This window comes from Quercus suber, unplaced genomic scaffold (genome assembly GCF_002906115.3).
Source record: "Quercus suber isolate HL8 unplaced genomic scaffold, Cork oak 2.0 scaffold_171, whole genome shotgun sequence".
NCBI lineage: Eukaryota > Viridiplantae > Streptophyta > Magnoliopsida > Fagales > Fagaceae > Quercus > Quercus suber.
The window spans coordinates 214,509-285,958 of NW_027069631.1; the positions used below are offsets into that span (position 1 = coordinate 214,509).

Below are 71,450 nucleotides of genomic sequence, written 5' to 3' on the forward strand. Positions count from 1 at the left end.
AAAAGTATGAGTATCTCCACCCATCATTATACTGATATATCAAGTCACACAACCTTTTTTATTATTATTATTGTTGTAGTTGTTGTTTAGGCCTTGGTGCCATTTCAAATACTCTTAAATTTTAACAAATAATATAAACTTTGACTAATATATATATATATATATATAGAGAGAGAGAGAGAGAGAGAGAGAGAGAGAGAGAAAGAGAGAGAGAGCACTAGTATTAACCAATAGCAAAATATTCTATTCTCCTGAGCAAATTGAAATAACCTTGGTACTCTACTAACTCTCTTGCTTTGTATATGTTAAATATATTAGCAACTGATGTGTTATACCATGTTGGATATACTAGAGTGGATGCAAAAGGGGAAGCATAGAATAAGAATACCGAGAACACGAGAGTTATATGGTTCAGCCTTGTCGGCCTACATCCACGGAGAAATTCCTTAAGGGTTACATCTTTATTGTGTAAGAGTGTAGTACAATAACTTGTATTACAATGAACCTTAACATGAGTATATATAAACGACTAAACCCTAAACTACTAGTAAAAGTAGGAGTGGGCTTAAGCCTATTACATTGGGCTAATATGTCTAATATATCTCTAATATCCTGCCTCAAACTCAAGGCAGAAACTCGATGAAGGCTTGAGGTTAGATAAACATGAGAAAATCCCTTGGAGATGCCTTGAAGAATGCCTTTGAAGAAACCACAATGAAGAATGTGCCAATTGACTAATTTTAGAGTTTCAAATGAAGAAACAGAGTCCAAAACTGGAATCTACGTGAAAAACTGAGCAAGATAAGCCCTTTTGAGAATTTTGACTTTTAGTCAAAGGTCAACGCAAAAGTCAAAGTCAATCAAATAGTAAAGTCAACGCTCAATGCTCACTAGTCAAATCCGAGTGGTTCGAGTCGGGTTGATCTGGGTCAACGGTCAGCTAGGTGACGTGGTGCTGACAAGGCGACACTGCTAACGTGGCGAGCTACGTGGCTGTTGACATAGCCAAGGTTGACGTGGCACTTGATGACGTCATTGATGACATCAGCACGTTTCATCGGCGCGTGTGGGAGCATGCATTATCCACTAAAGCATGGAGGTGAGGCCAAAATTTTGGGAGGCACATGAGGGCGTGTGTACTGTTGTATGAGGGTTAGATTCTTGAGCTACGCAGATCAACAGACGACAAGGCCTTCATGGCAGCATGTGTGTCCAGAAGATGATCTAGGAGTGAAGAATTTGTGGTGGCGCATGGAGTGAGTGCTGGAATCTTGGTCGGCACGTGCAGACACATGCAGATTCCTGTGGAGACCAGCTTCTTGGGTTTTGGTCGCAAAAGGCCGTGGAGCACATTTGTATGGTTGGTTTCATTAGGTGAAGCCTTGATTTGCACAGATCTGATAGGGAGAGGCATGGATTGCTTAGGCTTGAGAATCTTGACACAGCAATAAGCCATGGCAGTTGCATGATGCCATGGAGTCTAGATCTGAAATTAAGCAGGGGCACTGTGAATTTGTGCTATGCATGTATGAATCTTCTTTGCTATGTAGAGATGTTTGTTTAATGCCAAGAACGAAGTTTGGCTTTGATATCATGTTAAATATATTAGCAGCCGATATATTATACTATATTGTATATACTAGAATGGATGCAGAATGGGAAGTATAGAATAGGAACACTGAGAACACGAAAGTTACGTGATTCAGCCTTGTCAGCCTACATCCACGAAGGAATCCCTTAAGGGCTACATCTTTATTATATAAGAGTGTAATACAATAACCTATGTTACAATGAACCTTAATATGAGTATATATAGGCGACGAAACCCTAAACTACTAGTACAAGCAGGAGTGGACTTTGACCTATTACATTGGGCTAATATGTCTAATAGTAAACACAACTTAATTGACAGCCTTATTGAAGTGATCAAATATTTTTTATTTGCTTATCATGCAAACTATTTTTAATAATTATTGTGGAATAATGATGATTTTTGGGGAAAAATGTCATGACACCCCCTGAACTTTAAGGTAGTGGCCAAAAGACCCCCTGAATTTTTATTTCAGCTAATTTACTCCATAAACTATGCATATCAGCCAAATCAAGACCTCTGTTAAGTAGTTGTTAACAAACTAACGGTCAAACCCATGTGAGAGTCACGTGAACTTTAAAAAACAAAAAATCTAATTCCATGAATCTATGTCTGACTGAGAAAGGGAGAAGATAGGAAGAGGAAGACGGTGTAACTAGACCCACCGTGACATCTTCTCTCCGACAGCCAACCACCATTGTGGTTTTTCTTTTTCTTTTTCTTTTTTTCTTCTTTCTTTTTCCTACTCTATGTTTTTCAAATCATTGTGCCAATCTCATTCTTTGATTTGGTATATGTGGATCCCTGAGTGATTTTTTATGAAACAAATTAAACAAGCTCACAAACCCATTTAAATATTATATGAAAGACCTTAACCGACCTATTTGTGAAGGCTTTATATTCCTTGGACCCTCACAATCATAGACTCCCCAAACTTACAAAATCTCAAAGTGGACACCGTGTGAAGTACAAGCAATGATTTTCGTAGGCAAATTTTGCTCTCTCAAGAAGAAGAAGACAAAGGTTGGCTAAGGCTTCACAATCATCGTGTTCTTTTGTACAATTTCTATTCTTAATTAATCGTATTGGTCTGTGGTTAATATTTCATTCAAAGCTGAAGAAGATCAAAGAACTGTGGTGGGTCTACTTCCACCATCTCTCTATTCTCTCGCAGTCAAACTTAGATTTCTCTTCAATTTCAATCGGTTTTCAAATCCATAGGAAAAGATTTGTTTTTTAAAGTTCACGTGACTCTCACATGGGTTTGACCATTAGTTTGTTAACAGCTAATTAACTAAAGTCTTGATTTGCCTAATATGCAAAGTTTATGGAGAAAATTGGCTGAAATAAAAGTTTAAGGGGTCTTTTGGCCACTACTTTGAAGTCCAAGGGGTGTCAGAGCGCTTTTCCCTTATTTTTATTATCAACTTTTGTTCATGTCTAAAAATTATTTTGAATTGAATTTTTTTTTTCCATTTTATTACTAGCGCGTCTCTCATGTAAATTACTTGTGCGGTTGTATTTGGATGATTAGTTAATGCAGTATTGTAGTTAATGTAAGCGGTTAAAGTTTGTTAGGTTAGTTTTCAAGCGGTTGATACTGTTACAATGACTAGATTAGTTACAATAACTGTATTGTGTTGCGGGAACCTACCTATTTGTGAGAAAGACTAAAATAATTTTATAAAAAATTTATAAAACTACACCATTGCATGATTTGCTCTTAGATGATTTCAATTTATGTTACAATTTGATGAAGAAGCCATTGCTTAAATATACAATGACTTAGAAAAAAATTTGTCAGACAGTTTCAAATACTGCAAAAAAATAACTCAAAAATTCATACATTAAAACTTTTGAAAGACTTATTGAAACAAAACAAAATATATATAACTAAACAATAGAGAAATATAAGAGAAAGATGGGTTACATTCGAAAGAATGATTTCAATTATTGCAAACTTTTTTATCTTGTAAAAAACGGCTAAAGAGAGTTTGGTGGTTCATGTACAAAAATTACTATTTAAAAAATACATGAAAAACCATAAAATATTTTTTTTTAATGAAGTAGAAGAGAAGAAAATAATATAAGAAGAGCTCATACCTCTACTCCGCTTTAAAAAAACCCTTAACGCTCAAAGTGTTTCGCCATGATGCAATACTCAATCGGACCCCACTCTTCTGCTTCAAAGCAATTGCCAAGTGCAGCTTTATATAACTACCAACAAATCACAAACTCAAATATAACCACCAATAAATAAATAAAACCATATCAGATCAAAGATCAGTGCAATATCAATTTAAAACAACCATAACTCACATACGAAAACAACAAAGTACAAATCTCAAATCATACTATTATTTTCACAAATCTTTAAGAGTTTAGTTCCAACCAGGTAAGATGCATAGAATTGTCTGCTCTAGAAAAAAAAATTATTCCATTTGATGGAGATATATTCCATTATTTTAGGTGATAATTTAGGTCTCCTTAAGTATAGTGGTTGTATAGAACCAAACAACTAAATCAAATTTAAAAATATAAATTATCAACGTTTGAGTTTGAGTTTAAGTTGGACTTGTTAGAGAGATAGAGTTTCACTCTTTGTTAAGTTTGGATTAAACAAAAATAATTTTGTTTAAAAAAAATGATAATAATGAGTTTGAGTTTAAGTTGAACTTGTTAGAGAAATAAATTTCACTCCTTGTTAAGTTTAGACCAAACAAAAATAATTTTATTTAAATAATGATTTGACATGAAAAATTGTGAGAGCTTCAAAAGCTTCAGTTATATATATATATATATATAGATTAATGCAGTTCGAGTCCCCTTGATTCATACTAGTAAGTGCATTATCTCCTTTTATGTTAGCTAAATGCATAAGGTTGCCTCTAGGGAAGTCAATTTAGTACTGTACCGTCTAGTATTTACTGTACCAATACCTACGTCGGTACAAAAACACACATATTTCCTACCAACTTAAATACCTGTCATACCAGGTCCATTTCGGCCTTACCGAGGTAAATACATGAATCTGGCCAGTTAATAGATACCAGACTAGTACTAATTTCACAAAAATGCCTCTCTCTCTCTCTCTCTCTCTCTCTCTCTCTCTCTCTCTCTCTCCCCTTAGGTTGGAATGAACTTACATCTGTCTCTGCCTCTTTCTCCTCCTTACATTGCGACTAGGAGCTATCGATTGGTTGTGAATAGTGGCGCTGGTGAATCATTATTTATGGCTAGAGTTTTAGAAGTTGAAAATTGGTGTTGAAGTTGAGAGAGAGAGAGAGAGAGAGAGAGCGAAATCGGTATAGAAAAAGTGGAAGAGAACCTAGAAGAAAAAGAAATTTGAAAGTGGACGAGATAATGTGTGTGAAGTGATAAGGTTATCTCCATCAGCTTGGCCAAATTTATACACTATTTGGAAAGTAAACAGATTTACCTAGCAACATTTTCAAATACATTTTCCAACAAATTCTCTATCATTTCTTTATCACATTAGATATTATTTTTTTGGATTCAGATCCTCTAAATTTCCTAGGGTACTCAACTAAATAGATTTCCTTAAATCTTAACTATTCGTTAATGATTTAATGGTCTAGATGCTAACATAGCAAAATCTAGACCATTAAATTATTAAAGAATGATTAGAATTTAAGGAAATCTATTGGTAGAGTACCCTAGGAAATCTAGAGAATCTGGATCTTATTTTTTTCATTATTTCTTTAATCTTTTTTATTCTTTACTCTTTTATCTATTTGTACACAGCAAAAAAAGAAATGTGGTTGCATAGAGAAAAAGAGAAAGGGGTTGAATATTTTAATCAATAAAGAGAGAGGGGCTAAATATTTTAGTCATAAAAATTCATTTGGAGAGCAACAGTAAGACTCCAGGTGTGGACAGCACTATAGCTAATCTATTCTATTTTTTGCATTTTGAAGAGATTGTTGGAGATGATTTTTGTGGGTTTGCTCTCCAAAGATGGCTTTGGAGAGACTATTAGAGATGCTGAGTCTTAGAAATTGGAATTACGTTAGTAGGCAACTACCTAGGCATTAGTTGTGTAGTAGAAAAAAAACAAAAGGGTTAAAAGAAATAAGTATGGGGGGAGAGGTTTCAAGCGTATGGTCACGAGTGTGTTTTTTATTTTTTATTTTTTTGAGAAAAAAATAAAAATAAAGTTAAAACTAGGGGAAAAAATGTTTGGAAGAAGATAAATAGAATGGGTCAAGAGCCTTGTAGCTGAATTGACACCTCCTCATGCACAAAGGGTGTGTTTATTTAGAGGTAAAACAAAGTGGATGGAAAACTTTGGAGAGAAAATGGAAATGAAAACTTTTTTGGAGTGTGTTTGGTTGGATAGGAAGGAAGGATAATAAATGGTGGGGTCCAAATGTTTTCTCCCCGAGCCCACCAAAATAGAGAGAAAACTAAGTTGGGATGAATTTTTTCTTGATTGAGAAAAATGCCCATATGCATGTGCACATGGGCTTCTTCAAGATGTCTTTATTTTTTTTCTTCTCTTCTATGCAGTAAATAACGTTGCCTTTTTTTTTTTAAGGCAATGTTGCCTCTTCTTTTTATTTTATTTTTCTATTCTTTTTTCTTTTATTCTGATTTTCTAGGCCTAGGCATGCATTTAACGTTGCCTCTTCTTCTTCTTTTTCTCTATTCTTTTTTTTTTTTTCTTTTGATTTTCTAAGGCCTAGGCATGATTTTTTTTTTTTTTTAAACTAGACGTGATTTTTTTTTGGACATGTTTTTTTTTTTAATAAATTTGGGTGATTGTTCTTTTTTGAGGTTATTTGTCACTTTTTTGTTTTAATTGGGTATTATTCTTTAACAATGGTATATGAGTAAATTTATTCAAACTTATTTTTTCCATCCTTCAACTTTTCCACTCCCAACCAAATAAAAATGAAAAAAAATAAAATATTTTCTATCCTCCCACCATTTTTTATCCTCCCTCTTTTCCACTCTTCCAACCATTCTTTTATCTGTTTGTATACAGCGAAAAAGAGAGAGTGGTTGCACAGAGAAAAAGATAAAGTGGTTGAATATTTTAATCAATAGAGAGAGAGTGGCTAAATAATTTAGTCATAAAAATTCATTTAGAAAGCAACAGTAAAACTGCAGGTGTGGAGAGCACTATAGCTAATCTATTCTATTTTTTGCATTTTAAAGAGGTTGTTGGAGCTGATTTTGTGGGTTTGCTCTCCAAAGATGGCTTTAGAGAGACTATTAGAGATGCTGAGTCTTAGAAATTGGAATTACGTTAGTAGGCAACTACCTAGGCATTAGGTGTGCAGTAGAAAAAACAAAAGGTTTAAAGAAATAAGTGTGGGGGGAGAGGTTTCAACTTTCAAGCCATTGGTCACGGTTTTTTTTTTTTTTTGAGAAAAGAAATAAAAATAAAGTTAAAACTAAGGGGAAAATACGTTTGGAAGAAGATAAATAGAATGGGTTAAGGGCCTTATAACTGAATTAACACCTCTCCATGCACAAAGTGCTTGGGGGTCTAGGGGGAAAGGGTTCGAACTACGAGATTAATAGTATATAATAATTATCTCTCAAAGAAAAAGATAAATAAAATGGGAAAAGGGTTGGGCTTTATTTTTATTTTTATTTTTGATAAAAGGATGTGGGCCAATATTATGCATGTTATGCATAAAAATAAATACAAAATTATATTAATGGTTCAATTGTTATTAAAAAATATATTAAATTTGTAAATTGTTTTTAAGATGTGTAGTGTTTATTAATAAAATTATTTTTTATATATTAATGAAAATAACTAACATTATATTTGATTATATATATTTACATAAATAACAATAATTTTGAAACGGTACACCGATATCAGCCTGTGCCGAAATATATCATTCCCTTGACCAAATTGAAATGATTTACAAAATTGACTCTCTTGGATACCGCCCTCCCCTCCCACACCTTTTCTTTTACCAAAAAAAATCATTAAATGCATGAGTATTTCATTCACTTCTATAACTAACTTTACTTGTTAGCATTTAGAGCATTCACAGCAGTGAAGACAAAATTTTAGCTATTTAGCTACACCAAAAATCACTTTATCTATTGTACCTACATACGTGCTGCAGCAGTGGATCTATTTTAGCTTTTAACACAATAAAATAATATAAACATTACAATAAAATAATATAACCACTATAATAAAATAATATATCACACTCCCAAAAAAAATCAACAGCACCACCCACAACCCACTCTACCATTAGCCACAACCACAGCCACAGTCACAACCACCACCACTACCACCCCCACCACCACCACCACCACCAGCAGTCCACAGCAGGAAAAAAAAAAAAAAAAAAAAACCCCACCATGAGCAAGCACTCCGATCACCAGCATAGCACAGCACAATCATGCACCACCACCACCACCACCAGTCCACAACAGAAGGAAAAAAAAAAAACCACCACTACCAGCAACAGTCCACAGCAGGAGAAAAAAAAAGAAACCCACCACGAGCAAGCACTCCGATCACCAACACAGCACAACACAATCATCCACCACCACCACCAGTCCACAGCAGCAAAAAAAAAAAAAAAAAAAAAAAAAAAAAAAAAAACCCACCATGAGCAAGCATTCCGATCACCAGCATAGCACAGCACAATCATCCACCATTCACCCCCACCACCCACGCCGATTCCAACGCGTTCTTGTTCTCATCGTGCCGCCCACCCACCCATCAAAACCAGGTTGCCTTCACAGCTTGCCAACAGAGAAAACAACGGTAACCCATCCGGGTACTTGGGAACCACGTTGACTCGGCGATGGGGCATGGGGTGGGTCGGCAGAACAAATCGGTAATGAGGGAGCTGGCCGGCGAGCTGAGGGATGAGGGAGATGAGTGGACGGCGAGCTAGAGAGAAAAAGAAAAAATTGAGGAAGAGAAAAGATAGAACAGAAGCCGGAGAGAGAGAGAAAGAAAATAGGAAAGGATTATTTAATGAGAGAGGAGAGAGAAGTCTAATAAAAAATTACATTTTTTTTTTTAGATGTGAGCTACAGTGCACATCTAAAGATAGATGTGCATTGTAGCTGTGGAGCTAAAAATTTTAGTTTTAGCTCCACTGCTGCGGCAAGAATTTTGTGATTGTGGAGCTAAATTTTAGAAATATAGCAATATACCTCCATTGCTGTGAATGTTCTTAGAGTCTATTTGAGATCTGCTTATTTAGCTGAAACTAAAAACTTTTTACTGAAAGTGTTGTAGATAAATGTAAAAATTAACTGAAATAATAGAGTGAGATTCATGAATAGTACCAAAAAATGCTATGGGTCCCACTGCATTTTTTAGTACTATTCATGAGTTTTGCTGTACTGTTTCAGCTAACTTTTACCTTTATCTACAGTACCTTCAATAAAAAAATTTCAGTTTCAGTAAAATAAGCGAATTCCAAACGAACCCTTAGAATGATTTTTAGCACAAAGAGATAAGAGCACCTTTTATAACTATGGTCTAGTTTTTATCTCCACAATAAGATTATTAGTGTAGAGAAAGACCTCTTTCATTATTCAATCATATACATTATAACCTATTGTAGTTCCCAATTTCCCATATCTGGCCATTTTGTGGATAACAGCTTTTGGCAGTCACACTTGCAACTAGGACGACTCACAAATCTCAAATCTGGTAGGATTTTTTGTGAAATGGGTCTATCACTCTCTAATCATTTGTTTGCATTCCATCTAAAAAATAAGATTGACAATGATGGGTCAATTTTCAAAGTAAACACATATAAGTCATTGGACATTTAGCTTTTTAAGTATGGTTTTAAAAATCGAAACAGTCAAAGAACAGAAAATAAGTCAGTTCTTGGTTTTTATTAGTTGAACCAATGGTTCTCACGTTTCAACCATCAATTTTTCTCCGATTTTGTCAAACTAGTTTTGGCTTTGGTTCTTGATTCAACTAGTCGGTCCAATTCAATTTTTAAAATAGTGCTTTTAGGTCTCTATTCATGACCAATTTTACTAGACATTTTAGTCTTACCAATTTTATTAAGAATTTGTCGGCTTGTAAGACTAATACAACAAAATGGCGTGTTTAGACTTTGGCTACTTATTCGGTTTATCTTGAGTAAAATGTGTTAGTAGGAATGAAATTTACATGCTAAATCTGTATTAGGAAAGAAAAACTTGTGAGTTATGTTAACAACAAACTTAGATTATCTTCATCTATTATGTGATAAGTTTAAAATGCTAAGAAGCTCAAGGCTCCAACATTATAAGCTTATGTTCATTTTTCTAATAACAAGTTTAAAGTGGATAATGGTTATTGCATGTAAAGAAAAAAAATAATTAAAAAATCAATAAAAAATGATATTGTAATAAAATAAAGTGTAGAATAGATAATCTGACATGTGTATTTTTGAAAAAACAATTATGTAAAATAGAAAATTCCAAATTTCAAAACTCACTCTCTAAGTTTCCCTGTTTTTCATTTCAATCTTCTAAGTTTGTCTTATTTCATTTTAGTCCTTTATTTTATTTTATTATTATTATTTTTTTTTTTTTGCTCTAAGGTAAAATTTTACTCTAGCCTAATTTAAATGTGTATGTGTGAAGCTCCCTTCTAGAAACTTAAACCCTGACTCTTACCCTTCACACCCCACACCTTACAAGTACTTATATTTGTAGAGTAATCATCGTGCTAAAGGTGCACAATATTATGTTGCTATTAAATTTTAAAACACTCAAATTCAAACTTCCATTATGTTGCAATTAAGGAGCCGTTTGGTAACGTTTGCTCTAAGGTAAAATTATACTCTAGCATAATCTAAGTGTGTATGTATGAAACTATATTTTAGAAACTTAAATGCTGACTCTTACCCCCCACACCCCACACCTTACAAGTACTTATATTTGTAGAGCGATTATCGTACTAAGAGTGCACGATGTTATGTTGCTATTAAATTTTAAAACACTCAAATTCAAACTTCCGTTATGTTGCAGTTAAGGAGTTGTTTGGTAACGTTTGCTCTAAGGTAAAATTCTACTCTAGCCTAATCTAAGTGTGTATGTGTGAAGCTCCCTTTTAGAAACTTGAATCCCGATTCTTTCCCTCACACCCCACACCTCATACTTTACAAGTTCTTATATTTGTAGAGTAATCATCGTGCTAAGGGTGCACGATGTTATGTTGCTATTAAATTTTAAAACACTCAAATTCAAACTTCTGGTATGTTGCAGTTAAGGAGCCGTTTGGTAATGTTGTTTGTATTTTTTGAAAATACGTGTGGGTGAAAAAGTATATAGAAATATGTGTAATGTTGTTTAAAAATTAAAAATATGTGTTTAAATACATGTATCAAACATGCCTGAAATTACCAAAATTACTGATGTTTTGCTTTAATTTAAATTTAAAATTAATTTTATTACTTTATTTTCTAAAAAAAACGATAATTAAAAAAAATCCAAAAATTAAAAAAAAAAAAAAAAAATTCCCCTTGTACGGTAACAAACACCCTCCCCGTAAAATAAATAAATAAATAAAAAGAAGAAGAGAAACCCACCCTTTACCCGACTGAGAGGGAGGAGGAGTTTGCTACGAGTAGGTAGTAGAACACGTTCCAAGCCGTTTCCCACGTGGCCAATGCCCATTGGTCTCAACATCCAACTGGACTGAAGCCCACTAAAACTGTGTATACACTCTAGCCTTCCCCCAAAACCCCTCTTCTCAATCACTGTGAAAACACACACATACAAAATACAATACAAACAACAACGAAGCCCAAACCCTATCAGTATTCAGTATCACCACCGAGTTGGCGAGTTCACTCCGATTCTCCTCTCACTCGGTAAATTTTTCTCTTTCGCTCCTTTGTTTTCCTCACAACATTTCATTTTCCCTAAATACTTTCCTTCTTCTTTTGGAATTTTCTGTCCAAACTAACGGAGCCTAAGCCCTTAGGGTTTTAAATTCGTAATTTATGTGTTTTTTTTTTTCCATTAGATCGTCATCACAAGAGCAGGCACAGATCTCAATCACCTCAACCAGCTGCTGATTCCAGAGATCGTGACGAGGTGTCTGTGATATCCACCCCTTCAAATGTCTTTCCTCATTTAGTTGTTTTCTTATGATATTTTCCACTTCAGGAAAACCAATGCAAGAATTTTTTTTGCTTTTCATTGTAAGATGGCAAAAGTTATTTTGCAGATGACCCTTGATTCCTGAACATTCGTTTTCATGGGTCATCACAAAACTCATTATATTACTATTTATATGTTGACTTTTTTAGGGATACTACCTGTATAATTTAGATCTGAGTTGAACTCATGCTCTTGTGGACTTCAATTCATAGTAAGGAGCAATTACTGTGTTACTAGTAGACTATATAGGACCTTCTAGTCAGTTGGATGATGTCACCTGATTTTATGAATGGATAGTTTTTGTTCCCCAATCTAACTACCCACAAGAAGGTAGGCAATTGGGAGAGATTGTAAAGAAAATAGGATTAAAGTAGAAGCATGCCTGTTATACTGAAAGGTTTAATGGTGCCTTAATTTTTTTTGTTGTGAAACTAGGAAATAATATTTTATCATAAATGTAATTCATATTAGAACAAGTTTAATGAGTTCAAATTGGAAACATTAAATTAGAGTTTCCAGATTAATTTCAGCTTGACCTCTGAGCTGTAAATTTATTTATTCTTTTAATTTTGACATGCATTTCTCCGATGCTCATAGTCATAGGTCAAAACTAAATTTAACAATCAAAGTATTTCGGAAATTATGATTCTTGATTTTTGAGCGTATGATTAGTTATGCATATTTGTGGATAGTGTTTTTCTTTGCATTTTTATAAAGTGACTGACTGGGATATCATTGGTTAAACCTTTTCAGGTGACAGACTTAAGAGGATCTGAAGAGCGGTAAGCTGCTGATGAATTGCAAACTCTTCACTTAGCTTCAATAAGGAACTTGTTATCTCTAGTTTAGAGTTTACTTTTGTGGAAACATTAATGATATAAGGTGAGGAATTTAAAAAATAATAATAAAAATAAAAGTAGAAAACAAAGAAGTCACTTATGATGTCCAAAGTAATCTTGTAACTTGGTATTTTAGCCATATTATATACTTTAGGTGTATGTTGATTGGTACAGTCCATTGGAATCATTATGTTGTTACCAAGGTGTAGGGCCAGCTTTTTCAAAAATGACAAAGTTTAACTACAAAATTTGTTGTAGTCTTAGGTAACAATCTTATTCAATATCTTTTTATTAGAGGTGAATTTTGACAAATCCACCATTGGATGACATATTCTTTTTATATTCTCCATACTTGCAAAATTTCTAGAAAATTAAAGATCAATAGTTATGTCATCAATAAATTATTTAAATTGCAAGTTTTTGTAATTTAAAATTATGCATAAAATATTAACTTATAGATCATATAGTAAATAATATCCAATTGACACAAAATTTTATATGCATACAAAGAGCGTAAAAAAACATGAAATTCAACGGTTAGATTTTTAAAATATGTACTAATATTTATTTTATTGAGTAAGATTGTAGCCTAATGCTACAATCAATTTTGTAGTTAAACTTTATCCTTTCATAAATGCTTTTGCTTCCAAAAAGCAGAGGCTACCCTGCAACCTTTGGTATTTAGTTACTTTCATAGTGGGTTTAGGAAGATTTTAAAGAAGCAGCACACTGCCGAGATTCTCTCATTCCTAAATCTTGAAAAGCTGCAGCCTGACCAACCTGCCCCATTTTATTGACTAAGCTTTCATCAGTTTATGATGTGATGGAAATGTTGAATTTTGCATTGGAGTAATGCCATCTTTTCCTTGTATTTGTGATGTATTTATTCTTTTTAAATTGATGTAGAAAGAAAAGGAATTTATGCATAGTGTTCCCTGTTATGTGAAATTTTCAGTTTCATCATCATAGTTATGTCTTAAACCCTTGGTTCTGGATTTCAGCTCTCTCTTTCCCTGCCAACAAGGGACAAGCGTCATGTATAGTTGATAAACAATAAAATTAATAAAAATCACAGCAGCTGCAAATAACAGAAAGAATAAATTTATGAAATGAGATTTTACAAGAATTTTGAAGGATTTGGCTTCAAAAGAAAAAGAACTTTCTGAAGCAAATCTTAAGAATCACTTAACTGATGTCCTTAAAAAAAAAATGTAAAGTAAGAGATGTAATTTGCTGCTCTGTAGTTCAAGGATCTGAGTTTGCTTCAATTGCACCAAAAATGCCTTTTGAATTTCACCTTTTAGCATAAGTAAATTAAATCTGAGTTAATAGACTTAACTTTGTCTTTGTTTACTTTTCTTTTTCTTTTTTATTCTTTCATCTTTCTCAAGATTAAGAGTGCACTACTATTATTGAAATCAGTCTTTGATGCTGAGAGTGCAAGGAAATATTTATTTATATATTCTTATATAATTTTCATGTCAATTGTATTTTTATTGATCAATTATATTTAAGTTATTAGTAGTTAATTTGGTTATTCGTATTGTATTAAATTCTTAGAGTCCTCTTTCTTGCTTAGTGCTGACTGCTGGCACCAAGCAGGCTTTGGTGTTGACAGTTGTCTATCTTTTATTCATTGTCTTGGTTTTGGTTTTGGTCTTGCCCTGCGTCAGCCTTGACATAGCTTTTGACTGGTGGTTGCTTGCTGCTTGTGCAGGAATAATGAGAATGATTCAGTAGCTAAGATGAAGGCTGCCCAGGAGGCCTTGGAAGCAAAGGAAAAGGTATCATTTAGCTTGGTTATTGCTTTTTGTCATAATGCCAAGATTATGGTTTATCTTTTGGTTATCTATGCTAACTTACCCTGTTGACCTGAACACAAGTTGTGGCCAAAGCAGGTCTTTGTTATCCTTAAATTCTGAGCAGTCTTATCACGGTGCAAAGTTTGTTGTTTTAAATGGGTAAAGGCCAATGGCCTATAGGGCAACCAGCATGTCCACCCCTTGGGTGGGGCACATCTGGGGGTTGAATCCTCCCAACCCCTTACCTAGCNCCCCGTAAAATAAATAAATAAATAAAAAGAAGAAGAGAAACCCACCCTTTACCCGACTGAGAGGGAGGAGGAGTTTGCTACGAGTAGGTAGTAGAACACGTTCCAAGCCGTTTCCCACGTGGCCAATGCCCATTGGTCTCAACATCCAACTGGACTGAAGCCCACTAAAACTGTGTATACACTCTAGCCTTCCCCCAAAACCCCTCTTCTCAATCACTGTGAAAACACACACATACAAAATACAATACAAACAACAACGAAGCCCAAACCCTATCAGTATTCAGTATCACCACCGAGTTGGCGAGTTCACTCCGATTCTCCTCTCACTCGGTAAATTTTTCTCTTTCGCTCCTTTGTTTTCCTCACAACATTTCATTTTCCCTAAATACTTTCCTTCTTCTTTTGGAATTTTCTGTCCAAACTAACGGAGCCTAAGCCCTTAGGGTTTTAAATTCGTAATTTATGTGTTTTTTTTTTTCCGACATTGGGGATGAGAGAATGAATGTAGGGTAATATTCAAAATGAATTTTGAGGTTATTTGTTTTATAATTTCATTTTACAGTGATTTTAGAAATGTAGTGATGGATTAGTTAGGTCTTAGTTCAACTTTATGGCTTAGGTGATGTAAGCCCACATAATTATGATTTTGTTTTCGAAAGCAAAATGATTGATAACTTTAGCTAACAACCAATGTGCAATGGAAAATAGTGTGTTCAAAATTTTGGAAATATATACTTTTGGGGTTCTTTTTTTTTGAGTTGAAACTTAATAGTGTACCCAATGCACAAAGCTTCAATTGTGTGTTGGAAACTTATGTTATGTATGTGTCATGTTGTTTTGATGGGTAATGGTTGAATTTATGTGACTTTATGTTGAACTTATTTTCAGTAGGTAGTACATTGTGGATCAAGTATGGGGCGTGATGTATCCAATCATTCAGAATCTCAGTTAGGGGCGGACGTCTCCTCATAGGAGGAGTCCATCTCGAAGAGAAAGATCACCCACCCGACATAGGAGTTCCCACAGAAATGGTTGGAGGCAAGAGAGAAACATTCTGGTCGTGCCAAGTCCAAAAAAAAGGGTAAAGGATATGCATCGCTTAATCATTGTTATGTTTATTGCAGCAAAAACCTTCATTCGAGTTATCAGGAAAGCTTGCTGCAGAAACCAATAGAGTCAAAGGTGATTTTTTATTTCCTAGAATTTGATACACTATTCACATTGTGTTGTTTGCTTGGTAGCGAAGGACTTTCTGATTCAATTGTTCAATTGGATGTAAAAATGGTTTTTACCTTAAATTTTTTATCCTTTTCTAAGTGGGTGTTACTTTGTCAGGTGTGACACTTCTGTTCAATGAACCCCCAGAGGCTCGAAAACCTGATGTAAGATGGCGACTTTATGTTTTCAAGGGTGGCGAAGTGCTGAATGGTAAGTCTTATATAGCTTATATATGCAAGTTTCCAAGTGCTCTCTCCTTGTTCTTGCTTCCCTTCTTGCACCATAAGATACTTATTTTGTTCCGAACAGAAATGTGTCATTTTCTTGGTTGGGCAGGTTTTCAGTTTTAGTCACTTAAAGTCGAGTAATTCTTAGGTACTCTCGGAGCACAAAGAATAGTGCTCCCTCCTCTCACATTTACGGTAGGGTCCACTCATTAAATTCATGATGGGGTCCACCATAAATGTGAGAGGAGAGAGCACCATTTCTCCGTGCTCCAGGATTCTCTAAGAATTTTCCCTTAAAGTTATCAAGGTTTGAAAATTCTCTCGAAATATTTTAAAATGTCCTTCCTGCCCCCACTCGGGGGGTGCTTCAGCGGTAAGAGAGAGTTCTTGGACTAACTGTAAACCCAGAAGTCTCTAATTCAACTCCTAGCTGAGGCATTTTGCAATCTACCCAATGCCTGCTCAATGGGGGTGTGTAGGCATCTGGGGTTTGCCCCTCAGGGGTGGGGTGGTCCCACTGGCCCATACCTTGAGGGGGTTCCTTGTCATAAAAAATAAATAAAAAAAATAAAAAAAGTCCTTCCTGTGGATGAGACATAATAGCAATCACTAAAATTTTTTATAATTATATTCTCATAATTAAGGGAACATCTATATTGAAAATTATCTTTTTTTATTATTTTTTTATAAACGGAAAGCACATGTATGTATCTTATACTACTAACATCTGTGAAATGGGGTTAAACTTCATTATTTAAAATTGTAACTAAAAAAAAAATCTTTTCCCTAAGAAGATAGTTATATGACTGGTCAATTTTAGTTTCTCCTAGCCTTAAAGGATTAATCCTTTATTCCATTTTCTTTTCAATGACAACTTTGTGTTTGATGATGTTCCATATGATGCAAGCACATTTTTTCATTAAGATATTTTCTTGTTTTGCATGTAATAAGTCCTTTCATTCTTCTTGCATTATTAATTTATGTTTGTGATAAATATTCTTATTGATCAAAAAAAGTTTTTATAGTTCCTTGTAATATTTATGCGCTCTAAGAAGTTCACATCTTCAACAGAACCCCTTTATATACATCGTCAAAGTTGTTATCTTTTTGGGAGGGAACGGAGGGTGGCAGACATTCCAACAGACCACCCATCCTGCAGCAAGCAACATGCTGTTATTCAATTCAGGTATATTCATATTCAGCAGTTTCATATTTTTAATCGGCATTTTTGAACACTGTTTTAACTTTTGCCCCCTAAATTGTCAGACAAGTGGAAAAGGAGCAACCTGATGGTACAGTATCAAGGCAAGTAAGGTAAGACTAAAACTGAAAACTGATTTGTGATTACTTTAACTCATTGGATAGAGATTTTTTTTTGGTAATCGGAATATCTTCAATCTAATATCTAAGGGCCTTTTTTTTTTTACCATGGCAGGCCTTACTTAATGGACCTTGGAAGCACAAATAAAACTTATATTAATGTAAGTTGCTCATATTGTTTTCTTGTTTCCATTTCTTTATATATATATATATATATATTGTTTCTTGTTTTTTTGGTGTAAATAGTGTTAACTAATTGAAATTCACTCGTCTTTTATAGCAATTTTGTGTAACATGTTCTCTTGTGTTTGCAGGATAATGCTGTTGAACCTCAACGCTATTATGAACTTATAGAAAAAGACACTGTTAGATTTGGTAATAGTAGGTAGGCCACTAATTAACATTTAATATATGCTTTTGATCACATTTAGTATTATTTTATTCAATTTGATGATGAAATTTGCAATTGAATGTGAATGTATGTTTTAATGTGTTAGGTTTGTGACTTGATTTTTTTCAACATGATTTGATATTTTCATAAAAACACGTTATACTTTTTTGCCCCCATTTCTAAGATGGTCCAAATAAAGAGTTCATCCATTTTCATGTAAGATTTGTAATCTCTACAACTTTCTTTTTTTTTTTTTTTTTTCTTTTTTTTTTTTTTTTCTTTTTTTTTTTTTTTTTTTTTCTAATTGAAGGAAAACATTGGTTCCCCCCCCCCCCCCCCCCGGGTTTTTCTTCCGTATTTAGTAATAGGAACATAGTCTGCTGAATAGATTAAGGTGGAAAAGGTAACTCCTGTGTCTAGATGTGGTGATGTTCTTTGAAATATTCAGGTAATTCTTGGTCTAAATATGGGTTGTTGTGACTTGTGACTCTCATACTGTCAGCTCTTTTGAGTCTCTTCAACAATATCAAGTCATCTATTCGTATTTGTACCCGGGGAAGTATGAAATTTCAGCTGTAGGTTTGTGGTTTTACTATGGACTATCCAATAACTGTAAGCTAACAAATCTTGTTTTGGTTTGCATTTGGATTTTTATCACAGAAGCTGGGTGGGTGTTGATGGAAAATTCAAACCGTAAAAAAGAGGGGGGATATTGAAATTGAGATGTCTGTGATCACAGCTAATTAATTGAGTGGAATCTAAAAACATGTAAAGTTCAAGTGATGAATTATGATGCTCCCTTTAAATGTAATGCAGCCCATCTTTCTCACATTCACACAACAAAGTTGGGGTTTGTTCTTGAAAGTAAAGAAAAGGGAAGTAAAACTTAGTTCATCGCATGTCAAATCCTATATAATATTGTGCAGCATGAGGGTACCTGAGTTGAGTGTTATTTTATCATTGGAGTTCATCCAAGCAGAAAAAAATTATTTGCAATGGTTCTAATAACAAATAGTACTGTTTGTTTGCAAACGGTTGTTTTCTTATGGGATTGATGAGTTTCATTTTTCATTTAGTAGTTATATTGGTAGTTTTGGACTTGTAAAGGAACTCCTGATTTCCTTCACCTTAAATTTTAGGGGTTTGATTTTCTTAGAAGATGAATTTGGTCATATTGTTATGTAAAACCAGAGGAATAAGGATATTTGGAAAATGTTGAATACATTTCGTTTTTGTTGCTTAAGCAAAGTTGAATCTTTCTTGGCCATAGGATAACATAAAGATTTATGGTGTTAATTATAAGCAATAATTTGTTTCCTAGAAAAAAGGTTCCTATCGCCTTTATAAGAGATAAAGATAGCAATTCTTGTGGCTTTTCAGCCAAAGGAATTCTTTCCGTGATGACCCCAAAAGCATGTTTTTCTTGTAAACAGTGAGCACTTGTTTCCAGAAACCTTTGTAGGTTCAATCTACCCCTCCCTTCTCTTCCTTTTCTTCCAGAACTGGTTTTTCCTGTGACCTTATTTGTGTGTGCGGTTATGAGTTATGACAGTTTTAATCGTTTTCTTGTTCAGAAATTTTATTTTTTTTATAGAAAGAAGTAACTAGAATGAGCAGCTTCGGAATATGTAAAGACTGGATAAAAGAGTGTTGAGCTCTTTATATTGGATTCTGATGTGTGAATAAGTTTGAGCATTTCTGCCTGATAGGCCTGCTTGTGAATAATCTTACTGTGTACTAAAAAAAAAAAAAAAAAAAACCAATCAAAGTAGAACTATTTTGTGAAGCAAATTTTCAAAATTAGTACATATTTATTGGGAGACCTTTGGTGGTGGTTGGAAAATTGATGTATTCATTGGCTGTCAAGTGAGTATTGTATTGAACTGTGAGAATTTTTTTAGAATCACTACACTTAAGAATTTCTTGTGTTCTGCTGCTGTTATGATTTCTTGACCTTACTGTATTAATCTGAATAGTTAATGTCGCATCATTTTAATTTGTTTATATATATATTGGTTTTTGTAGCCGAGAGTATGTACTACTGCACGAGGAATCAGCCCAGTGATGGGCAAATTTTGGCTACTCCAATGTGCCTCCTTTCAACATGAGGAACATATTGATTCGTTGAAGTGTGGGAACTATTTAAAGTGTATTTGTGCTGCGTTATCTACGGGTGCAATTCAGTTTGATTATCTTTTTGCCAATGGTGCTGGAAGGAACGGTTTAAATGGCTTATGACATGTATCTTCATTTACAAATTATGGAAGACAGTATTTTTGTGGCAGTCTCACTTGAGTCAATCTTTCTTCATTTTACATTTCTTTTTGTCAGATCCTATTACTCTGTTGATTAGGACTTACGCTGCTAGGCGTATAGCTCAAATGATCACATGCTCCAGGATTTTTGGAAGTAGGATGACAACTGAGTGAGGTTGGATCAGAGTTTTCCTCAGATTTCCTGATCCAATGTGCTATACTGATGTTGAATTTCTCTTTCAGCCTTAACCCCCCTAATTTTCCCTTTTAATTATTGATAAGTTGCATATGCACTTAACTGAATTTTGAAATTATGATTAGGACCTCATCCTTCTCATTCTTTTAGGGAGAAAATAAGTGTCACTTGGGAGAAGTGCTATTTGAGTCTCAATCCATGTTCAGCGGTTTACCACAAAAGAAAAGCCATTCGATGAATTTGATACTACAGACTAGTAAGGACCTCCGTTCAAAGATTTATTTGACAAATTTGAGGCAATTAGCGATCACAATAGAGGATCTCCTAGGTACCCACAGACAGCCTCAAATTTTTCACTGCAATGGCTCGAGCTGAGAAAGCAAAAATTGCAATTCCAGAAATTTTGTATTTGCTGAGTAGATTTAAATTGGAAAACGTGTATGGACTATGCACAACTTTTAAAATTTTAGCATTCATGTGATTAGTGGTTATAACAAAATATTGAATCTCAATCCATTTATTATAATTACTTGTTTGATGAATATGGTAGACAAAAAGACTGTAATTGTTATTTATGTTTTAAAAAATAATTATAATTACTTGTCAAGGTCATGGTTGATGGTTCAATAATTAAGCTCTTAATTTGTGGTATATCCCCGTTTACAATATATATGAAATGGCCAGGAGTCTTGTATTTACAAGAGAGTTCAAATTATTGGTAAAAAAAACTCTTTTTTTTTTTTGAGAATCAAATTAGTGGTAAAACTATTTGTTTCATCTTAAGGGGTTTGTTCGTGGTAAGACAAAACGGTGGGTTTGGCAACTTGGCACATGTGACATGTGGTGTACAATACGTAAATTGTGGAATGTGCGTCGGTAGTTGCGTTGGTACATGCAAAATGCATACATCACTTGCATGTTTTGATTTTGACATTTGGCGTATAGTCACTAGTATTTGGACCAAAGTGAGATCAGCTCAGAATTTTTTGTTTTTTGTTTTTGTTTTTGTTTTTTTTTGGAGAATCAGATCAGCTCTGATTTGAATCCAAAAAAGAACGTTTCATTCATTTACGGTTTACCTAAAAGATGTAAGTAAATTCTATCAAAAAAAAAAAAAAAAAGTTAAGTAAAAGAACCCCAAAACTTAAATGAATAAAACAGCTTCTTCCTAGAACACCACCAGCACCGACACCCCAACTTTTATATTTATTTATTTATTTATTTATGGGAACCAACACTACACCAATTAAGCTTTAACTATTTAAAAAATCAAATTAGCGTATACACACATTTATTATTCTTTTGTAACTAATACCTTAAAAAAATTAATAAAATTAGTACTTGTCGAGGTCATGAGTCATGACCCTATAATTAAGTTCTTGATTTGTGGTATATTTCCGTCCAAAAACCACTAAATCGATATGGTACTTAAATATGTGTTTAAATAGGATATAAGAAAAATTCTAGGATCACAACCAATTCCACACCAATTTTCCCAACTATTCAATATGACTAATTGTGAGTGGTGAAAAAAATGTCGTAGATCTTAGTCTCATTATGCCACATAAGATTGTTGTGAAAAATAGGTGTGGAATTAGTTGTGGTCTTAGAATAATTCATAATGTAATCCATATGGTGGATTGTTTACAATCAGGGCCAGCCCTATCACTATGCCAATTAGTCCGTCGCCTAATGCTTCCAAGTGGAACAAGACCCCCAAATTTTAACCAATTGAAATTTTCTATATCTATAAAAGTAATTATTATGCCCAATAGATTAAAAACAAGAGAGTATGTTATGACACAACAAAATATCACAATAGTTTCGCAACATTTCTAAAATAAAGTGCCAACTCACACATTGGGCCCACCACAATCTCTGATTTAAATCTTTTGCTATGTTAATTTAGGGATTTTGTATAATTATTGTGACTTTTTTTGGTGTCCCTAGCATTACTTAAAAGAAATTGTTTATCAAAGGTGCACATAAAAAAATAAAAATAAAAAGGAAAAGGAAAAAAATTAGGAAAGTGTAAGTGGACCACCGTCCACTCATTTCTTTTTAATAAAAATTTATATTTGTAGATTTATATCTATATACTATTTAACAAAAAAATTAATTTAGTTTTCTGAAAAATTAATCACATATCAAAAGGGTTCTCTAGATAATTTGTTACTAGCAATGAACACGATATACAATAAAAAAAAAAAGTAGGTGAAAGTTCAAAAAAAGTTAAAAAAAAAAAATTGATAACTCAAAATGAACAAGAAATTAAATATATAAAAAAAAAAAATAAAAACAAAAATTTCATCTAAACAATTTAGAAGAATAGATTTTAAGTAAAAAAATATTTAATAAAATTTAAATATATAAAAGCCTCAATTTAAATGTCTCATTAGGCCACAAAATCCCTTGAATCGGCCTTGCTTACAATTTTTTTATTGAAGTGCTTATACAAATGAATTCAAATAGGGCCTTCATGATAAAGAATTTTATGGTTTTTACAAAAAAAAAAATTATATAAAAAGACCTAAGAATTACATCATATTTGGCATTAAGCTTTAGATGTTTAATATTGCCAATAAATGAATAAAAGCTTCAAAACTATATTCAATTTGAAGCCCAAATGAGTTATAAGACTAGGGCTGTCCACGGGTCGGGGGGGTCGGGTTTGTGCTCAACCCGCCGGCCGACCCGACCTGATCGAGTGGAGTCTGCATCAACCCGCCGCTGCCGACCGAGAAACTGATTGGGTCGGGTGGATAAGACATCCAATTGGTTTCGGGCGGGTCGGTCGGAGTCAAGATCTGAGATTCCGGCGAGAAAACGGCGAAAAGTCAGTGAGATTTCGCCAGATTTGGAAGAAATCTCACTTGATTCGATGAGTTTTACTAGATTTGGACAAAATATCGCTAGATCTACTTGATAAGTCGCTGAAATATGAAAATTTGTTGCCAGAATCTGAAAATTTGAAGTCGGAATCTGGAAATTTGAGGCCGGAATCTAGAAATATCGCCGGAATCTGGGAAAAACTCGCCAGAATTTGGAAATATCTACCGGAGACTGGAAATTTTGGCTGGAAATTCTTAAACATCGGTCGGATCGGATTTTTCAGGTTTTGGGGGAGGAAAACCGAGACCGACCCGCCGGAGTCGGTTTTTGGAACAAATGACTCGCCTCCGATCGGTGACTTGATCGGGTCGGCCGGTTTCGAATCGGTCGCCGGTCGGGTCCTCTGGGTGGGTCGGTTCTCGGATGGTTCTGGACAAGCCTATATAAGACCCTTGAGTCTTTGCTAATTTTTGATATTTTTATAAGCATAAAAATAGAGAGAAATTATAGGCCCATTTGGTAGCAAAACTTAAAGACTATTTTGTGTAAATTAAATGTTTAAACTGCAGGCCCCACTTTTAAGTTTTGTGTTTGGTAAGGAAACTCTTGTTTGGATATTTAGATAACACTCCTCACTTTAAGTGATTTAAAGAATGTATTTAGAGAACTCTTCAAAGCAATTTTTAGAACTCGAGTAGCAGTATTCGGTGGCATTGTGGTAAATATTGTGAAAAACGTGGGTCCCACCAAAATTGACTTGACATGACAAGTTGATTGCTCCTCTATCTTAGAGATGGCAATTTTTTTCTATCCCGCTTAACCCGCCCTTTCCCGCTTCGCCTTGTATGTAAATTAAATGTTTAAACTGCAGGCCCCACTTTTAAGTTTTGTGTTTGGTAAGGAAACTCTTGTTTGGATATTTAGATAACACTCCTCACTTTAAGTGATTTAAAGAATGTATTTAGAGAACTCTTCAAAGCAATTTTTAGAACTCGAGTAGCAGTATTCGGTGGCATTGTGGTAAATATTGTGAAAAACGTGGGTCCCACCAAAATTGACTTGACATGACAAGTTGATTGCTCCTCTATCTTAGAGATGGCAATTTTTTTCTATCCCGCTTAACCCGCCCTTTCCCGCTTCGCCTTGTGCGGATTTCCCCCGCCTTGCAAAGGTAGTGGGGCGGGGATGGGGCAAGAATTTAGCCCCCCACCACGGGGCAGGTAGACCCATCCCTGCCCCGCCCCTCCCCATCCTCGCCTCGCTATGCATTACTAAGGGTTATAATTGTAAATTTTTTATACCCTAAAACCCTACTATTTAAACAAATATATCAATATTAGCTTATTTTGTTCTACTTAATGTGGTTTTCTACCTTTATTTTGTTATGTGTTATACTGTGAGATTTTTTTAATTTTTTTTTTTTTAATGATTGTCTTGTTAAACACTTGAATATATTATTCAATTTTTTTTAAATATTGATTTGATTTGATGGGATAAATTTAGTTGTAATTTCAAGTATATTTTTATCAATGAAATAGGTTTCATTAAAAAAATGGTACTAGTTGTAGGGCAAATTAAAAAAAAGTAGAGTTTTACAAGGTGAGGTGGGGTTTCGCGGGGCCCCAAGGGGCGGGGATGGGGTGAGAAAGTTTTCCCCGTCATGCGGGGCAGGGCGGGGATTGCTAAACAAAACCATGCGGGGAGGGGACGAAGACCTCATCCTTCGACCTCGCCCTGCCCCGCCACGCCCCATTGCCATCCCTACTCTTTCTCTCTTTATGCTCTCCTTTCACCGACAATGCTCCTCTCTCTCCTTCTTTATACTCTCTTCAATAAAATAAATTATTTTACATGACATGACAAGTTTCTCTCTCTTTAACAAAATAAATTATTTTACACTATTCATGTGAGAGTAATACATGCTTTCCCTAAAAAAATAAATATTCATACCAAATACCCAATTTTGTGGTTTCAGTTTGAAAATAATGTTACAAAAATATGTTACCAAACACATTTTTTTGCATTATAAATATTCAAAAAAATATTTTAGTACACTTTTTAAATCACATGTTTCATATTGTTTTGAAAACCAAAACTACAATTCTCTTCCCAAACATGCCCTATATGTTTTACACCTTTTTTTATTTTTTTTTTAGTTTTAAAGGAAGGTTTTATTTATTTAAGTAAACTATTTATACATATAGAGTACCTTCGTGGGATGCCCAGATACATTAAGTTTCATGCATAATAGTAGTGCACAAAATAGAGACAACTATCATATTCTTCTAAATTGGTCTCTTGTTTGCAAGCCCCTTTCGTCGGTCCATCTAGACAGCTAGTTACTATTGGTTTCGCACAAAAACGTGCTCTAGGAGGATTGTATAGTCACGTCCTACAATTAGAAATCAAAATAGCAATATTTGATGCAAGTACACCATTAGGGATTAACTAATCAAAGTAGTACTACCACCGAGAGGGGTGGCCTGGTGGTTTGGGTATGTGATTGTTGCTATGAGGTCCCTAGTTCCAGCCAGGGTAGGTACCTAGGAAGGAGTGTGAGAATCCTCTTATAGCTAGCCCCTGGCTACCAGCTCTCTCATGGTACTAGGGTGAGGTCTGTGGTCACCTCAGATTACAGTAGTTATGGTTTAATCCAACATTCTCTAGCGGAGGGTGCCCCTATGGTCACGCCCAGGGGGGTGAGTTACAATGGTTACCCTCCCCCCCCCCCCCCACCCCCCCCCCCCCCCCCCCCTTTTTTTTTTTTAAAAAAAAAACTAATCAAAGTAGTACTATTTTGTGAATCAAATTTTCAAAATTAGTACATATTTATTGGGAGACCTTTGGTGGTGGTTAGGCAATAGGTAAAATGTATACATATCAATTTGTGATGAAAACTATGTGCAAGTTGTTACACAATTTGCATGTCCTGATATGGACACATAATGGTCCTACGCAATTCCTTTATTATACCCAATAGATTGAAAAAAATTACTTTATTATACCCAATAGATTAAAAAAAAAAAGAGTAATGTTATAAACACAACAAAATATCACAATAATTTCATAACATTTCTAAATTAACATGTCAACTCACACATTGGGTCCACCACAATATCTAATTTAAATTTTTTGCTATGCTAATTTAGGAATTTTGTATAATTATTGTGTAAAATTAAAAGAAATTGGGTCCATGCATTACTTAAAGAAATTGTTTATCAAAGTCACACATAAAAAAATAAAAATAAAAATAAAAATAGTAAAGTGTAAGTGGACCACCATCCACTAATTTCTTTTTAATAAAAATTTATTTGTAGATTTATTTATATACTAGTTAACGAAAAAAATTAATTAAATTTTCTGAAAAAATAATCATATCTCAACAGTGTTCTCTAGATAATTTGTTACTATATATAATAAAAAAATTAGGTGAAAGTCTCCGCATTTTTTCAAAAAATAAAAAAATAAAAAATTAGATAACTCACAAATGAACAAGAAATTCATTATTAAAAAAAAAAAATTGCTTCTTAACAAATTAGAAGAATGGATTTTAAGTAAAAAATTATTTCATAAAATTTAAATATATAAAAGCCTCAATTTAAATGTCGCCTTAGGCCCCAAAATCCCTTGAACCAGCTTCGTTTATAATTATTGACTTAAGTGCTTATACAAATGAATTCAAATAGGGCCGTAATGATAAAGAGATTTGTGGTTTTTTAACTTTTTTTTATAAAGAATTGAAATATATATATATATATATAAACACCTAAGAATTATATCATTTTTGGCATTAAGCTTAGGTGTTTAATATTGCCAATAAATGAATAAAAATTCAAAACTATATTCAATTTAAGGCCAAAATGAGCTATAAGATCCTGAGTCTTTGTTAAATTTGATATTCTATACACATAAAAATAGAGGAATATTTACGCATTTTACATTTTTTTAGTCGAAAAGGGAAGTTTTATTTATTTAAGTAAACTATTTATACGCAGTGAGCACTCTCGTGGGAGTACACACAATAGAGACAACTATCATATTCTTGGTCTCTTGTTTGCAAGTCATTTTCGTCGGTCCATCTAGGCAGCTAGATACTATTGGTTTCACACAAAAACGAGTCGCGTCCTACAATTAGATATCAAAATAGCAATATTGGATGCAAGTACACCAATGAATGTTAGCCAATCAAAGTAGTACTATTTTGTGAATCAAAATTTCAAAATTAGTACTTATTACCTTCGGTGGTGGTTAGACTTAGACAGTTGGCAAAAGAGTAAAACGCATACACATCAATTCGTGATGAAAACTACGTGCACGTGTACTTTGCAAGTCCTGATATGGACACATATAATGGTTATGGTCCAACACAATTCCCACTGCTTATTCATAACATAACACATGGAGACCAAAGGTGAATGATATCATTGATACGTTATCATCAGAAAAAATCCAAAAACGTTACATTTTTTTTGTTCAAAAAGTGGTCATTATTACCTAACCAAAAAACAGACTCAAAAAAAAAAAAAAAAAACAAAAAACCTTGCCATCAAAAACCCAAATAAGCAAAAAAGGAAGAAGTAAACAACTCTCGTTCATTACTATAATGGCATCAGCTGCTGCCGCCACCACCGCCACCACAACACCAGCCCATTCTTCTTCTATTAGAACTCACCGTTTCAAGCCCTCTATACATTTGCCCTTTAGGTTCCGCAGATTTACGCCCACCTACCCCTCTGCTTCTTCACGCGCTATCTCTTGCACTATCTCCACCCGTGACCCACCGGAGCTCCGAATGGACGACAACGGGTCTTCCACCCCACTCCAGCGACCCGATTCGTTCGGCCGTTTCGGCAAGTTTGGCGGGAAGTACGTCCCCGAAACCCTAATGTACGCCCTCTCCGAGCTCGAGTCTGCTTTCCATGCTCTCGCCGGTGACCACGAATTTCAGGTTCTCTCTTCCATTTCAATTGTGTTTGGTTCACACGCGCTATCTCTTGCACTATCTCCACCCGTGACCCACCGGAGCTCCGAATGGACGACAACGGGTCTTCCACCCCACTCCAGCGACCCGATTCGTTCGGCCGTTTCGGCAAGTTTGGCGGGAAGTACGTCCCCGAAACCCTAATGTACGCCCTCTCCGAGCTCGAGTCTGCTTTCCATGCTCTCGCCGGTGACCACGAATTTCAGGTTCTCTCTTCCATTTCAATTGTGTTTGGTTCGGTGGAAAGTTTGGGAAAAAGAATAAGAGTGAATTTTTCTTGGGGGTGAAAATGAAATGCTTGAAGTTTTGTTTGGATTTTTAGTGCGGGGATTGATAAGACTGTGAAATTGAACCTTAATTGCTTAATGTGATATCTACTTTGAGGATTGGATAATTTGTTTGAAAAAAAGGAACTAATTTTGTGGGACTTGTTGTTGGGGTTCTTCATTTGAATATTTGTTTTCAATTTTGGTTTTTTTTTTTTGGCTGTGTTTGGTTTTGTTGGAAATTTGGGAAAATAAATTAGTTTTGAGAAGCAAATTGGTATGGTATTGAATGCAGAAATGATTTTGGTGTTGCTAGAGTAGAAGCTCTATTTTACAATTTGAAAAGCTTTTTTTCATTTTGTTTGGATTTGTAAAAATGTGGGCTAATGAGCTATATAGGCATATAGCTCAAATGGTACTTCCTTGTCTCATAATAATGGTGAGGTCGTGGGTTTTAGACCCACTCCAGTGTGTGCAGCTTACCAATAATTTTTGTTTTTTTTTTTTTTTTTAAAATTCTGTAGAAATGTGGGGTTATTTTGGTTTCCTTAATTTTCTCAATTACCTAATGGAAGGTATGAGGATGTAGGATTAAGGAAATGGTTATCTTGGCATAGGCTTTTATTGCCTTGATTTTCATGTTATTTTGATGTGTTATGGTAGTATTAGCTTAGTGTGGGATTGATGAGACTCTGATATGGGACTTTACTGCTTACTATGAATTTTGAGGAATCCATTATAGATTACAAAAAAGAAGTTTGTATCTTACGTCTTGGCATTGCAATGAACCTTCTTTTTTTTTTTAAGAGAAAATTTTGCTTATTTTAGTTTGCCAAAGCTGAATTAGACCATAAAGTTCAATCTTTATTGAAAATGTAATTGACTACTCAAGTATCTTGGGGGGGGGGGGGGTGCGGGCAACTTGTGTTTTTCTGTGTGAATATATGTCAAAGCTATTGAATTATAGAAGAAATATTTGATTTTGCAGAAAGAACTGAACGGGATCTTGAAAGACTATGTAGGGAGGGAGAGTCCTCTTTATTTTGCAGAGCGGCTGACGGAGCATTATAAGCGTCCCAATGTGAAGGTCCACTCATTTACCTCAAGAGAGAAGATCTGAATCATACTGGGGCTCACAAGATCAACAATGCCATTGCCCAAGCTTTGCTTGCCAAGCGGTTGGGCAAAAAGCGGATTATTGCTGAAACTGGAGCTGGTCAGCATGGAGTTGCAACAGCGACTGTTTGTGCCCGGTTTGGTTTGCAATGTATCATTTATATGGGCGCACAAGATATGGAGAGGCAGGCACTTAATGTCTTCAGAATGCGGCTTCTTGGAGCTGAGGTTGGTTGTCATAGTTTTCATCCTTCAGTTCTTTGAGCTATGTAGCCTAATTTATACATAGACCATTTCACAATCCCATGGTTCATTTAACTGGTCTGATTAGACATTGCATATTTTCCAGCACTGCTGTTTCATTCTCTCTTCATAACAAAGTTAAAGTTATCCTAGAAGTTGAGGAATCCTTTGTGATGTTAGTAGCCTTATTTGCATTATGTTTTTTTAACTGGTTTTCATTTGTGTAGGCATGATGGTTTTTATTTTATTTTAAAATATCTGAATATATATATATATATAAATTAAAATATCTGAAGCAAACTTCGTACTATGTACAAAGCAGGGCCAAACAGAAACATACTTCTGGCTGTTCTTATAGGCAGACAGTGGTAAGTGAGATTGTTGCCTAGGTGTCCCAGTCTGAGCTGGTTTTACATTCTTTCTTTGCTGGTTTTACATATTTTACTTATATTATGGAATCCCTTCTGCTGATAATTAGCAATCTCTTGGTTTTGCAACTGTTTGTAAGGAGTCTTAGGGATTGGGAACACAATTTGTATACGTCATTGATTCCTCTTTTGAATATTTTTCTTTCTTTCAATTATTTTTTTCATTAAATGCAACCATCAAATTCTCTTAAAAATCATTTTTAGGTTCTTGGGATGACAAGATTCATTTTGTTCCTGATATATTACTAATTGTAGAATTGTAGTATTTAAAGGGCTCAGATGGATTTTTATGTTGCAGTTATCCTCTAATTTTTATATGATATTGCTCTTGCCAAAGTTGCATCGTTAAGTTATGAATTTCTCTTTTCCTATTACAGGTTAGACCAGTCCATTCTGGGACAGCCACCCTGAAAGATGCAACATCAGAAGCTATTAGGGACTGGGTAACAAATGTAGAGACACTCATTATATTTTGGGCTCGGTTGCTGGGCCACATCCATACCCCATGATGGTTCGAGAGTTCCACGCGGTAATTGGTAAAGAAACCAGAAAACAAGCTTTGGAAAAATGGGGAGGGGGACCAGACGTTCTGGTAGCATGTGTTGGTGGAGGTTCAATGCCATGGGACTCTTCCATGAGTTTGTAGATGACAAAGATGTAAGGTTAATTGGTGTGGAAGCTGCAGGGTTTGGATTGGACAGTGGTAAGCATGCTGCTACTTTGTCAAAAGGGGAAGTTGGGGTTTTGCATGGAGCTATGAGCTATTTATTACAGGATGATGATGGGCAAATCATTGAACCACATTCCATAAGTGCAGGGTAAGAAGATTGATTTTTTCCATTATCACATTTGGTGTGTTTTATGTTGTATTCTTTCTAAATGTACATATTTTTTTTATGGCTTATAGCTTGGATTATCCTGGAGTTGGGCCAGAGCACAGTTACTTGAAAGATATAGGACGTGCTGAATATTATAGTGTCACAGATGATGAAGCATTAGAAGGTATGGTGTCTACAAACTTCTTTACGTTTCTGTTGTATTCTTGGGTTTTGCTGCTGTGCCCGGGGTAGTCTAGTTTTTTTTTTTTTCTTTGGGGGGTCATTTCTACTTGATGAGTTGCTATATTGTATTCTTGGGGTTTTGCCCTGCGCGTGCCGCCGGCCGGGGGGGTAGAGAGTGCGGGTAAGGTTTTTTTTTTTTTTTTGGAAGGGGGGTCAATTATGTCATACATGATGATGATGTTGCTAATAACATGTTTATATCTGCGACATTTGGATTATTATGGGGATGCATGTTGTCTCTTTGCCAATATGAGTTTTTTCCTTTGTCTAATAGGATAAATTTTGAACTTAACATACAAGGCCTAAATGACACTGTTATCAAAGTAGAGTCCTCTAATGTACTATGATAGTATGATGTATTTGTTATTCACCATCAATTTCTTGTCTCCTTGTAGAAGTCATTTTCTTTCAGTTACTTTTCTTGCCAAAAAAAAAAAGAAGGTAAAAAGGCCTCTAGTAGCACATGGTTGATCATCTTCTTCCTTTTTCTTTTGGGGGGAGAGAGAGAGAGAGAGAGAGAGAGAGAACAGCTTCTTAGTATTTGAAGTTTAGACAAACTAGAAAAGAATTGAAAAGAATCACATTTTCTGGAAAAAAAAAAAAATTCCATGTTATACAACACAGATGGTTGCTGATCAAAGATGGTTATGATGGAAACTTTTTCTGCTGTTGAAAAACGTCGACCTTGATTCCATGTGTACAAACGTATTTTGTCTCACATTCACCTTGTTTTTGGATTTGCAATCTTGTCATGAATGACTTGATATGACGAACTAACCGATACAGTTTACTAGAACATTATTTTACCTCTAGCTCTACATGAATGGTTTATTTCATAAGGCGACATGTTAATGATGGTTTAGGTGTTGGATTACAGTATATTGATAGAACATAATCTTAATAGTCTTGTTGGAATTATATAAACTTGGGAAACCACTATGTATTGGCTTGGAGGAAAACTTTGTCCCCCCCAGAAAAATGCCTGCTTGCTGTTTCCAACCGATAATGAGGCCCGAATACTTTTTTGAGGTTATGTATGAGCGATCTACCATCACTGACAAATTCTGTTATTTCACTGTTGCCCTAGGTTGAAGTTGCTTTTAAAATTGTCTTTTTATCACCTTAAATCAGTTCCTTTATTGGTTATTTTTGTATATGTAGCTTTCAAGAGATTATCTCGACTAGAGGGCATAATCCCAGCTTTGGAGACATCTCATGCACTGGCTTATTTGGAGCAGCTCTGCCCTACTCTCCCCAATGGAACTAGGGTTGTGCTTAATTGCAGTGCAGAGGGGATAAGGATGTTGAAACAGCTATCAAGCGTTTGCAGCTTTGATGGTGTGTTTCATGTATGCGGTATGCCATTACAAATAAACTAAAGAACACCCTCTTTGTTCTTTTTTTTTTTTTTTTCTTTTTTGGTTGAGATGTTTCAATTTTGTTCGTCACTTGTAAGACTATTTTCAACCCTTTGACACTCATGTTTAAAACAAATTTGGAATGTATCAATGCAGTTATCACTGCAGATCATCTTATATTGTAGTTTTCAGTGAATGGCTGCATGTTGCTTGAGAATTTCATCTGGGCATCTAGGAGCACTCTGATGCTTCTTTTTGAAAGAGATGCTTTATCGAAGTTCATATTTGAAAGATAAGAAAACATGTTCGCATAATGTGGTGGTAGAAAGTTCTCAAACACTATTTTAATAGCTTGACTAGTTAAAATTCTGGTTTACAGATAATGGTGTTTGATAACATTTTATCAGTGTGCAACATAACCATTAGTGTTTAGTTCCTAGATTTTCAACACAGTGGACCACCTCTTGAAAAGATACCACTTGATCAACCTTGAACCGAAATCCACTCCACACCAACACTGCAAAATGCCAAAATCACAACTCCAAAGCACATGAGAAACAGTTTCAGCCTCCAAGCAGTGGACAGAAGCAAACGTAGAAGATATCCCTTTGTGAATTAAATTTGTTGTTGTAGGAAGTATACCTACCCTCACTTGGCACACGCCACATAAATGATTTGATTCATTCATGAGGAACCGAGACAGCCCAAAGGCCATTCCAAAAATGATGCACATCCTTTTGATTGGATGAAGAGAACCTCTGATTTTATGTTCGACCTTAGGAGTCGCATCCTTCACTAGTAATTCAAGATTTTTTCACAACAAATTTTCCATTTGAGGCACCCATCCACAATGACTAATCTGGCTGCCATCTAATCGTCTATGAGACAAAGGTATACTTGATTTGGGAAGCTTCAAAGGCGAGAAAAATAGAATCAATCAACTGAGAATTCCACAGTGGTTGCATATTCTGGAAGAACTGTATATAGAGAAACTATCTTTTGTCCCTGTTGTGATGATAGCCACTTATTAGTTATTACCTCTTTCTTGTTTGATAAACTTCTTTTTTTGGGACTGAAGCCATTTATTACCTCAAACCCGGGCTGTGTCATCAATCTCGAGTCTCAACCCTTTGGCAATTACATCCCTTGCCTGAGCTAGATTGCATGCATAAGAAGAGTGAGTAGGAACATTAACTGACTAGTCTGGAAAATATTTGATTTGATGACAATAAGAGTGATTATTGACGGCTCCACCCTTATTTTTAGCTACAAGAGCTCAATTAAAAGCTTCTAGTCTCAAAATCCAATTCTTGGATCTACATAATTTAGCCCAACTTTTAGTCAATCATTTTTCCCTTCCTCACCATTTTGATCCCATCAAAATCTACTCATTAAAGAATTTAATTCAAAACAAAGCTGTCTAGTATTCTAAAGCAAATCATGGCATAGATTGAGATAGCCTGGGCTACTGTCATGATCAAGATCTCCCTATCAGTTTGAGATAAAATCTTCTTCAATTTTTTAGTGGACAGAACTCTTTATCTCTTCAAAAGCCATTCTCTTGCCTCTGCCAATTAAAGGAGGTAACCCAAGGTATGTCTCAAAAGGAAATAGAGAAGTTGCAATCATAACTCTCCGAGTATCTTTCTCCACAACAGCAAAAGTGTTTGAACTACAGAACAAAGACGTCTTATTACAACTCAAGGGTTTCTGCTTTGATACCATTACTACCCAGGATAGAAGCATATAATTTTATATGAAAACAAGGATACTAACCTAACAAGGATGAAAGTCCATCTTTAGCATTGTTGCTTGTAAATTCTCTCATTCCACCCTATCATACGCCTTACCTTACTCAAATTCAACTTAAGAATCATGTGTGGACTCCTACCCTGTACCTGTTGTTTCTAGGAACTTTGATTTCCAGAGATGGTGTAGAGCAGCAACTTTTTCATCCTGCTAGGAAGAGCCTTCAACACAATTTCACACATCGATCACATCACCTGAGCTAATAGGACGAAATTATATTCTCTGTTCCCATTAGCCTGGCACTTCTGTCTCAAGAAAACCGAAGTTTTAGTCTACCTCTCCACGGCCATACGTCTTTCACGGATGTATAGACTATGGACTACGAACTATTAAGTGCTTGCAAATTCGCGTAGGTGTCCCATATCGAACAGGTACGATAAAGTTGTGTAAGATAGCTGCTATAGAAAGGCAGCTCATTTAAATTTCTAAGCATGCAGCCACGCGGTGAGCAGAGAGCGAACTATTCTTTCGCCTTTTACTAAAGAATACCGTGTGCACGCCGCAAATAGTGGCATACGCCTATTTTTGGAGGAGTTTATCTTAAATGAAAGCTCCCAAAATGCCAGTTTAACATTAACCAAAATAGATAAAACAGTATAAATATGAAAATAACTAAAATGAGATAAATACTGAAATATATATGTTTTACTGGAAGAAGTTTAGCTATTTTGGTAATAATTATTCTTTGTAAATTAAATATTATTATATATTATGAAAGTTTAACATGTTATATTTAGTATATGATTCAAGATAATTTATATTTTATGTATAATTTTAAATTACAAAAATTTACAATTTAAATAATTTATAGACGACATAATTATTGATTATTAATTTTTTAAAAAGTTTGCATAAAAAGATTGATTATTAATTTTTTAGAAAGTTTGCATAAAAAGATAATGAGTAAGGTTGTAATTTTATGCTACGATTAATTATGTAATTAAACTTTATCCTTATTTTATATCATAACTCTTACAAGACAAATAAAAAAGATCAAATCCTAAGCAAACCATGGTCTAAAATAATGTAATATAAATAAAAAATGTTAGTATAATAATAAAATGTTGTTGTATTATTGTTATTTATGTGCAAATTATTATTCATTTTTAAAGAGTAATGTTATTTGTATGCAAACTATTGTTGCAGTGTACAATCTTTATCAGCTAAAGTCCAAATGTTTAAAGTCAAACCCAATACAAATTGAATTTTCTTTTTCTTGTTTTAGTTTTTAGTCAGTTCTCCCTCTATTATCTCCCTCTCACCCGCCAAAATCATGTCAAGATCTAATCAAATGTCAGACCACAATTATTAATTCCTTTTCTATTTCCCAAATGCTCCAATTTTCGTATGTTTAGAGAACTAACATCAGGTGTGTCAAATGCCAAATATTTGATATTTGACACCAAATACCAAAAAACCACTAACATCAGATGTTTTAAATATTAAAAGATTTAGCATAGGTGAACAATACCATCCCAAATTTGGAATAGTACGAACACAAATGCTAAACCAAAAAAATAATTTTTTATTCAAAATTTTCTCTCCTTTCAATTATCTATTCGATTTATTCTCTCTACTCTCATAGATCTGTTTCTCCGTCTGTCTCTCAGCCCTTCTCTCCTCTCTCCCTATCTCAACCTCTCTCTCACTCTATTCCTCTTTATCACAAGCCGCTGATCTCTGCCACAGATCTGTGGCAGTTGTCTCGCCACAGTCTTTGCTTCCACTCATTGCCAAGGTGGCTTTGTTTTCATGGATTCTCTCCGTTCTCATTTCTCTCTGACAACAGTGATAGGTGGGTCAGCATTGGTTATTGGGCTATGTATATTGGCTTTATTGGCGGTGGCGATGGGTTATGCGGATCGTTAATTTGGTGGGTTGTGGTTTGTTGGGTTTTGTGGGTCTTTAGATTTTCTGGTGGGTTGGCGTTTGTTTTGGTGGTTTTGTGATTATTTTGGTTGGTTGATTTTTGATTCATCTCTTTATTATTATTATTATTTTTTGTGTGGAGTTTTGTGTTGATTTTGAGATTTTTTTTAAGTAATATTGGGTGGTGGTGGGTTGCACTTGTGGGTGGTGGTGGCGGGTTGTACTTGTGGGTGGAGGCAAAGGATTGTGCTTATTTACAGTGGTGTAGGCTTTATAATTTTTTTTTTTAAAAATTCTGTAGAAGTGTTATTTATAATATTTTAATGTGTTGTGATATTAAAATAGAACATCTGATGAATGGAAAATTGTAAAAAAATGTGTTAAAATAGATAAAGTAACTTTTTGGTGTATGAAAATAACATTTGTTTAGCACAGTTGATGCTTTTACTCCTCTTTATAGTCCGCCTTCCTCCTATATTTTTTTTTGCTTTATTTTTCTTCCTCCCTATTACTCTCTTCCTTCATCAGTCTTATCATTTTCCTTATCCCCATTAAATCCACTTATTTTTAAATTCTCCCTCATCTCCACCTCATATCAGTTATTGGTTTTCTTTCTTGCTTTCTCTCTCGCCTCTCTCCATTTTCAATTTTTTTTTTCTTTTTCCTCTTAGGTGTTATAATTTTGGGCCAATGCACTCATTTTGCTTGGCATACTGAAATTTCGACCAGAATTCTGGTACAGGCCGAAACTTGTTACTGGTGTAAGTACTTTTTTTTAAGCTCTGATATGAATCGCAAGAACCATCCACGGTTTTCAAACCTGGGTAGTTCAACCTTGGTTTGCATGATTCATTGCTTTTTTGGTATAGAACAGTTTTTGAGATATTTAAGACTTTTAGATATTTAACATTTCATATGATGACTGGCTTGTTGGATGGACAGGATATGCATGTCCAAAATCTCTATTTAGGTGTGTTCGCCAAAATCTCTATTTAGGGGTGTTCGCACTTCTTACTAGAACCACTACAAAATTGAGGCCACACAGAACCAATACAAAACTAAGATCACCAAAAAAAAAAAAAAAAAAAAAAAGAAGGGAGAGAATAAAAATAAAAAGATTAATTTTGTGGGTTTTATTTAATTTATGAATATTATATTTGAGTTATTATCTATTATTGTTCTTAAATTTAGTATATGTATATATAATGTGAAAAAATATACATAGTAATATATTAAAAATATAAATAAAAATAATTTTAATAATTTTTTAATCGCCGAGTCCCGCCGCACCCGCACCCACCTTTTTCAAAAATTGCCGAGTCCCGCACCCGTACCTGCACCCGCACCCGAGTCTCAAAACGCACCCGTGCTTCTTAGCTAATAATATGTTTATATCTGCGACATTTGGAATTATTATGGGGATGCATGTTGTCTCTTTGCCAATATGAGTTTTTTCCTTTGTCTAATAGGATAAATTTTGAAACTTAACATACAAGGCCTAAATAACACTGTTATCAAAGTAGAGTCCTCTAATGTACTATGATAGTATGATGTATTTGTTATTCAGCCATCAATTTCTTGTCTCCTTGTAGAAGTCATTTTCTTTCAGTTACTTTTCTTGCCAAAAAAAAAAAAAGGTAAAAAGGCCTCTAGTAGCACATGGTTGATCATCTTCTTCCTTTTTCTTTTGGGGAGAGAGAGAGAGAGAGAGAGAGAGAGAGAGAACAGCTTCTATGTATTTGAAGTTTAGACAAACTAGAAAAGAATTGAAAAGAATCACATTTTCTGGGAAAAAAAAAAAATTCCATGTTATACAACACAGATGGTTGCTGATCAAAGATGGTTATGATGGAAACTTTTTCTGCTGTTGAAAACGTCGACCTTGATTCCATGTGTACAAACGTATTTTGTCTCACATTCACCTTGTTTTGGATTTGCAATCTTGTCATGAATGACTTGATATGACGAACTAACCGATACAGTTTACTAGAACATTATTTTACCTCTAGCTCTACATGAATGGTTTATTTTCATAAGGCGACATGTTAATGATGGTTTAGGTGTTGGATTACAGTATATTGATAGAACATAATCTTAATAGTCTTGTTGGAATTATATAAACTTGGGAAACCACTATGTATTGGCTTGGAGGAAAACTTTGTCCCCCCAGAAAAATGCCTGCTTGCTGTTTCCAACCGATAATGAGGCCCTGAATACTTTTTTTGAGGTTATGTATGAGCGATCTACCATCACTGACAAAATCTGCTATTTCACTGTTGCCCTAGGTTGAAGTTGCTTTTAAAATTGTCTTTTTATCCACTTAAATCAGTTCCTTTATTGGTTATTTTTGTATATGTAGCTTTCAAGAGATTATCTCGACTAGAGGGCATAATCCCAGCTTTGGAGACATCTCATGCACTGGCTTATTTGGAGCAGCTCTGCCCTACTCTCCCCAATGGAACTAGGGTTGTGCTTAATTGCAGTGGCAGAGGGGATAAGGATGTTGAAACAGCTATCAAGCGTTTGCAGCTTTGATGGTGGTGTTCATGTATGCGGTATGCCATTACAAATAAACTAAAGAACACCCTCTTTGTTTCTTTTTTTCTTTTTTCTTTTTTGGGTTGAGATGTTTCAATTTTGTTCGTCACTTGTAAGACTATTTTCAACCCTTTGACACTCATGTTTAAAACAAATTTGGAATGTATCAATGCAGTTATCACTGCAGATCATCTTTATATTGTAGTTTTCAGTGAATGGCTGCATGTTGCTTGAGAATTTCATCTGGGCATCTAGGAGCACTCTGATGCTTCTTTTTGAAAGAGATGCTTTATCGAAGTTCATATTTGAAAGATAAGAAAACATGTTCGCATAATGTGGTGGTAGAAAGTTCTCAAACACTATTTTAATAGCTTGACTAGTTAAAATTCTGGTTTACAGATAATGGTGTTTGATAACATTTTATCAGTGTGCAACATAACCATTAGTGTTTAGTTCCTAGATTTTCAACACAGTGGACCACCTCTTGAAAAGATACCACTTGATCAACCTTGAACCGAAATCCACTCCACACCAACACTGCAAAATGCCAAAATCACAACTCCAAAGCACATGAGAAACAGTTTCAGCTTCCAAGCAGTGGACAGAAGCAAACGTAGAAGATATCCCTTTGTGAATTAAATTTTGTTGTTGTAGGAAGTATACCTACCCTCACTTGGCACACGCCACATAAATGATTTGATTCATTCATGAGGAACCGAGACAGCCCAAAGGCCATTCCAAAAATAATGCACATCCTTTTGATTGGATGAAGAGAACCTCTGATTTTATTTTCGACCTTAGGAGTCGCATCCTTCACTAGTAATTCATGATTTTTTCACAACAAATTTTCCATTTGAGGCACCCATCCACAATGACGAATCTGGCTGCCATCTAATCGTCTATGAGACAAAGGCATACTTGATTTGGGAAGCTTCAAAGGCGAGAAAAATAGAATCAATCAACTGAGAATTCCACAGTGGTTGCATATTCTGGAAGAACTGTATATAGAGAAACTATCTTTTGTCCCTGTTGTGATGATAGCCACTTATTAGTTATTACCTCATTCTTGTTTGATAAACTTCTTTTTTTGGGACTGAAGCCATTTATTACCTCAAACCCGGGCTGTGTCATCAATCTCGAGTCTCAACCCTTCAGCAATTACATCCCTTGCCTGAGCTAGACTGCATGCATAAGAAGAGTGAGTAGGAACATTAACTGACTAGTCTGGAAAATATTTGATTTGAAGACAATAAGAGTGATTATTGACGGCTCCACCCTTATTTTTAGCTACAAGAGCTCAATTAAAAGCTTCTAGTCTCAAAATCCAATTCTTGGATCTACATAATTTAGCCCAACTTTTAGTCAATCATTTTTCCCTTCCTCACCATTTTGATCCCATCAAAATCTACTCATTAAAGAATTTAATTCAAAACAAAGCTGTCTAGTATTCTAAAGCAAATCATGGCATAGATTGAGATAGCCTGGGCTACTGTCATGATCAAGATCTCCCTATCAGTTTGAGATAAAATCTTCTTCAATTTTTTAGTGGACAGAACTCTAAAGGGGGTGTTTGGTAAAATAGTTTGAAAATTGTTGTTTATTGTTTTTTGAAATACGTGTGGGTGAAAAAGTGTGTTGAAATGCGTGAAATGCTGTTTAAAAACTAAAAAAATATTGTTTGAAATGGCAAACCAAACGGGTTATCTCTTCAAAAGCCATTCTCTTGCGTCTGCCAATTAAAGGAGGTAACCCAAGGTATGTCTCAAAAGGAAATAGAGAAGTTGCAATCATAACTCTCCGAATATCTTTCTCCACAACAGCAAAAGTGTTTGAACTACAGAACAAAGATGTCTTATTACAACTCAAGGGTTTCTGCTTTGATACCATTACTACCCAGGATAGAAGCATATAATTTTATATGAAAACAAGGATACTAACCTAACAAGGATGAAAGTCCATCTTTAGCATTGTTGCTTGTAAATTCCCTCGTTCCACCCTATCATATGCCTTACCTTACTCAAATTCAACTTAAGAATCATGTGTGGACTCCTACCCTGTACCTGTTGTTTCTAGGAACTTTGATTTCCAGAGATGGTGTAGAGCAGCAACTTTTTCATCCTGCTAGAAGAGCCTTCAACACAATTTCACACATCGATCACATCACCTGAGCTAATAGGACGAAATTATATTCTCTGTTCCCATTAGCCTGGCACTTCTGTCTCAAGAAAACCGAAGTTTTAGTCTACCTCTCCACCGCCATACGTCTTTCGCGGATGTATAGACTATGGACTACGAACTATTAAGTGCTTGCAAATTCGCGTAGGTGTCCCATATCGAACAGGTACGATAAAGTTGTGTAAGATAGCTGCTATAGAACGGCAGCTCATTTAAATTTCCAAACACGCAGCCACGCGGTGAGCACAAAGCGAACTATTCTTTCGCCTTTTACTAAAGAATACCGTGTGCACGCCGCAAATAGTGGCATACGCCTATTTTTGGAGGAGTTTATCTTAAATGAAAGCTCCCAAAATGCTAGTTTTAACATTAACCAAAATGGATAAAGCGGTATAAATATGAAAGTAACTAAAATGAGATGAATACTGAAATATATATGTTTTAGTGGAAGAAGTTTAGCTATTTTGGTAATAATTATTCTTTATAAATTAAATACTATTATATATTATGAAAGTTTAACATGTTATATTTAGTATATGATTTAAGATAATTTATATTTTATGTATAATTTTAAATTACAAAAACTTGCAATTTAAATAATTTATAGACGACATAATTATTGATTATTAATTTTTTAGAAAGTTTGCATAAAAAGATAATGAGTAAGGTTGTAATTTTATGCTACGATTAATTTTGTAATTAAACTTTATCCTTATTTTATATCATAACTCTTACAAGACAAATAAAAAAGATCAAATCCTAAGCAAACCATGGTCTAAAATAATGCAATATAAATATAAAATGTTAGTATAATAATAAAATGTTGTTGTATTATTGTTATTTATGTGCAAATTATTGTTCATTTTTAAAGTGTAATGTTATTTGTATGCAAACTATTGTTGTAGTGTACAATCTTTATCAGCTAAAGTCCAAATGTTTAAAGTCAAACCCAATACAAATTGGATTTTCTTTTTCTCGTTTTAGTTTTTAGTCAGTTCTCCCTCTATTATCTCCCTCTCACCCGCCAAAATCATGTCAAGATCTAATCAAATGTCAGACCACAATTATTAATTCCTTTTCTATTTCCCAAATGCTCCAATTTTCGTATGTTTAGAGAACTAACATCGTCAAATGCCAAATATTTGATATTTGACATCAAATACCAAAAAACCACTAACATCAGATGTTTTAAATATTAAAAGATTTAGCATAGGTGAACAATACCATCCCAAATTTGGAATAGTACGAACACAAATGCTAAACCAAAAAAATAAATTTTTATTCAAAATTTTCTCTCCTTTCAATTATCTATTTGATTTATTCTCTCTACTCTCATAGATCTGTTTCTCCGTCTGTCTCTCAGCCCTTCTCTCCTCTCTCCCTATCTCAACCTCTCTCTCACTCTATTCCTCTTTATCACAAGCAGCTGATCTCTGCCACAGATTTGTGGCAGTTGTCTCGCCACAGTCTTTGCTTCCACTCATTGCCAAGGTGGCTCTGTTTTCATGGATTCTCTCCGTTCTCATTTCTCTCTGACAACGGTGATAGGTGGGTCAGCATTGGTTTTTGGGCTATGTATATTGGCTATATTGGCGGTGGCGATGGGTTATGCGGATCGTTAATTTGGTGGGTTGTGGTTTGTTGGGTTTTGTGGGTCTTTAGAATTTCTGGTGGGTTGGCGTTTGTTTTGGTGGTTTTGTGATTATTTTGGTTGGTTGATTTTTGATTCATCTCTTTATTATTATTATTATTATTATTATTTTTTGTGTGGAGTTTTGTGTTGATTTTGAGATTTTTTTTAAGTAATATTGGGTGGTGGTGGGTTGCACTTGTGGGTGGTGGTGGTGGGTTGTACTTGTGGGTGGAGGCAAAGGATTGTGCTTATTTACAGTGGTGTAGGCTTTATAATTTTTTTTTTAAAAATTTTGTAGAAGTGTTATTTATAATATTTTAATGTGTTGTGATATTAAAATAGAACATCTGATGAATGGAAAATTGTAAAAAAATGTGTTAAAATAGATAAAGTAACTTTTTGGTATATGAAAATAACATTTGTTTAGCACAGTTGATGCTTTTACTCCTCTTTATAGTCCACCTTCCTCCTATATTTTTTTTTTTGCTTTATTTTTCTTCCTCCCTATTACTCTCTTCCTTCATCAGTCTTATCATTTTCCTTATCCCCATTAAATCCACTTATTTTTAAATTCTCCCTCATCTCCACCTCGTATCAGTTATTGGTTTTCTTTCTTGCTTTCTCTCTCGCCTCTCTCCATTTTCATTTTTTTTTCTTTTTCCTCTTAGGTGTTATAATTTTGGGCCAATGCACTCATTTTGCTTGGCATACTGAAATTTCGACTAGAATTCTGGTACAGGCCGAAACTTGTTACTGGTGTAAGTACTTTTTTTTAAGCTCTGATATGAGTCGCAAGAACCATCCACGGTTTTCAAACCTGGGTAGTTCAACCTTGGTTTGCATGATTCACTGCTTTTTTGGTATAGAACAGTTTTTGAGATATTTAAGACTTTTAGATATTTAACATTTCATATGATGACTGGCTTGTTGGATGGACAGGATATGCATGTCCAAAATCTCTATTTAGGTGTGTTCGCCAAAATCTCTATTTAGGGGTGTTCGCACTTCTTACTAGAACCACTACAAAATTGAGGCCACACAGAACCAATACAAAACTAAGATCACCAAAAAAAAAAAAAAAAAAAAAATCTATAATAGATTAATAGTAAACTAAAAGTACCACAAATATATACAAAACAAAAACAAAATCCAAGATAGTAAAACCATACACAATTATACGTGCTTAATAACCAACAACCATAAGATCCATAGTATAACAGTGTACCATATACACTACTAGATTACTATCCATACCACCTAGTTTCAATTATCACAACTATAATGGAAACAAGTCTAAAGCAAAGCTTGAAATAAATTACAAACCCAAAAGAAGTATTAAATTACAAATCCAACAAGAAATTTTTTAAATAAATATGAACGCAACAAAAATGGTTCATCCATCCAATGCTATACTTGAGAGAGACTGAGAGTGTGAGATGGAGATGGAGAAGCGAATGGGGTTTTTTTTGAACTTTTGATTTTGTATTTAACCAAAATAAAGCAATTCTTAATGTGAAACTGGAACGTAGTAACACTAAGCTAGTCACTTCCTTCATATAATATTCTATTATTAATATATATGGGCATGGTTCACTATCACTTGTGGTGTGGGGTAGTTATTCAATTTTTGGATGGTTCTGGTTAGTTAGGATGTGGTCATATAGTTTGAGTGGTTTGATAAACACCCCTATCTCAAATCATGCTAGCCAGCCATCATAATCTTATGAGTTATTGTGGATTTTGAAAAGAATAGAACTCCAAATCCTTGTCCTTCTCTCGAACACAGCTAAAAATAGCTAGACATTTCCTCCATCGTGTCTTTACAAATTAAAAGGCTATCATAAGTGAGCGAGAAATTTTCAGGAATTTCTCTTGAGATTGACAGAACCCAATATTGCCTTCTCTCTTAGCATGTCTCAATAAGGCAAAGAAACCTTAGCACAATTGAAAAATTGGTAGGGAGACAAGATATTCCCCTGCCTAATTCCTTGCCCCGGTCTAATGTAGCCCATAGAGACACCATTAACTAGAATAGCATATAAGACTCGGGAAATACATAATGCATTACACAATGATACTAACCTAACAAAAATGAAAGTCCACCTCAGCATTATTCCTTAAAAAAATCCCCATTCCACTTTTATCATATCCCTTACTCAAATCAAGCTTATGAGCCATGTGTGGACTCCTACCCCTTGTCTTGGTTTTCATATAATGCAACATTTCAAAAGCCACCAAGATGATGTTTGTTATTAATCTCCTAGGAACAAATGCTCTTTTTTTTTTTTTTTTTTTTTTTTTGGAGAAACAGGAACAAATGCACTTTGATATTAAGAGATGATGTAGAGCAGCACCTTTTTCATCCTGCTAAGTAGAACTCTCCACGGCCATAGATATGTCTCAAGTCTCAACGCACGTATGATGTGCTTTCAAATTTGCGTAAATGTCCCATATAGGACAGATACAATAAAGTTGGGTAAGATAGCTGTTATAAAATGGAAGCTCATTTCATTTTCACAGCACGCAGCCACGCGGTGAGCACAGAGCGAACTATTCTTTCGCCTTTTACTAAAGAATACCGTGTGCGCGCCGCAAATAGTGGCATACGCCTATTTTTGGAGGGGTTTCTCCTAAGGGGAAGCTCCTAAAAATGCTAGTTTAACATTTTCAAAACAAACTGCCTTCTTTTTAAGAAATACTGTTTAAGAACGCGCAATTTCAGAAACTAGGGGCTGTTTAGATTTTAAAAAATGATCATTAATTACGTAAGAACTCATTCCTAAAATATGGTCGCATGATTGGTAGTTTTTAACTTTGATAAATCAAAAAATTTTACTTTTTGTAAATCTTACTTCTTGTGAGACTCATGGAGTTAGTGCAGTTTTTACTTCTTATTTATCAAAAAATTTTACTTTTTGTGGGACCCATGGATTGAGTTAGTGCAATTTTTACTTCGTATTTATTTATTTTTTCCTTCAACCCCCAATATCCAAACTCATTGAACCCAGAGCTTCTTATTTTTTCCCCTTCAACCCCCAAACCCAAACTCACCAAACCCAAATTGCTCTCAAGCATTGTTCATCGCCTCCCTCTTCATCTATTCACCGAACCTAGCACCCAACTAAAAAAAACCATCACTGTGCAAACCACAAAACATCAAACCAATCCACCATAGCAGATCTGGCCATTCACACCACCAACACCTTCAACACCATAACAAATTACACTATAAAGCTTAGAAAGAACTAAAAGAGGGAAAACAGAGAATAGAAAAGATTATGAGAAGTGAAGAAAGAAAGAGAAGAAAAACAAAGAAGAGAACCCAAGCCTAGAAACCTAGTGAAAAGGAATGGAAAAAAGAAAAAAAAAATGCAACCAAATCCAGAAACCCAATGTGAAAAGGAAAGAAAAAGAAGAAAAAAGAAAAAAAGAAAAGAAGAGAACCCAAGCCTAGAAACCCGATGAAAAGGAATGGAAAAAAGAAAAAAAAATGCAACCAAACCCAGAAACCAACGTGAAAAGGAAAGAAAAGAAGAAAAGAAGAAGAAGAGGATAGATAAAAGTGATTGTCCCATACCTAGTGTGAAAAAAAGAAGAAGAAAAAGAAGAAGAAGAAGAAGAAGAAGAAGACAACATGTGTTGGAGAGAAAAAAAGGTTTGACAGTGGGTCCCATGTATGTGTGTTTATTTACCAAAATGCCATGGAAACTCAGTTTTGATAACTTGAAAACACCTAAAATGTGTTTTCAATTTCCATAATTTATCACTAAAAAATCAAAGAATTAAGGGTTCGTTTGGTTTAGAGGTGTCTCAGTTTTTAAAACTCAAACTCAAAACTCCCTACTCAAATCTCACATTCACGCAAAAATTGCAAAACACATGTTTGGACTCAGTTCTCAGTTACATATCTCTACAACTGGTGTTGCCTATTGTTGCTACCCGCGTCTCATTACTTCTCTGTGGAAGCCCATCTTCTTCTTTACTTCTCCCAAAAGAATGCATAGGAAACCCACAACCAAATCCCACATTGCTGAAGAAGAAGAAGAAGAACAACACAGAGCAAAAAAAACCGAAGCCAAAAAATGGAGCTCCAACCCACCTATCTCATGATCTCGAGGTCCACGTGTCTCACGATCCGGCTTGGGCTTAGCCCGACGTTGTTTCTCGAATCCCCTATTGCCAGCGAAGCTTTTGATCTTGAGGTCCGCATGTCTCACGATTCGGCATTGCTACCCGCGTCTCATTACTTCTCTGTGGAAGCCCATCTTCTTCTTTACTTCTCCCAAAAGAATGCATAGGAAACCCACAACCAAATCCCACATTGCTGAAGAAGAAGAAGAAGAACAACACAGAGCAAAAAAAACCGAAGCCAAAAAATGGAGCTCCAACCCACCTATCTCATGATCTCGAGGTCCACGTGTCTCACGATCCGGCTTGGGCTTAGCCCGACGTTGTTTCTCGAATCCCCTATTGCCAGCGAAGCTTTTGATCTTGAGGTCCGCATGTCTCACGATTCGGCTTGGGCTCAGTCCGACGTCGTTTCTCAAATCCCCTGTCGCAAACGAAGCTTCCAATCATAGAGAGAGCTCTGCGAGATTTGGTTCAGCTCTTTCTCTCAATGAGAAGAGAGAGCTCTGGGTAAAAAAAAAAAAAAAATGAAGAAGGAGAAGTGATAGAGAAGAATGGGTTGGAGAGAGACGTTACTTGATGGGACAAGTCATACGGGTGGGTCCCATTCTTTGCTTAATTTTACAAAAATGCCACTGAAATTCAATTCTCAAAAACTAAAAACACCTATTTCTTGTTTTGTGTTTCCATTACTCTAACTCAAAATTTGTGACTTTTGAGTGTTGGACACAATGTGAAAATCAAGTCAAACAAAAAAAATTTGTGTGGGTCCCATGTGTTTTGATAACTTAGTTATGAGTTTTGAATCATATCACTCAAAACTCCTCTAAACCAAACAGGCCCTAAGTGATGGAAACAAAAACTGAAAACACATTCAAACAAACTACTCAACCGTGAGACTCACTAGTTTTGAGTTATAGGTAATGAAAACAGAGTTATGGGTAATCGAAAACTACAAATCCAAACAGTCGCTCCTTATATCATTAGCTGTGATATATGGAAATTTTAGATATTTAACTACACAGGAGGTGATGCGTATAACATTTCATATGATGTGACACAAGGTTTTCAGGTCATAACCTCAAACATTGAGACTCCACGGGTCACACTTGAAGTATGACATTTCCAGAAACATGCTTTGGAGGTTTTGATGTATATATATTTATCGTATTGGATATATTTTTTTAATTAAAAAAACCACTTTCTTTTTTTGATTTAAAAAAGAAAAAAAACTACTTTTAAAAGAACATATTTGATGATCTTTATAAAAATATTTTTTTCAAAAATAATTTTTTTTAAAAATTGAAAATACTATAATAAACTATTTTTACATGGTCTACGTCAAAACTATTATTGATGCCTATTTTTGCTAATCCATGCCCAAAGGCCCAATGAGGAGAAATGCCCAAGTCAGCCCCAGGAATGATTTGGGGTGTGGACAAAGAAAAGGTAACTGGGCCATTCTCCAAGAGCTCGAAAAGTACGAAAGCACACAAATGTGGCCCAAGCAATGGCCGAAAAAGAAAGGAAATTTGTTGAAAATAGAAAATAAAGCCTAAAGTGGGCTCTAGTGCCCTCTTTAACAGAGGGATAATGCATAGGAGTAGAATGAGTTAAAACTAGGGAGGAAGTTATTTCTCTGTTTTGGTATCAAGTTGTATATAAAGGTAGAATTCGCATTAGATGTAATTCATTCTTTCATATTCAATAAAAAATCAGCTTTTATTTAGAGAGAGAGTTCTGAATTTTACAGAAGTGACAGTATCAAGTGGCGTCCAAGCACAATTTTACATTGCTTCCATGAAAAAAATTCAGGGGAGGTGTTCTCTGTTCCAAATAGACCGGAATACTACAACTGCTGATTGTGCCATAAAGGTTTGGTGATAGATCTTGATTACGCCAAATAATCTTTAGATATATGTTACTTGAATTTATGTTCCTAGCAAAATTGTTGTAAAATGTTTAGAAAGTAGTAACTAATCTTGGTGTTAAGATTTTAAATTTAACATTCAAACAAACCACAGAAATACATGATTGAAACTGCTCTTTAGATATGAAAAAAAAATAGATCAGTAAAATATTTTTATTAATTTTATGACATCAAATACTTACATATATCATTATATCTTATGCCACAGTGTGAACTAAAACAGTAAAATAAAAAATAAAAAATACAAAGCATAAAATATTTGCTTCGAAAGCCTAGAGAATTATTGCTATGAATACAGAATATTGGAGAAAAGCCCAGGGAGGAACCGCGGTTGAAGAGGATTTTGCACAGGTCTCATTCCATGCTTGTTGCTTGTTGGAGGGGTTACACTCCCCAGTCCTTAATTCTATTTCATCCTTAGGTAGCTGAGCAATGGTGTGTGTGGAACAGGTATCCACTTGACAATACAACCGATTGGCCAAGATACTATTCCAATTCCAATGCACACACCCCATTGCCCCCAGTTCAACCTTTCTGTATCTGCGAACTTCTTCAAAAATTCCACCATGACCGCCTGAAGGACTATGGTTATGGCAATGATCCCCAGAAACAACTTGTTCCTATGTATCCCTTTAAACACATTCTTCTTCTCAAGCTTTAATTCCAATTCCAATGCACACACCCCATTGCCCCCAGTTCAACCTTTCTGTATCTGCGAACTTCTTCAAAAATTCCACCATGACCACCTGAAGGACTATGGTTATGGCAATGATCCCCAGAAACAACTTGTTCCTATGTATCCCTTTAAACACATTCTTCTTCTCAAGCTTTCTTGCATTGAATTCATTGAACACTTGACAAAGAACAAAAGTGTTAAAGATCAAGGTGTCATTTACCTTCTCGGTCACACCGAAGATTGATTCACCTTTGAATTGCAAGGTCAAGAGAACGATAATCTGATACAAAGATTGAGCTAAGAGATTTCTCCACATTATGTTGGTAATAAGTGGTTCAGTTCGACCTACTGGTGGCTTTGTCATCAACTCTTCGGTGGGCTTCTCTGTTGCAAGAGCTAGAGCACCCAATGTGTCCATAATTAGGTTCACCCATAATAATTGAACTGCTGTTAATGGGACTTTTCCAGCTGAGACAGCTGCCACAAAGTTTATCACAAGAGCAGCAACATTCACGGTGAGTTGGAACTGAATGAACTTCTGGATGTTATTGTACACACATCTTCCCCACCTTAAGACCGTGGCAACGGAGGCAAAGTTGTCATCCAAAATGACAATATCTGAACTCTCCTTGGCCACTTCGGTGCCCTGAATTCCCATTGAAAGTCCTACGTCAGCTTCTTTCAATGCTGGTGCATCATTTGTGCCATCCCCAGTGACTGCAACAACATGACCTTTTTGTTTCAAACATTCTACCATCAATAGCTTGTCCAAGGGAGAGGACCTTGCCATCACACAAATTTTATCAACTCTCTCCATTCTCTCCTCTGGTGTGTAGTTTCTGAATTCGACACCTTCTACCACTGCTCCACTCATGTCTTGATCAAACCTCAGTATTCCACATTCAGTGGCAATAGCTTTTGCTGTGAAAACATTGTCTCCAGTGATCATTTTGATGTTCACACCTGCATTTTGGCAATCTTCCACAGCTTTCTTTACCCCTGGACGACAGGGGTCCTTAATACCCACCAGTCCTAATAGGGTCAAACCTTCTTCTTCGATCTTTTTTTGTTCAGAATCGTGTTCTTGATCTTCTTCTGAAACTTGCTTATGTGCAAAAGCAATGCATCGGAGGCTACTGGCAGCCATACCTTGAATAATTTGCTCAAATTTCATCTTGTCACCATTGTCTAGATCTTTCATAATTCCAGAAGCATCATAGTAACTTGAACACATTTTCAATATCATCTCTGCAGCTCCTTTCCAATGTACATGGATTGTGTTGTCTGCATTTCTCCTCATCAGGACTCCGCTTCGTTTCTTTTGAGAATTGAACGCTTCAACGTAAAGAATCTTGCAACTTTGCATCAATTGTTCCATTTCCATGCTAAGCTCCAGAACAGCCCATGAAAGAATTGCTTGCTCAGTGGGACTACCTGAGAACTCAATTTCAGATCCTGAAGCAGGCTTGTAAACACTACCAGTTGTGTTTAGAGCAACTCCTTCCTGTAGCAGTTTGAGAAAATATGGAGCAATTGATGAGTAAGTAGCTGGTACAAAAGATTCTTTCCCTAGCCAAAACTTAGTCACCTTCATTTTATTCAGAGTGAGGGTGCCTGTTTTGTCAGTACAAATGGTGGTGGCAGACCCCATGGTCTCACATGCAGATAGCTTTCGCACCATAGCCTGATCAACCATCATTCTTTTCATGGAATAAGCAAGTGTAAGTGTCACAGCCAGAGGCAAACCTTCTGGAATTGCAACCACGACTATAGTAACTGCAGCAGCAACAATCCCCACCACAGCATTTAGTATGTCATTGACCTTGGTGCTGCTGCCATTGAACTCTTTATTTCCATTCTCATCTTCAGTATTCCCTGTGAAATATCGAACCAACAGGACTACAAGAACTAGGAAAGCAACTGCCAAACCAACCTTACCTATTGATGAAGTTAGCCTGTTAAGCCGAACTTGCAAGGGTGTTTGTTCATTGGTATCGCGGCTGATTAAGCTCATCATCTCTCCCCATATCGTGTTCATCCCAACCGAAGTGACTAGCATCCGAGCATAGCCATCAACCACCTTAGTACCAGAAAACAAAAATGGATGACTGCAATTTACTTCTACATGGTCACTTTCCCCTGTCATGCTAGATTCGTCCACTTGCAATGAATGTCCGTCTAAGAATAGCCCATCTGCTGGAACTTGATCTCCAATCTTTAAGCAAATGACATCTCCAACGACAATTTCAAATATTGAAATCTGTTGACGTCTCCCAGCTCTTACAACTTCAATTTGGATATTGTTGCTAACTTTGGATAACTTGTCAAATTGTCTGTTTTGCCTAAAGTTACTTATGGCAGAAACAGCAATGACAAGAAATATAGCAACAAATATGCTTCCACCATCATACCATCCTTCTTTTATTCCATTCTCTTTGATGCCAAACACAAGAGAAAGTACAGCAGAGCCTAGAAGGATGAGAATGGTAAGATCCTTGAAGGCTTCCACTACAAAATGGAAGAAGCTCTTTGTAGGCGGTCTTTTGTAAGTGTTTGAGCCAAAAGCCTCACGTCGGTGAGCAATGTCTTCAACGTTGCCATGAATCCCGCATTCAACATTTGTTTCAAGACTAGATGCCACTCCATCAACTCCTCCAACAATTTGGAGCTTTTCAATGTTTTTCTCTTTTACAAGCTCAGTAAGACTTGATTGATAAATTTTGTTGAGACTTGATTGATCAGTCTTCCACCTGGTGTCTGGAATGAGATCCAAACTTATAAAAGATGGACTGGGTGTAATGATCTTGGCATTATTCTTCTTTGGTAATGAGGATCTAGAATAATAGATGGAAACAAAAGCCGATAACCATCTCTTTTTGGGTTCACTAAGGGAGTTTGGTGCACGAAGTAAATATTGAATCTGCTCCAAGATTTCTAGAATTTTAAAAGTAGGCATGGTTCAGAAATTACAGGATGAATGAAAATTTAGCAGCTCACTAAAAATGATCTTTTTAAGAAATCAAGGAATTGACAATGTAGTAATTAGAAGGGAAGAACAGCAAAAATATATATTCGCGAGTAAATTATAAAAGGATGAATGAGCAAAAAGGTTTTTAGGAAATCTATATATTACTAAAAGCTGAAGCGTAGCATTTAATATTGCTACGCTCACGTTAAGCCACGTCAGCTCATTACCATTCTTTTTTCTTAATTTTTCCTATAATTTTAAAATACTTTTCCTAAATTTTAAAACACCGCTAAAAAGAAAATCCTCACGTTAATGTTGTACATCCACCAATCCATAAAGCCCAAACCCAATCCGAATAGTCTGTACTCTTTAACGGCAATCCTTTTTGTCTCCCCTCCTTTTCCTCTGCCTGTGTTTCATGGTTTCAAAACTTTAGCCCTTCAGCTTGCTAATGCCAATTCTTCCCAAGACAGTTTCAAAACTTCAGACCTTTGGCTTTCTTCCAAAGACAGGGCTTTCTTCCAAAGACAGTTTCAAAACTTCAGCCCTTTGGCTTTCTAATCTAATTAATGATAAATAAATAATTAGACATTTAGAATTTTTAGATGCACAGCTATTTTAACACTTCTAGGGCTTACTTGCCCTACAGTAGTAGTAAGATTGAAGGCTGGAGGCGCCGCATCACCACACAGTTGCAGACATTTTTCTACACAGGTAACTGTCTCTCTCTCTCTCTCGCTTTCTTGTCTGACTGCTTCTATCTCTGGCATGGCGCCTCAGCTCTCATTCTCTCAACAGCTCAACTTGCCTTCTTCTTTGTCTTTCTTTTCCTATTTTACTTTCCTCTATGTTTCGTCATTTACAATGTAAAGTGTAACAAAGCTTCTGTTTTGTGTGAACAGCGAATAAATATTGCAGCAAACTAGAGACAACCACCCAACAGTTGCAGACATTTTTCTACACAGGTAACTCTCTCTCCCTCTCTCTCTCTCTCTCTCTCTCTTGTCTGACTGCTTCTATCTCTGGCATGGCGCCTCAGCTCTCATTCTCTCAACAGCTCAACTCTACCTTCTTCTTTTTCTTTCTTTTCCTGTTTTACTTTCCTCTATGTTTCGTCATTTACAAAGTGTAGCAAAGCATCTATTCTGTGTGAACAGTAAATAAATATTGCAGCAAACTAGAGACAACCACCCACGTGTATGGTTAAATTTTTTTTTCTACAAAAGCAATTGTGTTTGCTGTAGCCGTGTAGGCCCTTTGATTGTGAAACATATTCAAGCATTCCCACTTTCCTAGGTACAGCCGTACAGAGGTATTCTTTTTTTTCATTTTTTTTTCATTCTTTTATTATCATATATTTATTTGTTTTTATATTAATCAACATATCATATAACATTATAATTTATAAATGTACCTGATTAAAATTTACTTCTATTTATCATTTAATTAATTTATAGATAACCTTCAAAAAAAAATTTTAATTTATAGATAAAAATAATATAACATGTATTTGGTTGTACTTGTATTTTATTAGATGATTTTTATTCATTGAAGTTTGAATGATTATTTTTAAATTATTAGTATTTTTTTTTTTTTTTATCTTAGTCATTATACTTTGCCCATTTCATAGTTGATTAAAGATATTAAATTTTTTTGTCAATTTTGTCTCATTATTGTTTAATTTTAAATAGATACACATTTTGTAGCATATATTGAATTATAAACTACTTAACTTGTATATTGATTATTAAATTGTGTGTACATAACTATTTTAGATTTTATAGTGAAAATTGTTAGTCGACTAATTTTATGTTCCACCCCCCTCCCAAAAAAGTTAATTTCCTGTCTCCTCCTTTTGTTCTTACTGTCTTTTACGGTTTCAAAAAATCAAAAAACTAAATATTCGATAATTCACTTCAGGTATCCACATCAGAAATTACGAGATGCTGCTTATTTATTTATTTATTTAAATGTTAAATTTTGTATAATAGGTTTTATTTATTTTGATCATTATAATATTTGTAGGGGAACATCTTTATCGTTTTTGTCAGTCACAATTATAAAAAGGTGGTCAAGAGGAGTAAAAAATAAAATAGAGATGGTTATACAATGGACATTGAAAACTTTATAGTGCAATAAAATCAACCATTACATTCACTTAATTAAATCAATAATCAACAATAAAAAATAATATAATACAAAATTTAAACTTAAAACTAATCAAATTCTGACTAGAGAAATTATATTTCCTATCATAACTAAAAATGAGATGTTCTTCAGTAATTTAGAAATTATATTAGAAATAAAGTTGGAAAATTTTATAACCTCATTTTTTGACATTTCATTTAACCTTATATATATATATATATATAATCATAATCTTCATACACCATGACTTAAAAAGATCTAATGAATAGTTCTTCCTCTTATTTAATTTCTATGTTATGCAAATCATCAACTAATAAATATATGATAATGGTAAAAAACGTTATAGACAAGATTATGAAAAATATGATAAAACTTTTTTTTTTTAAAAACTCTTTATAAAGTCTAGGGACTAAAATAGTATTTTACCTAAAAAATTATCACGCGCAACGCGCGGGTCTGCGACTAGTTACAATAATAAAAGAAAAGAAAGAAGGAAAGGGTGATGAATATATGTTGTGATGCGAAATGGATGAAATCTAAGGATTTCTTTGGCTAAGTTTATTTTGTTTACCTAAGTACAATTTTGGAATGAGTTGTTTGTAATGGAATATATATATAGGAGGAATTGGATTAAGAAAGCATGGGATTGACAGAATTAATGTAGAAGTAATTAAGAAGAAATAATATTTTAGTACGAGTAAAATTGGACCTGAAACTTTGAAGGCTGGGAACAGTACGTGGTTTTAGTAACCAGTAACCAATAACCAGAAGGCAAGAAATTTAAGCAAAGTAATATCCTTAATTGTTCAAAGTGAATATATGATGATGAAGGATGAAGGATGGAGAAAGAATTTAGGAAATAAAGGGAATTAAGAAAGTTATAGTGGAGATATGCTGTGATTGAAAACGGCATGTTAAATATATAGGCATATAGGCGTGTTTATCGTGTCGGTTATGAATAGTTTGTAGGCGTGTCGGTTATGATACGTATGAACTGAGGACGACGCCATTTTTGAACAATTTCTTTGGATGTTGCGTTGGGTGCTTCTCCCCTTTATGATTGAAAGAATAGAAGAAGAAGAGAGCAGCTGCTCCTGAGAGAGCAGAGAGAGTTTGCTTAAAGCGCAAGTACAAAGATACGGTCAGGGGGTGATGTGCTGGACTTGGATCAGACGCTTCCTCCAAATAATTAGGAACTTTCATAGTCATAGTCGTATTCTTAGTTATCCCTCCATAACTAAAGTAATATGGAAATGAGAGTTTAAAATGTTGTCTGGCGTTGCCGTTATGACTTTCGTGATTTTGGGGCTGTGAAAGTGTGAGCCTCTTTCCCCTTTTCATTTTTTTTATTTTTTTATTTTTTTTAAAAAGTGTTTGAATATCGTTTATTTTGTTAAAATTAAAAAAATATTGTTAAAAGTACTATATATAAAAGTAAAAGTTAATTGAAATAATACAATAAGTCTATAAATAGTACAAAAAAGTACAATAAATCTCATAAATAATAACAAAAATAAGTTAAATAATAAAATAATTTTAATTTTTCATACTTATCCTAACGAATACTTAATTTTTTTTCGTGTCAGCATTTTCTTAGCCAGCAAGAAAACTAGTGTGGGCACAGCAGTAATGAACTTTCATAATCACAGTCATATCAGACCCTTCGTTTTGTCAATGAAATCATTAAAGTAAGCTATCCCTCCATAAATGATTTATTTCTTTTTCGAGGAGTTAAAAATGAATACTTAGCTATTAACTCTCACACACAAGGGAGTGGGGGAAAGGGGATTTTATTAAAAAATAACTAAATCCTTCAAATTATTTTATTAGTAAGGTAAAGTTTGAAACATATTTGGTTTATAATAATTTGAGGGTGAGACATTCGATTTTGCCTTGCGAAAATACACTTGGTTACACTCGAATTCAAACTTGAGTTTAAGACACTCGATTTCCAAGTGCATTTTCGCAGGATGAAATTGAGTGTCTCACAATCAAATTGTTATAAACCAAATATGTTTCAAACCTTGCCTAACTAATGATATTGTTTAGGTTTTATAGTTATTTTCTAAAAAAATCCGAGGAAAGGTATAATAAGACTTACAATACTAGCACTTCTCAAGAGCCTAATGTTATGTAGCTTATTTGTACAAGTATTATATAAGCAATATTTATAGTCGGTTGTGTGATTCATTCAAATTAGTTAGATTAGATTTGGAATATGTAAATGTAATGACAGATTCAATTTTACTTGCTTTTAGTTTTATTGATAATAAATTATATGAAGCTAGTGGTTTTTTTTAGTTGGAAGTCAGTCTTGTATAAATTCAAATGTGGACGATAAATAAAGATTAATCTTGATTTTTCAAATTACAAATGTTTAGTCAATCTAACTTGGAGATTTAGATTTTTCTTTAAGAAAGCCTTACCTTTTTTTTTTTCCCCTCTTAACTAAAACAGAAAAAACAAAAAAATTGTCCAAACTTTTTTTTAAACATAACACTGACAAATCAATACATTACTCTTTGCATTAAGTCATCTCATAAGACCTTTACTTTGAAACACCCATAGAGCTTAGGTTGGGGTAGGAGCTTCTCTATTTATTAAATTTTCTTCTTAGAAAAAGATACTATGACCTTTTATGCCAATAAGAAGTTACTTATGACTTTTTAGATCCATTACTACCTCTTGATTTTTTTGCCTCCTCTTTCAAATCTGTTTGTTTTGGAATGAATAACCACAAGGTGCAAACATGATTTTTACTTAGCCGTTTGCAAATATCGGGAGTGTTAATACTCTAACATGCATATATGGTACAATATGTTACTACTTCCACCTGATATGTTTAGATAACAACTTGTATTTGAGTTTCGCGACTTGTTACTCTTAAGAAATTGAATTTGTACATGAAACTTGGAAGTTGGAAGCGCGTGTTTTATAGTAGATGTACGTGTAACCGTACGTGTAGTTTCTAAGAATAATAATATATAGTTTAAAAGAACTAGATTAATCCAAAGAATGATATAGGATGATATTTAAAAATAAATAATAAAAAAAGATGAAGAAAAATCCAAAGGATGATATATAAGAAATATATAGTGAATGAGAATTCAAGAAAGATTAAATGAAACACCACGTACATCCTCAATCCTCATAATATTCAAAACTGATATGTGAAGTCGGCGAGCTCTTTCTGTGTTGACCACGAAGATTCAGAAACTGATCACATGGAATAAATTTTTATAGATCTTTTGAAATAGCAGCAGTCAGCAAAAAAACAAAAGTGCAAACACGTTTTCTAACCCAACATGTCTTTATGGTTTTTTTAAGTACAGCCATTATCAGTTATTCCATTCTCCTTAAAATTTTCTGTTCTTTTGTTACTTGGAGAAGTCTTAACTCTTATCTAATTTTCCTTTATTCTAGAATTTTTTACAAATGTTAGGCTTAGGGTTTCCAACCCTTAGAGCATTCCCCCATCCGGGAATACAAAAAATACGCAATTTGCATTCTCAAAACACCACTTTATTACTATCCGGGTAGTTGGTTTAGTGTTCATGGACTCCAGTGGTGGCTCTATTTTTTTTTAAGGTGGTCACTAAAAAATTTTAATTATAAAAAATATAATAAAGTGATAACTTGAATATATCAACGTCACAAAAAAAAAAAAGCATAAATACACGAAGTATTAAATTTCTTTTTACCAACAAAGAGAAAATAAAAATGACAAATAACAGATAAAGTAGGAACTGATAATGCTTTAATGAGGGTAATAAATTAAGTGAAAATTTTTAATGGAGAGAGAGAGAGAGAGAGAGAGAGAGAGAGAGAGAGAGAGAGAGAGAGAATATTTGCTACAACTACAAGTTGAGTCGCTAAGGAGTAAGGAGAGCAAAATTGTTACAATTCAAAAAGCCCAAAAAAGTAGAACTGTTGTCACCATTAAGGAAAACTCACAACCACAATATTTTTCTTTGTACAATTTTTTAAGGAAAAATGAAATTATGAACTATTTTTATTGAATAGATTAAATGAGTTACAAATTTAAATGATTAGCAATTTTTATCTTTTCGTTTTATAATTGGCTTTTTGTTGAATAATTTGTTCACTTGTTTTTGTTTGATCTTGTCTTGTTTTTGTTTGGTTTATGTTTGTTGTTATTTGGGCTAATATTTATTGTTGTTATTTAAGCCTTTTAAAAAAGGAATTAAGGATTATGTTTGGGAGGCAAAATTAATTTTAGATTGATACGCCCACAACATTTTTACAATAAATCTTATGCAAAAAGCTATTATTGGTAGATAAAAAAATAATATCAGTATTATGACCAAATTAGAATCAATAACAATTTACTATATTGGATTTATTATGAAATTATTGTGAAAAATGTTGTGAATGTAACATTACTTTTATTTTTGTTGATCTAAATTTTTGTAATTCTCAAGTCAGGGTATTCAATATTTTTATTAAGGTGGTCACAATAAGTTAGTTTAGCATATAATTATTTTCAGGCAAGTGTATATAGACATTTTTTTGCAAGTTAGGGTGGTCCTGTGACCACCCTGGCTTGCATGTGGAGCCGTCAATGATGGACCCACTCTTAAGGGTTTGAGATGTGGAGGTGTCAGGTTTGAATCCCGCAATGGGAAGCGCTTGGTAAATAACTCCCTGCTCACTAACATCCTCGATGGGATTAGGTGCATAACTATGGCTCATTTGGATTCCCTGCTTCTGCAGGCCCAGACCCAGTAGGTAGAGTATCATTATGGTCATGCCTAGGTAGAAAACGTCAACTTAGGTCGCCCCCCTCTACCCATTTTTTGTTCATAAAAAAACACTACTTTATTTATTTTACATTCATACTTAACAATACACCATACATCTCATTCTTTATTTTACACCAACAGTCCAACACCATGATAGCGGCCAAACGGCCCAACCTTAGCCAAAAGTACACCTAGCTATTGCCACCAAAACCTAACCTTAAAAATCAATAACAACCACAACTAACACCAATCAAACTCAGCCACATAAACCACAAAAACCCAAAACCAAACTCAGCCATTGCCACAAAACCCCAAACCAAACCCACTAGCAGTAGCACCAACGACCCTCTATAGCCATGATGACACCACAACCAATCTACGACTACTACAACAACCCAAAATCTCAAATCAGCCACTACCAAAACCCAAATCACAACCCAACAACCTAAATCGCAACCCACATGTCACGCTCCTTAGCCATCATGCTTCTCCTCAAAACCTAAACCCAAAGCAGTCGTGATCCTCCTCTACAAATCAAAACCCAAACCTATACAACCACTCCCATGCTTCTCTACTGTCACCACCATGACCTAAAGTTATTTCTCAGCCTAAACCATAGAGAGAGAGAGAGAGAGAGAGAGAGAGAGAGAGAGAGAGAGAGAGAGAGAGAGAGAGAGAATGTGTGTGTGTGTGTGAGAGAGAGAGAGAGAGAGAGAGAGAGAGGAGAGCACGAGAGAGAAATAAAATAAAATAAGAATAATATTTCAATCCTACTACTAGCAATATGCAAAAAAAATTGCATATTGCATTCCTATATGTGGGGTAATTTGGGGTTTTTGGGTTTTAAGAATGCGTTTTGCATATCCATTCATGCTCTTAAAAAAGAGAAATGTTTAGACTCATTCAATAGTTCACTATTAATTAAAATTTTAGTCTTTCCTTTCATTTTAAAAAAAAAAATTTGTGGGTCCAAATCTCTATCTTATGGATTTCTTATTTCTAATTTGAGGATTCAAGGAGTTTAAGGTTTAGTCATGCTAATGCTTCATTTGTTATCATGTTGTAAAACACCATATGTTGTAACCAGTAACAAAATTTCAAGGTTGAGAGTGAAATGTCATTTCACACACCCAATTAAAAATTTTGATCAAGTCATATAAGAATGATTTTTATAGTCGCATCATAATGGACCATTATGAAATTTAGTGACAAAATAATCTTTTTCTAGGTGAAAATTAGAGTTTTAATCAAGTCATGTGAAAGAATGATTTTCATTGGTTGATCAAGTGATGTGAAAAATGATCTTCTATTCTACTCAAGTTTTATCACATAACTTGAGCGTACAAAACAAACTTGAAAAAAAATGCAAGATTGCCACAGTGAGCTTTGCAAAACCCAATTTTGCCACAATGGAATCTTCCAAAGTACTTGTTAAAAGAAAACTCAAATACCTTTGAAAACTTGTCATTTAGTTTCATTGGCCATGACAGGAGGAGGAAGAGAAGCTCAAACCCAAACCCTTATCTCTCACTCGTGTGTTTTCTCTTTGTTTGAGAGTTTATGAGGGAATGAAATAGAAATGAAAGTCCATTTTCTCCATTAAAATTTCCAAACAAGAGAACGGAAGAATATTATAAAATTATTATTTTCATTCATTTTTATTGCATTTTATTTCCTCCTTACAAGCAAAGGCTTACGTGGGACTTTATTTTTTTATGTATGCGTGTATATGTGATCCAAATGCTAGCAACTTAGTTTACAAAAGCCTTGAGAAATTGGGCCAAAAACTAAGTTAATAAGCTAACCCCTTATGGCCTAGACCATGCAAGGCCCACAAGAAGCCTATATTTTGTGTCCTCGTGGAGATTAGAAAATTAGGCTTAAATGTTTAATACAACTTACCAAGAAAAAAAATATATAAAATCACTGCCTTAATGCAATATGGCGTAATCATTTCCATGGCTAATATTTAGTTTAAAAGTGGGTGTGGTGGATTTCCATTAACACTTACTTTTCTGTTCTTCTAGTGGGAAAAGGATGATGGAGGGTCCAACTGTTAAACTTTTGAACCGGTGGACAGGTAGAGAGTTCCAAAGAAAAATGCGCAGCTATGATGAAGTTAGCCTTAAAAGTATATCTGCTTCTAGCCACCCTGCACCTAAAATAAACGTTAACACCAAGAAATCTTGAAGAGACACACCTGTCCTTGGGCTTATCAAAACCATTATTCCATACCCATGGTTATTTGGACCAGTCTGCTATGAAGAGCTGATGCTGTCCAATCTTCGTTCTACATGTGGCTAAGGCAAAAATAAAACAATAGAGATCTTTTAAGCTGAAATTAAACAATCATCTAAATAAAAGATCTTTTTGATCATCTGTGTCGGTCTTGGGCAGCCATGTAGGTCCTTTCCCTAAAGTACGAACATTTAGATTGAAATATGGAGGTATTTTGTTAATAGATGCACCTTTTTCTATGGTACTTCCCACATGTCCTTGAACAACATAAGACCTTCATGAACCTACTTGTTTGCTTTGAAAATGGAAAATGGATCCAACTTGTTTTTAGTACTGATGAAGAGTGCGTATAAAAAACACAACACCAAGCCTTTTTATGTACCCTACAAACTCCCAACACATCAGAACACCTATATTTGTCTGCGTACTGCATGTAAAAAAAGGGTTGCTTTAGTAGGCTAGATTAGACTGGCCTAAATATTCTACCAGGTTGCCTGGCCTTTAAATAGTAGTTAAAAAAATTTAGCAAAACATAATCATATGGGCAGGCCAATGATAGGCTACACAAGGCACCTTGAGTAGCTAACAATTTAGTTATCAATTTCCAAATTGATACCATAAAATTCATGATCATAGAATGTCCATGTCAGATAAAGAAAATTGAATTGGATGTAGACGTTCCACTACTTTTAGAGGCATATATATTTGGCTGACAAATGACCCAACGAGGCTTATGCTTTAAGCAATAAGTGTGAAGTAGCCGTTTTAATTAAGTATCAACACTCTGGCAGTCACAGAGAAATGAAGCTGTCCTCAAATGTTTATTGCTATATGCATGTGACTATCATGATCGTCATGGTATGCAGTTCTTAGACACTGCTACTGAAAGACACCAGCCCTTATAGTTGATTCTCCTAAGTTTCGTTCTTTTTGCTTCATTATATTGCAGGAGTTGGCAAAATAGACATGGGCAATGAGATGGGCAACAATAACGCATCTGGTCTCAAAGGTAAGGCAATTCATCAGGTCACTGATATTTTTTTTAGTTCTGACTTTGCCGAAATAAGTGTTCTTCTAGGCTGTTTATAATAGTTGTTTGTACAAATGCAGAAGAGGATAACACAAATGCTATAGATTCCAAAAACGTGTTTCAAGAAGCTGCTGATGCAGATGATGTCAAAGAAGGAGATGAAACAGTTCCAACGAATGAAGCAGAAGATTTTCATGAAAAAGTTACAGGGTTAGCTTCTAATGACTCAACAGGAGCAAAAGATACTCACACTGCAAAAGAGACATCAGGTGGAAGAGGTTGGTAATTTGCTTTTAGCCAGTACTTACATTCATCAACCTTTACCAGTTGATCAACTGATAATTCCATATACTTTAACTTTATTCCCTTGCTCCAATAGAGCAAGAAGAAAATGAAGTTCTTTTTCCCACTGAATCTCCAAAAGCAGTAGTGAAAGCAATTGAAGCAAGTAATGAAGAAAATCATGAAGTCCAACCATCTTCTTTGCAGAAAGGTTCAGATGTTCATGAGAAGACAATTGAATCAAATTTTCAAGAGAACCTATTGGTAAGAAGTGATCATCAGCTTCAGAAGCAAGATTCCATAAATGAAGGTTAGCATACCCAGTCTAATTATTTTAAATAAAGTTGTTTTTAATCCGTAGTCTTCAATTTTGGCCTTTTGTTTTTATAGAGCAAGAGGAAAATGAGGTCCATTCTCCCGCTGAATCTTTAAAAGCGGTAGTTAAATCAGTTGGAGCAAGTGATGAAGACAATGAAATCAAAACAGCTTTTTCACCAAAAGATTTAGAAGTTCATGAGAAGCCAATAGATTTAAATTTGAAGGAGAATCTATTGGGAACAAATGATAATCAGCTTGAGAAGCAGCCTTCCATCAGTGAAGGTTAGCACACTCAGTCTAATAATTTTGATGTGACCTTATTCCAATTATTAATGGTATAGTTTGAATTTATTGCTTCTTTTATTTTAAATTAGTACAAGTAAGGAATAATGTAATTGTAAACATAAAAACTGAGTACAGCCCAACCTAAACCTTAGTGTTTGTTTGCTACAAACTGCTGCAGATGAAGACGAAGATTCAACTCTTAATACTATATCTACACCACATGATCCAGAACCTCAACAATCTTTACATTTAAAGTCTAATCAACTTGCATTAGATAAAGTTAATGCTGACCAATCTGAAGAAGATGGCTGTAGATTGCTGCACAAAAGTGAGGATATTCTAGGATCAAGTTTTATATGTGCTAATAAGAATAGTCGCCCCTTGGGTCCTAATTTGTCAAACAATCTGGGTGACAATCCCAATGTGAAAAAGATGGGTGACTCATTAGTAAAAGAAGCACCGTACCAAGAAGATAAGATGTCATTCAAAGAGAAAATTGAGATTATAAAGGGAGATGAGATAGGGATTGGTTTGAGCAATCTGCCAACAATAACATCAGACACTCCGAGCATTGTTTTGAACAAATACAATGGGGAGTTATCTACTGTAGCCAATTCAATTAGGAATGATTCCTTGAATTTACAAGTTGAAGCTGTTCTGCTGGATAGGCCATTAAACTCCCATCAAGAAGTTTCTGAACCTGAGGACAAGTGCATGGTTCTTACTGAAGAAACAAAAATAGCAGGAAGTGGATCAGACATTGAAGAGAGGCCACATCAGTACAACCCAACTCTGTTCTGTGAAGAGCCAATGGAAAAACAAAATACTGATGAGGCAAATGAATCCCAAAGGGAATTCAGGAAGCTTGGGTCTGAAAATGAGGACAAGCTTGTTTGCAACCAGAATAAGAATTCTGATGGAAGCTGCAAGGACTCAGAAGGAGAGCTTTCGGTGGTTGCTGATCATGGATTGCTTACTGTTCCAGTAGGGTTGACTGTCACAGGACACAGATGTGAAGAGGAGCAACAAGAACAGAAGAAAATTTTGGAAGAAATAGAGGACAAAGCAGAAGCTTCATATGCCACAGGAAATGATACAGAAGGAAGTGAAACCCCAAGAAAATGTAGGTCTCAACTACTTCCAATTGAACAGGCAGAAGCTTTGCTCTCACAGTCTCCTGCTTCTATAGTCCAGTCTGAAGTTCACAACCAGGCCACTACAATAGCAGCTGAGACTATAATTCGAAGCAGCAGCACTGAGCCAATCCCTGAGCTGAAGCAAGAAAGCTGTGATGAGTTCTCTGTTGTGAAAGCTTCCACTTTCAATTCCACAAGCTTGAACATAGAAAATTTAATCTCTATAGTTGAGTTGACGGTAACAGAAACTAAAACTTCAGCTAGTCATTCCAGTGTAGAAGGTATCAAAGGTGAAGCATCTGCATTTATAAATGGAAGTACTGAAGCACAAGAAAGTATGGGAAGGCTTAGCTCTGAGTCCAGTTCTGATAGCATGAACACTCATGTTCATATGCGAAAATCACCAAGCTTTGATCTTGATCTTCGAATTGAAGCTAGAGGCGAAGAGTCAGATCAAATGCCACTACTGTTTCAGGATAAGGCTACAATGGAGAGCACATCAGGCCAGACTGAAGTTAGTCTTGGAAACCCGGTTGCACATGTTGGGTACAAGTACAACCAACACATGTTACAGTATCAAGCAATGCCTGTGGAAGAGAAAGTTATCACATTGGAAAGATGTGATTCTGAGAAATCAAAAACTCCATTCCTAGGCTTCTTGAAGGAAGAGGAAGAAGCTCAATTTGTAGTCACACCACAGAAACAAGAAAACCATGCTGTTTCCAAAAAGGCAACTAGAGAATTGTGTAACTTGTCTACTGAAGAAGCTGCATCAACTGCACCAAAAGGTAAAGAGAAGCGCAAGCACAGGTCTTCCTTCTTTGGCAACTGCATGTGCTGTGCAACAGTGATTAATTAAAAAAAAAAAGTAATCACTTTCGAGTTTCACTTTGATTTGTTTTGGTTGGGTTTTCTTTCTGATTCAAGTTTTTGGAATATGGAGTTTTGATCAGGAGACACAGTTGGTTTATTGGTATATTGAGATAAACCAGCGAAGAGTAGCATCTCTTTTCCCTCATCTATAGTAACTGTACAATTTCTCGTCGCTGTATTATCATATAAGGGGCCCTTGGGTGTAATTCATTTCCTTTTTTTCTTTTTTCTTTTTTGTTGTGTTGAGAAGAGAGTTTGTATGGGTTGAGCAATAAATGGTAAGTTCGGCAGTTTTGCTGCCTTCGATTCTTATTTTCTTATCTTCCTTTGGAGTTCACTTTTATTTACAGCTCAATGATATTGAAACTCTTGAAAAACTTTTGAGCTACAAAACTCTTGAAAAATTCATTAAAGTCATTACTTATTGATAAAGAAAAAAAAAAAAAAAAAACTTATAGAGTGAAGTGTGAACATCATATGCTTTTAAAAAATTGATCTTTATTATTAAGCAAAAACACTAAGTGATTTTTGGTATATACAAAATTTGAACTCAAATCTTTTATTGAACGACAAAGAAAATTACTAATTAAGTTGATTGATTTTTTTTCTTTTTTTTGAGGAAAAATTAATACTTATTAGAATTTTTTAAACAAACTTATAATATATTACATTGCTAGAGTACCACTATAAAAAGGTCTAACCTTTATAATAATAGCTTGGAGTTATAAAGACTGAAACTCTAGCACACTGTTGAGGGCGAAAAAGTTTCCTTTCCGACAAATAAGATTTATAATGGGTTGGAGGTCTAAACCGAAACTCGACAATGGGCTTGATGCACGGCCCAAAGGCTATCGGCAAAGGTCCAAAGAATTCACTGCATTTTATGCCTTGGGCTTAGGTTAAGACTGACAAGAATGGCCCATAAACAATCCTTACAGCAGACACATTAGCATGGTTAAAAAAAAGCATATTGTAAGAAATGGCCTAGCAGTAAAACATTTCTGCAAAATATAGCCCAGCGGTAAAATGTTTCTGCAGAAAACGGCCCAGCGGTAAAATACTTCTACAGAAAGTGGCCCATTGGTAAAATACTTCTGCAAAAAGTGGCCCAACAGTAAAATAATATAAAACAGAATAAACTTCCAGCTATTAGCTACTTCAGACTCATCATTCGTTAGCTCTAGAGAAGATTCTTCTAGTACAACAATATGAGAAAAAAAATTCTATAGTAATAGTTACATCATAACCATTAATAGCAAATGAATAAGTAAATATTATGGGTTCTATAATAACAAATAATGAAGAAAAACTTAGTGTGAAATGAAGGGAGAGAAAGAGATCTCAGCTAGCGCAGCAAGATCATTATGGTGCCAAGACATGCTCATGAATATAGTGAGTAATGAGGGATATTTCAGATAGTATGAGTAGTGAGAGTCATTTGTGAGCAGTTTGAGTAATGAGTGGGAGTGTATAGTAAGACTATTGGGACTTTCTGTTGGGGGTAGCTAAATATTTTTTAGTAGAGCTATGACGAGTGTTTTAGGTCAAGAGCTGGGGAACTTCGTTTCTAAGCTTGAAACTAAGAACTCAATGACTTTTTAGAGCTTAGAGAAGGCTTTTTGCGGAGAGGTTAAGGAAAAATCTTGGTGTGTAGCTTAGTGAGTTGGTTGTTGAAGCATTAAAGGAGAATCCCATTTATAGTTGGGTGTAAGGGGTAATTAGCAAATAATTTTTGCTAAATCTTTCTCAATCTTTAGAAAATCCTTAGAGAATCGTTCTTAGGATTTTAGCTAAGAGTAATAAGCTCAACTTTTAGAAAGTTCTTGCTGTTTTGGGTAATAACAGCTGGATTTCTGGCTTAGCATTGAATGCTGAGTAACCTTGGCTGATGGGATTAGAGCATGCTTTAGGCTAATAATCTTGGTTATGCTGCAACTAGAATCAAAGCTCCCTAGGACAGGTTGTGTCACCCCAAGCCAGATGTTAATCTTGGAACCCTTGCTGGGAACTCTGCTGGGATCCCCTTGGTGCCCTTCAAACCACATTTCCCTAAGTTTTCCCATTTGGGATTCATGTGCTTGGTTCATGAACCGGAGAATACACATTTTTAGTATGAAAATGAGCTAATTTCATGTTGTTTTAGGAGATTCAGTGGTTTGGTCATGGTTACTCTTGATATTTAACTGGCTGGGTTGGAGAAGAAAGAAGGGATCGCTGGCTGAAGTTTCCCAGCTTTCTGTCACATCAATTTCAGCTTTATGTCATATGAGTAATGATGGGATTTTAGCTTGTCAAGGAAGGATTCATCCCCTGGTGGACACGTGTCCGTTTTCTGATCTAATTGGACAAGTTGGGACCTGATGGGAAGGGGTTCCAGCTGTTTAATTGTTGCTAAAATTTGGCTGACCAGTTCACGTGTTTTCCAATTGCTGGGATTTGTGTGTGGGCTAGCTTGACCCAACTGGGCTTTGTAGATAAGTTTCCTTGGGCTTGGTTAATCCTATAAAATGAGTAGTTTTGCCATGGGTGATATTCATGGGCTTTGTAGTTAGTTGATTATGGAAAGAATAGACATAGTTTCCATAAATTTTGTGAAAGCAATATTTTTTTAGAGATGAGTAATTTATATTTCCTATGAGTGAGGGATTTAGTATATATAAAAAAAAAATGTCAAAATAGTATTTGATTTTGTAAATATGTGTCAAAATAGCATTTGGGTTTTATGAAATATTTGCCAAAATAATATTTGGGTTTTATGAAATAGTGTAAAGATGGTTGCCAAATTAGTATTTGGGTTTTGTAAAAATAGTGCCAAATTAGTATTTGGGCTTTGTAAAATGATTTGAGATTTTGTAAAAAATATTGTTGTGTAGCAACAGACTTAGTAGAAGTGTCGTATTGTAATGGGCTTTGTAAATGGGGTCGCATCATAGCTGGCTTTGAAGTTGCCACATCGTAGTGGGTTTTGAATTTGCCACGTCGTAGTTGGTTTTGAATTTGCCGCGTCGTAGTGGGCATTGAAGTTGCCGCATCGTAGTGGGTTTTGAATTTGTCACATCGTAGTGGGTTTTGAATTAGTGGGCTTTGAGTTTGCCACATCGTAGTAGGCTTTGAGTTAATTTGCCACATCGTAATGGGTTTTAAATTTGCCATATCGTAGTGGACTTTGAAGTTGCCACATCGTAGTGGGTTATGAATTTGCCACGTCATAGTGGGCTTAGAAAGATGCCGCATCATAGTGGGTTTAGTAAAGGTGCCATGTAGTAATGGGTTTTGTAAGGTGCCACATCGTAGCAGGCTTAGTAAAAGTGTTGTGTTGTAACAAGCTTTGTAAGGAGGTTTTGATGGGCTTTCGGGCTTTGCCCACAAGTTAGACGATTTTGGGCTTCTTGTGGAGATAGTATAATTTTGTGGCCCAATTTTGATAGCAATATGGTGAGTATTATTTGTGAAAAATCTAAGTTGGATAATATGTGAGATATATGGGTAATGTTTGTGAGAGGGCTTAAGGCAATTTATGGGCTTGTGTACGGAGTATTTGTGAAGGCCCAATAATGTGGAGAATATTTGGGTGACATATATGGGGAATATTTATGTGAGCTTAATATATGAATGTTTAAATTTTTTTTTTTTAATGATTATTGACACATCATTTTGTAAGCTCTATAATCTATATAATAAAATTTGTAATATCCCTAAAAACAAATTGTGAGAGAGAGAGAATGACATGCTAACATGATCTCTTTTTTTTTTTTAGAAAGAACATGATCTCTTTTAATCTTTAATAAATGTCTCATACCTCTAGATTGATGTCTTGATATTTGAAAATCTTGCTATTAATTACACTGTCCATATACATGCATTCCCTCAAAGACAAATTTAATAGCGTTGCAGGCGTGTACATCAGAAACATGAGTGTATATACCTCCATGGTTTCTTATGCAACATATCAAGAAGAATACCAATAGTTCAACGCGGTTTTGTGCGGACTTGCAAAATTGGATTAGGAAAGGTCGTTGCCCTTGCAAAAATGAATATGACATTGACGGGTCCTTGTTTGCCTTCACCTTTACAAACATAAAATTTGGAAATTTTTTTTTTTTTTTAGAAAGAACATGATCTCTTTTGATCTCTTTAATAAATGTCTCATACCTCTAGATTGATGTCTTGATATTTGAAAATCTTGCTATTAATTACACTGTCCATATACATGCATTCCCTCAAAGACAAATTTAATAGCGTTGCAGGCGTGTACATCAGAAACATGAGTGTATATACCTCCATGGTTTCTTATGCAACATATCAAGAAGAATACCAATAGTTCAACGCGGTTTTGTGCGGACTTGCAAAATTGGATTAGGAAAGGTCGTTGCCCTTGCAAAAATGAATATGACATTGACGGGTCCTTGTTTGCCTTCACCTTTACAAACATAAAATTTGGAACAGAAAGAGTAAGAGAGTAGGATATCTCTTAGCCCCCGAAGAAAAATATATAGAGAGAGAGAGTAGGCTATCACCAAAAACATATAATAAAAATCTCAAAAAGTTAATATGAAAGGGACAGCTGAATCACTCTAGGCTCTCCAACAAAAGAGAGTATATAAACTATACAAAATTAACACATGCATTTCACAACCATTGATGTCCTCAGTCAAAGTCAAAGCTTAGAACCAAAAGTTGGAGAAATTTCACATCATCATATGTTCTATGAGTTGTAGGATAAGGAAGTTACTTTGAAAAATTAATTCATATTTATTCTAATTTGAAGCACAAAACAAAATATAAAACTAGAAAGAATACAATTTAGATTTGAACAAATCAAAGGGTGAGTACAAAGTGATTCTAATTTTTGGTCGGCTACAACAATAATACTACAACAAATAGTCACACTTATTTCTAGCTGGCAAATGAGGTTGAGGGAATGAATGAATTTGAATTTAGAAATTTCTTCAATCTTATTGCTGAAATGTTTATCCAATGGTCATCATCATTTTGACAAATTCTTCATAGTTGACCTGTCCATCACCATCAAGGTCAGCCTCCCTGATCATCTGCTCCACCTCTTCATCCGTCAATTTTTCGCCTAGATTGATCATTACATGCCTCAGCTACACACAAACAAAGAGAATCACTTTGAGTTCTTTTTTAGAAGTTTCATGTCAAACATAGATGCATTTTCTAAAATAAAATTAAACATTGCTAATGTTCATTGCACGCAGAAACGTACAAGGTATTGTCATGTAGATGATACCCATATAAATTAATCCAAACTAGGTGAACATGTGAAATACTTATGCAAAACGTTTAATCTACTTTACACGATGGTTCAAGTAATATATTTTAATATTAACAATTTCACTATTAAGACATGATCATAAAACTATATCGTATCACAACTCTCCATGTTGGTGATCCCAGCAATGTCTGAAATCTAATACTGTAGTAGAATTTAATTAAAACTTCACTAATTTCCCCATGAAAGAACATTTCTTTTTCGTTGATATTGTTGGAGAATTCTGTTGGAAATGCAAGCTTCTAATGGCAACATCTTGGCCCCAATTGTATTGTGCATGTTAGAAATTCTTAATTTGACAAGGTCAATACAGGCAAAGAGCAAGAAACAAAAGTGTCATTTTAGAGGCAAAAAGGAGGCTTTCACTTTCACTTACATACATTTACGCATTCATATATTAACTAAAGAGTATTTAAGAGATAAAAATATACCTCAGTAGCTGATATATATCCGTTTTGGTCCTTGTCAAAGACTTTGAAAGCCTCTTTAAGCTCCTCCTCTGCATCAGTTTCCTACAAAAGAACACACAAATATCCAACCATAAGCACAGATAATGGTTCAATTATGTTTGGTTGTAAATTTGTTTAATTGTTGCTCTCTTTACTATTAGAATATTAAATTCATAGTTTCTTAACCGTTTAAATTTTTAGGATTAATAGTAATTTATCATTTACTACATAAGGAGAAGACAAACATGTAGAACAAAATAAAAGAATTGCCAATTTGGGATATTACTTCTTTTTCTTTGGTAGGATACATTGACATGTTTTTTGGTTAATGAGTGTAGTTTGGTATGTTTAAAAAGTAATTAACTTTAATTGGTTACCTTCATTTTCTTGGCCATTAAGCTCA

General features: G+C 34.8%; 5 protein-coding genes and 3 non-coding genes across 8 annotated transcripts in view; 6 read left to right on the forward strand and 2 right to left on the reverse strand.

Moving 5' to 3' along the window:
• The first annotated feature begins 11,580 nt into the window (after window positions 1-11,580).
• On the forward strand, window positions 11,581-20,087 carry LOC111998919 (FHA domain-containing protein DDL). Its single transcript, XM_065777996.1, has 10 exons — window positions 11,581-11,656; window positions 12,476-12,504; window positions 14,279-14,345; window positions 15,739-15,796; window positions 15,950-16,042; window positions 17,131-17,245; window positions 17,326-17,373; window positions 17,495-17,540; window positions 17,694-17,754; window positions 19,796-20,087. Exons 3-10 carry the CDS (start codon window positions 14,307-14,309, stop codon window positions 19,876-19,878), a joined length of 543 nt encoding a protein of 180 aa, XP_065634068.1. The 5' UTR covers window positions 11,581-11,656; window positions 12,476-12,504; window positions 14,279-14,306; the 3' UTR covers window positions 19,879-20,087.
• A 7,953-nt stretch (window positions 20,088-28,040) lies between these two features.
• LOC136061541 (tryptophan synthase beta chain 2, chloroplastic-like) lies at window positions 28,041-38,919 on the forward strand. Its single transcript, XM_065777997.1, is given in 8 exon segments — window positions 28,041-28,240; window positions 29,289-29,379; window positions 29,382-29,644; window positions 30,465-30,543; window positions 30,546-30,698; window positions 30,701-30,905; window positions 30,995-31,089; window positions 38,544-38,919. Coding segments are annotated over 8 exon segments (1,218 nt in total). The 5' UTR covers window positions 28,041-28,084; the 3' UTR covers window positions 38,720-38,919.
• On the forward strand, window positions 34,751-34,868 carry LOC136069465 (U5 spliceosomal RNA). Its single transcript, XR_010630683.1, has one exon. It is a non-coding gene; the product is annotated as a U5 spliceosomal RNA (small nuclear RNA).
• Window positions 38,920-41,127: 2,208 nt separating the features above from the next.
• Window positions 41,128-41,245, forward strand: LOC111998931 (U5 spliceosomal RNA). The gene has a single exon (XR_002881523.2). It is a non-coding gene; the product is annotated as a U5 spliceosomal RNA (small nuclear RNA).
• Window positions 41,246-45,055: 3,810 nt separating this feature from the next.
• Window positions 45,056-45,171, forward strand: LOC111998930 (U5 spliceosomal RNA). The gene has a single exon (XR_002881522.1). It is a non-coding gene; the product is annotated as a U5 spliceosomal RNA (small nuclear RNA).
• Window positions 45,172-48,723: 3,552 nt separating this feature from the next.
• LOC111999079 (putative calcium-transporting ATPase 13, plasma membrane-type) lies at window positions 48,724-52,393 on the reverse strand. Its single transcript, XM_065777998.1, has 2 exons — window positions 49,291-52,393; window positions 48,724-49,118 (listed from the first exon to the last, which is right to left on the reverse strand). Exons 1-2 carry the CDS (start codon window positions 52,218-52,220, stop codon window positions 48,995-48,997), a joined length of 3,054 nt encoding a protein of 1,017 aa, XP_065634070.1. The 5' UTR covers window positions 52,221-52,393; the 3' UTR covers window positions 48,724-48,994.
• Window positions 52,394-61,529: 9,136 nt separating this feature from the next.
• LOC111999078 (uncharacterized) lies at window positions 61,530-65,617 on the forward strand. The gene is made up of 6 exons (XM_065778000.1): window positions 61,530-61,590; window positions 62,331-62,390; window positions 62,492-62,689; window positions 62,791-63,003; window positions 63,084-63,293; window positions 63,475-65,617. The coding sequence occupies exons 2-6, from the start codon at window positions 62,348-62,350 to the stop codon at window positions 65,289-65,291; spliced, it is 2,481 nt and encodes an 826-aa protein (XP_065634072.1). The 5' UTR covers window positions 61,530-61,590; window positions 62,331-62,347; the 3' UTR covers window positions 65,292-65,617.
• Window positions 65,618-70,087: 4,470 nt separating this feature from the next.
• Window positions 70,088-71,450, reverse strand: part of LOC111999077 (calmodulin-like protein 11) — a 1,895-nt gene continuing 532 nt past the window's right edge. Inside the window, exons 2-4 of the mRNA XM_065778001.1 lie at window positions 71,425-71,450; window positions 71,030-71,110; window positions 70,088-70,413 (exon numbers count right to left, since the gene is read on the reverse strand). The exon at window positions 71,425-71,450 is cut by the window's right edge and continues 132 nt beyond it. Of these exons, the coding sequence (XP_065634073.1) occupies window positions 70,276-70,413; window positions 71,030-71,110; window positions 71,425-71,450 (245 nt within the window). The 3' untranslated portion in view covers window positions 70,088-70,275. The remainder of the gene's footprint in view (window positions 70,414-71,029; window positions 71,111-71,424) is intronic.

What these genes read in the sequence shown, in the direction of transcription:
- LOC111998919 (XM_065777996.1), top strand. Translation starts at nt 14,307, where the DNA reads ATGAAGGCTGCCCAGGAGGCCTTGGAAGCAAAGGAAAAG. An exon ending in ACAGTATCAAGGCAAGTAAG is followed by an intron (nt 17,374 to 17,494) that starts GTAAGACTAAAA and finishes TTACCATGGCAG; the next exon opens with GCCTTACTTAATGGACCTTG. An exon ending in CAAATAAAACTTATATTAAT is followed by an intron (nt 17,541 to 17,693) that starts GTAAGTTGCTCA and finishes TTGTGTTTGCAG; the next exon opens with GATAATGCTGTTGAACCTCA.
- LOC111999079 (XM_065777998.1), bottom strand. Translation starts at nt 52,220, where the DNA reads ATGCCTACTTTTAAAATTCTAGAAATCTTGGAGCAGATTCAATATTTA. An exon ending in AAGTTCGCAGATACAGAAAG is followed by an intron (nt 49,119 to 49,290) that starts GTTGAACTGGGG and finishes AGATACAGAAAG; the next exon opens with GTTGAACTGGGGGCAATGGG.
- LOC111999078 (XM_065778000.1), top strand. Translation starts at nt 62,348, where the DNA reads ATGGGCAATGAGATGGGCAACAATAACGCATCTGGTCTCAAAG. An exon ending in AGAGACATCAGGTGGAAGAG is followed by an intron (nt 62,690 to 62,790) that starts GTTGGTAATTTG and finishes TTGCTCCAATAG; the next exon opens with AGCAAGAAGAAAATGAAGTT. An exon ending in GCAGCCTTCCATCAGTGAAG is followed by an intron (nt 63,294 to 63,474) that starts GTTAGCACACTC and finishes AAACTGCTGCAG; the next exon opens with ATGAAGACGAAGATTCAACT.